The 70,589-nt window shown below is 35.9% G+C and overlaps 6 protein-coding genes and 1 pseudogene across 8 annotated transcripts; 4 read left to right on the forward strand and 3 right to left on the reverse strand.

Moving 5' to 3' along the window:
• Positions 1-1,664: 1,664 nt before the first annotated feature.
• Positions 1,665-14,790, forward strand: LOC116145141 (DExH-box ATP-dependent RNA helicase DExH17). The gene is made up of 31 exons (XM_031430573.1): positions 1,665-3,867; positions 4,068-4,212; positions 4,623-4,715; positions 4,813-4,987; positions 6,804-6,859; positions 6,940-7,023; positions 7,371-7,551; positions 7,925-8,086; positions 8,444-8,681; positions 8,802-8,838; positions 8,930-8,976; positions 9,302-9,339; positions 9,452-9,473; positions 9,596-9,808; positions 9,920-10,076; positions 10,193-10,244; positions 10,554-10,625; positions 10,751-10,800; positions 10,910-11,027; positions 11,112-11,175; positions 11,249-11,332; positions 11,415-11,540; positions 11,632-11,828; positions 11,923-12,111; positions 12,214-12,465; positions 12,584-12,633; positions 13,318-13,400; positions 13,482-13,668; positions 13,751-13,788; positions 13,881-14,252; positions 14,342-14,790. Exons 1-31 carry the CDS (start codon positions 1,665-1,667, stop codon positions 14,788-14,790), a joined length of 6,234 nt encoding a protein of 2,077 aa, XP_031286433.1.
• Positions 14,791-15,153: 363 nt separating this feature from the next.
• LOC116145271 (putative cytochrome c oxidase subunit 5C-4) lies at positions 15,154-17,983 on the forward strand. Its single transcript, XM_031430711.1, has 2 exons — positions 15,154-15,291; positions 17,587-17,983. The coding sequence occupies exon 2, from the start codon at positions 17,595-17,597 to the stop codon at positions 17,793-17,795; it is 201 nt and encodes a 66-aa protein (XP_031286571.1). The 5' UTR covers positions 15,154-15,291; positions 17,587-17,594; the 3' UTR covers positions 17,796-17,983.
• A 2,283-nt stretch (positions 17,984-20,266) lies between these two features.
• On the reverse strand, positions 20,267-23,616 carry LOC116145288 (cysteine-rich receptor-like protein kinase 42). The gene is made up of 6 exons (XM_031430737.1): positions 22,640-23,616; positions 22,148-22,258; positions 21,709-22,059; positions 21,374-21,608; positions 21,001-21,145; positions 20,267-20,895 (listed from the first exon to the last, which is right to left on the reverse strand). Exons 1-6 carry the CDS (start codon positions 23,412-23,414, stop codon positions 20,518-20,520), a joined length of 1,995 nt encoding a protein of 664 aa, XP_031286597.1. The 5' UTR covers positions 23,415-23,616; the 3' UTR covers positions 20,267-20,517.
• Positions 23,617-25,727: 2,111 nt separating this feature from the next.
• LOC116145142 (putative cysteine-rich receptor-like protein kinase 43) lies at positions 25,728-28,154 on the reverse strand. The gene is made up of 8 exons (XM_031430575.1): positions 27,822-28,154; positions 27,409-27,736; positions 27,164-27,289; positions 26,912-27,048; positions 26,636-26,846; positions 26,327-26,561; positions 26,099-26,249; positions 25,728-26,018 (listed from the first exon to the last, which is right to left on the reverse strand). Exons 1-8 carry the CDS (start codon positions 28,152-28,154, stop codon positions 25,728-25,730), a joined length of 1,812 nt encoding a protein of 603 aa, XP_031286435.1.
• A 661-nt stretch (positions 28,155-28,815) lies between these two features.
• On the reverse strand, positions 28,816-37,368 carry LOC116145286 (polyribonucleotide nucleotidyltransferase 2, mitochondrial). Of its 3 annotated transcripts, none has more exons than XM_031430735.1 (16): positions 36,981-37,368; positions 36,318-36,473; positions 36,072-36,242; positions 35,478-35,603; positions 35,228-35,389; positions 34,899-35,018; positions 34,305-34,442; positions 34,019-34,181; positions 33,086-33,211; positions 32,707-32,837; positions 32,233-32,371; positions 31,958-32,041; positions 31,734-31,813; positions 31,103-31,246; positions 30,202-30,777; positions 28,816-29,493 (listed from the first exon to the last, which is right to left on the reverse strand). In XM_031430735.1, the coding sequence occupies exons 1-16, from the start codon at positions 37,317-37,319 to the stop codon at positions 29,389-29,391; spliced, it is 2,760 nt and encodes a 919-aa protein (XP_031286595.1). In that variant the 5' UTR covers positions 37,320-37,368; the 3' UTR covers positions 28,816-29,388. The 3 variants fall into 3 exon arrangements, with proteins under 3 accessions (XP_031286595.1, XP_031286593.1, XP_031286594.1); XM_031430733.1 differs by having other exon boundaries at positions 28,817-29,493; positions 32,152-32,371; XM_031430734.1 differs by having other exon boundaries at positions 28,821-29,490; positions 32,152-32,371; positions 36,981-37,319.
• A 20,472-nt stretch (positions 37,369-57,840) lies between these two features.
• Positions 57,841-59,048, forward strand: LOC116145143. The gene is made up of 3 exons (XM_031430576.1): positions 57,841-58,485; positions 58,755-58,835; positions 58,920-59,048. Exons 1-3 carry the CDS (start codon positions 57,841-57,843, stop codon positions 59,046-59,048), a joined length of 855 nt encoding a protein of 284 aa, XP_031286436.1.
• Positions 59,049-67,314: 8,266 nt separating this feature from the next.
• The window catches only part of LOC116145260, a 6,661-nt pseudogene continuing 3,386 nt past the window's right edge, over positions 67,315-70,589 (forward strand).

Here is a 70,589-nt window from a genome sequence, read left to right on the forward strand (position 1 = left end):
GATTTATTTTATTTAATAAATATAAATTCTATTGAATAAATATACATTTTATTTAATAAATATGCATTTTTATTTTTTGTTTAAATGTAAAAGTTCAAAATTCTAAAATCTGCCGTGTTTGGTTCAGTATTCTATTTAATTTTTTTAGTCAGATTTTTAAAATACACGTTTAGGACATTATTCAGGGAATCAAATTTTGATTCCTGACTAATCTGATTTAGGTGGCGTTGCAGTTTACTTTTTTTTTTTTTCCCTTATTTCTTCCTTTTTCCCCTTCTTCTTCAATTTATCTACGGCTTCCACCTTTATATACCACGACTTCCACTTTCTTCTTCAAAGATCAAAACCAGCGACTGCCACCCTCTTCCATATTTCTTCTTCAAAAATTACAACAGAAACTGCCACCCTTTTTCATGTTACAACCACAATAACACCCTCTTCCACCCGCATTCAAAAACACCACCCAAAAACACCTTCTTCCGCTGCTTAAGACATAAGAAACACCACCATATTTTGGTTTCCTCCGACAAATCGAGCCCAGCAGGTACGACCATGATCACCGGCCACCATTTTCGAGTTCTTCGAACCACCTTGGGCCACCTTCCTCCAACCCCAAGCCACTAGTTTTGAGCGCCACCACCGGCTCCCAAAACTCGAGATTCGCCACCAATTTTTACAATTTATTTAATTATAATATATTATCCTAAATACTTTACCAAACATCAAATCATATTTTCGTAATAATAATTCAATTAAATACTCAATTAAAAACATTTTTTTCAAATCCTATTCTCGAAATAATAACCCAACTCAATTTTATAATAATATTTCAAAAATTCTATTTAAAATAACTAAACAAAACGCATCATATTTCAAAATTTCAAAATCTTTCAAAAAAATTTTCGAAAATATATAAGCCAATCAACGTCGGTCGGTGAATTTCTGCCACATTACCTGTGTCATCGTTGACTTGTGGAGAATCAGAGATCGCCAATCTGTCTAATTGGACAGATCCTGGCCTCTTATAGTCCTCCCAACGAGTTCATGCAAGTTAGCTGGCTAGGGATGACAACACCACTAGCAACAGTATCAACAACGACAATAGTACCAGTGCGGCAGCGCCACCAATAGGTGATAAACAATAAAATTTAATAATAAATATTTTATCAAAATAATTTAAATTTAAATATATTGATTTAGGGGTAAATGGGAAATTACAATTTAAAAAAGGGTAAATCGAAAGGAATGCTACTATAGTATTCTTTATGCCACTTTTATGGGATTAAGAATAAGACTCGCATTCCCTAGTTCATTTATCCCAAACAAACATGACCTTTTATTTTAAAACACGAAAGGTTTAAATACTTATGAGAAAGTCAAATATGCCCTTGAGTCGTTAGTCTTACATAATGTTTTTCAAATTAAAGGATGATTTTGTTCATGAAAAAAAAAGGTGTCATTGACTATTTACACCACCAAAATTACAGGGACTAAAATGTTCTTCACCCGTAAATAGTTTTTAAAATTCACGACGTCGTTTATCAGGAAACGGCACGCCATCCATTACTCCATATTACCAACGACGTGTCCTATTTGTTCCCTCAAAACTTCCTCGATTGTGGGACGATTGGACCACATCAACTGACTAAACTGCCTCTTGGAAGATGAAAAATGCTTTGAAAGCTCTCTTCACTACTAGCACAAAAACAAATTTCAATTCTTACCTACAAACATGCATTTCCCTCCTAAAGAACTTCACAAACCACAACTTGGTCACTCAAGGAAGTACCATTCATGCTCATGTACTCAAAACGGGGATTTTTAAAGAGAGATTTGTGGCTATTAAGCTGCTGCTGATGTACCTCAACAGTAGAAAAACTCATGAAGCTAACGAGGTTGTAAAGGAGTTTAACGGGTTTGATATTGTTGTGCATAACTGTTTGATTAATGCTAATATTCAACGGGGAAACCTTGACCAAGCTCAAAGGTTGTTCGATGAAATGCCTGAAAGAAATGAGGTTTCGTGGACGGCTTTGATTTCTGGTTTTATGAGACATGGACGAGTTGAAGAATCAATTTGGTACTTTGATAGGAACCCATTTCAGAATGTGGTTTCTTGGACTGCAGCTATTAGTGGGTTTGTTCAAAACGGGTATAGTTTTGAAGCTTTGAAGCTTTTCTTGAAGCTGCTTGAATCTGGAGTTAATCCGAATGCCGTTACTTTTACTTCTATAGTTAGAGCTTGTACAGTGTTTGGTGATTTTCGGTTGGGCATGAGTTTTTTTGGGTTAATTGTTAAGGCTGGATTTGAAGGGAATATATCAGTTTCAAATTCTTTGATTAGTTTATGTGTGAAGATGGGTGAAATTGATTTGGGTAGGAGAGTATTTGATCAGATGGAGACGAGAGATGTTGTTTCTTGGACTGCGACACTAGATATGTATGTTGAGATGGGAGACTTGGGAGAAGCGCGTAAAATCTTTAATGAGATGCCAGAAAGAAATGAAGTTTCTTGGAGTGCTATGATTGCAAGATATAATCAGAGTGGCTATCCTGAAGAGGCTTTGAAACTCTTTCGCCAAATGGTTCAAGATGCTTTTAAACCAAATACCTCGTGTTTCTCTACCATTCTTTGTGCTTTGGCTAGTTTTAAGGCTTTGCAACCAGGAATGAACATACATGCCCATGTAGTGAAAATTGGGATTGATGGTGATGTTTTCATTTGTAGCTCTCTTATTGACTTGTACAGTAAATGTGGCAAGACTAAAGATGGACGATTAGTGTTTGACTGGATCGTGGCAAAAACTGTGGTTTCATGGAATTCCATGATTAGTGGTTACAGTCTAAATGGCCAAATGAAAGAAGCCAAGGAGTTGTTTGATTATATGCCCACGCGAAATAATATCTCTTGGAGTGCCATAATTTCTGGTTATTTAGAGCATAAACAATTTGATAAGGTGTTTGAAATGTTTAATGAGATGCTTTTGTCAGGTGAAATTCCGAATAAGTCCACTTTCTCAAGTGTGCTTTGTGCTTCTGCGTGCATGGCCTCATTAGAAAAAGGGAAGGACCTTCACGGAAAAGTTGTTAAACTTGGGCTTCAGTATGATGTTTTTGTAGGAACTGCACTTACTGATATGTATGCAAAATCTGGGGATATTGAGAGCTCTAAGCTGGTGTTTGATGGAATGTCCGAAAAGAATGAAATCACTTGGACTGTGATGATTCAAGGACTTGCAGAAAGTGGTTTTGCAGAGGAAGCTCTTATTTTGTTCGAGGAAATGGAGAAAACATCGGTTGCTCCAAATGAGCTCATGCTATCATCAGTTCTGTTTGCTTGTTCTCATTCTGGTTTAGTTGACAAAGGACTTCAATACTTTAACTCAATGGAGACTATTTATCATATAAAGCCAAGGGGAAGGCACTATACTTGTGTGGTAGATATGCTATCTCGGTCAGGACGCCTCTCTGAAGCTGAAAATTTTATTAACTCAATGCCATTTCAACCTGAATCCAATTCATGGGCAGCTCTTTTAAGTGGTTGTAAGATTTATAAAAACGAGGAGATAGCTGAGAGGACAGCTAAAAAGCTTTGGGAACAGACGGACAAAAACCCAGAAGGATATGTCTTGTTGTCAAATATTTATGCTTCAGCTGGCAGATGGACCGATGTTATGAATATAAGGAAGTTAATGAAGAAGAAAGGACTGAAGAAGAGCGGAGGATGTAGTTGGGTTGAAGTGAGAAATCAAATACATTCGTTCTATTCTGAAGACAGAACACACTCTCAATCAGCTCAACTCTATGGATTTTTGGAGCTTTTAATGTCTGAAATGTTTGTTCATGAGAATCCTATAACAATTGAATTATGACATTTTAGGACAGTTCAAAGAAGCTGGATTCTCAATGAGACGTTTATGTAGTGTTATCGGAGTCCAGATCTCAAAAGCTGTGGTATGGGTCTTGAAGGAGGGAGCTTGTGGGGTGTTCATGAGGTAGACCTAAACTCATATCCCAATTTTTAGCTTCAGATCTTGAAGTAAATAATTCTGTGTTTATAATTGTAGCAAATAGATCGTTTCTGAGTTCTAAAGGAATTGCTTCTGACCTCCAGGTTCATTTCAAAATCCGTGATATCCTCGATTCTGTTGTTGGATCATCGATTTTTCTTGAATTGTCACTTCAAAGGTGCCTGGATAAGCTCACTTTGTGGTATGCTTCATGAAAAATATATAATTATCCCACTTCAGCATTCAGCATTTTTATCGATTCTTTTAAAAGAATTTGTAGATGGTATCAAAATTGGAAGATGGACTAAATAGAGACGGGCACGGGGTGGGGAGCCTGGACAACGGGGATTTTTCCCCATCCCATTCCCCGCGTACGGGCGTCCCACTAACATCTGAAACCTGTATTTTACATGTAATTATCCCACTGACATCTGAAACCTGTATTTTACATGTAACAAAATTATAATAAAATTTGAGCCTTTCACTCCCATCTGTCCACTGTCCTATAAACAAGCCAACAAAATATAAATTGTTTTCGAAAGTGTTTTCTATTTATCTTGGCTGCTGTGGAGACTTGAGTGGCATCGGCTGTGGGTGTGGAGACTTGAGCAGCGTCGGCTATGGCTGTGGAGACTTGAGTGGCGTGACGATGTTGGCTGTGGGTGTGGAGAGGAGACTTGAGCGGTGGAAAATGTTCAGGGTTGGGTGTGTGGAAAAAGTGGATATATATACGGAGGGCATTTTGTAGTTATTTAAATATATCAAGAGCAGTATGATAATTTATTGGACCTGGGGCGGTCAGACTTCCATCCCCGTCCCCAAGGACAGGGAATTTTGTGGTCCTCGACTCCCCGTCCTTGATTTTTCGTGGAATCCTTGCCCTGTATGGGGCAGGGCGGGGCCTTGGAAAACCGGGGAAAACGCCCATCTTTATATCAGATATAAAACTGGAAGGAAGCTTTAGCTGCAAGATTAAAGTAAGTTTTTCTATAGTCGGAAATTTAGGAGGGGAAAGGGATTGAATTAGATGGAAGTTTTGGATTGTAAAGCTCTTAAGGTCTATTATGCTCCCTTAAATTCATTGTGAAGTTCACTATCTTCATATAAGAGCAAGATTCTGAAGGAGAATTTACATATTGCTAGCAGGACCTGCAAGAAGACATTTGTAAAGCTTGGAGTGGGAAATTATAATAGAATCCAAATTTCTGCTCTAAATTTTGTGGTTTCAATAATGTAGTAACTCCATTAATTCTTATATATATATAATTTCACATTTTTTCTGACCCGACAAGTAGTAACAACACATTCATCAACATATTTGAAATGTTATGGGGATATTTTTTTACTTGAATAATATCTACCCTTGTGTATTAGGGATGTAGAGAAATATAATTTCACATTTTTTCTGACCCGACAAGTAGTAACAACACATTCTTCAACTTATTTGAAATGTTATGGGGATATTTTTTACTTGAATAATATCTACCCTTGTGTATTAGGGATGTAGAGAAATACTTACATGAGACCATTCAATTAACATAATGATATATATTGTTAAATATATGTCGAATGGGAGATAGGAATCAAGATGTTTTGGATATTTTTGTTGTAAATTATTTCCTCAATTGTTTTCTTAATGCAGCTCCGGATTGCCAATCCTATATCATGTTAATTTAAACTACATGTTAATGATAGTATTTTTTTTTTTTTTTTTTTCTAACAAGTTACAAGAATTACATTCGATTTTTGTTTTCAAAAATTGTTTTGTATAAGATTGATAATTTCAATTTAATATTTTATTGTAATCTATGATATAAAATTCCGATCATAGTAAAAAGTTGTACATTATTATTTATTTGCATGTAACATATTTAATAACATAAAAACATTCTATTATCCATTTATTTTAATTCATCTATCTCGATCATTATAATAAAAAATATTAAACTAATTTATATTATTAAATTTAATTAAATAAAACAAAATGACTTAGTTCACTCTACTCCTTTCTACAAATAATTTATCATTTTACGATTTCTTACGTCCAAAATTAGAGAAAAAAAATTCATGGTGCCGCACAATCGCACATCATTCTCTAAAACAGTGCTATTTATATATTTATAATAATAATTAAAATTGGAATAAATGAAAAAAAATTATTTTAAATAGACAAACGTTTTTTTTTCTTTTAAAAAAAAAAAATTTAATCAGCGGAGAAGACAAATTGGATCTCGTTAGGTTTCCCGCCAAAACAACACCTTTTGGGACGCTGGGACTATAAATACCGACCAATTCCATTTCATTTGTCTCATCTTCAGTTTCTCTCCATATCATATTTCGGAGTTTCAAGCTTTCGATTCTCGAGGTTCCTATAGTTAACCTTTCAATTCTCGCTGTCAAGGTTCCTATCTATCTGTAAACTTATCTGTTTTTCTTCGATTGAGATTTGCTATTATCATAGCAATCTAGCGTATCAAGAGAGTTCCTCGATCAAATTGTAATAAATTATAACAAATTGATGAAATTGTGAAGATATTGAGTGTCTGAGAGAAACTAGGGTTTCCATTTGTGCCTGTTACGAGATCTCCCGTGAGTTTAGGTTTCCTTGTTTTGCTTATAATTGTTGTCTAGGTAGATAAATGCTAGAAAAAAGATTAGGCAATTTTCTTCTTCTTTTGGTACTTTTTTTTTTTCTTTTAAAAAAGTAGGCTATGTTCTGTGAATTTTGCTTTTCCTATGGTTATTTATAAGTGATTGTGGTTATTAAGTTTGTTGTGTGGAATTATATTGTAGTATTGGATTGGTGACCTCTATAATTGCAATGAATCGATTCCTGCACTTGCTCATCAGTATGCAAGGAGTAGTTTATGTTTTTCAAAACTGATCTTAATTTTAGCTGTCATTTATATTTGGTTTTGTCAGTGTGAAGAAAGGAGTTCATTCTGATGGATTCATATACATTGAAGTCCGTGCTTGATTTGCCTGAACATTTTCGTTCAGCTTTTAATTTCAGGTACAATTTCTGTTAATTAGGATTTATCAATTTGACACCATAATCTGTATGTTGGATACTCTTGCAGCTTTAGGGTTCATTTAACTTGGTTCAAATACAGATATTTGGTTTTATTTATATGGCTGTTTTGAGTCACCTATTACTGTAGTTTGTTCTATTTATTTGTGATATAAGAATATGTTGTTGAATTGTCATTATGCAAAGAATAATCAAGAAAATTTGCCCCTTCGTCTTTGTTGATGTATCTGTTTTGCACAGTTTCATGTCATCATTTTGACCAGTGCAGAATTTCCTCAATATGTTGGTATCAGTCATACTTATTGTGTTTTCATTTTGTGCACTTGCAGATATTTTAATTCCCTACAGAGTGAATGCTTTCCTGTTTGTTTCTACTCTGATGTAAATATGGTTGTCTCGGCACCAACTGGAAGTGGCAAAACAGTACTCTTTGAGCTGTGCATTCTGAGGCTTCTCACAAGTTTCATCTCTGAGGGGAGGTTTGTTCATATAAAGGGAACCCTTAAAACGGTAAGTCTCACATTCAGTGATGTTATTGGCAAAATTCCAAACATTTATTTTACACCCAGTACATTCAGGAGGGTATTATTCCCTCAATTTCTTCTTTTAAAGAAACACAGATACCTGTATAGATGCCCTTTTCATCTTTTTCTTCAAAAAACTGTTGCATATATTTAATTTGGTGTTTCATTTTCTTTTTTCCTCCAGATTTCTAGACTATAGTTTCAGAGTAATTTGGGCAGTTGATGCACAATCATTTCATAGAACAGCAACTTAAAATTAACTGGACCCTTAATGATATTGGACCTGTTGTATTAAGGATTGAAGAACATATATTTCAAATAAGCTTACCGTTTCTGCCTTTCACTTTATGTGCCTGAAGATCTATATAGCCCCATCCAAAGCGTTAGTACAGGAGAAGCTCCGTGAGTGGAGCCAGAAGTTTGCATCATGGGGGATAAACTGTTTGGAGCTGACAGGTGACAATGAATACTATAACACAAGGAACATACAAGAAGCGGACATTATCCTAACTACTCCAGAGGTGAGCACTCTTATTCATGTTATAGAGAAATGCAAATGCTTTTAAACAAAATACTTTCGATAAATGGAAATACGTTCACTTCAACTAATCAAAAGATGCTTCCAACTACTGGTATTTTCAAGTTCATGTCTTTCTTGTACCACCTTTTGTTAAGTCGTTTTCCATCATTTTTTCACTGCCTTTACCAGGTTCCTATTGCACAACTTGAACCAAGTTATTTGTAACTGATTGTTTCACTTGTGGCTGTGGAGATTACAATATGCATCCCTCTCTTTGTGCGCATGTTTGTGTGTATTAAATTCCTTGAATTACTGATTGTTATTGGAGCATGGCAAAAATGGAATCCTTCCTGTGTAGAAATTTGATGCGGTAACTCGATATCGCATAAAGGATGGTGGCCTGAGCTTTTTCAGTGACATTGCACTTCTACTTATTGATGAAGTTCACCTATTGAATGATCCACGTGGAGCAGCTCTGGAGGCAATAATTAGCAGAATAAAAATGCTTTCTCGTTACCCTGAGATGAAATCATGTCCTCTAGGTAGAGTCCGCTTTCTAGCCGTGTCAGCCACAATTCCAAATATTGAGGACCTTGGTAAATTTACATTCTCTCTCTTGCTCATTTTAAGGAGTTAATATGGTAATTTACGTTTTTTATACTCAAAACGATGACAAGTGATTATAAATTTACTCAATTGCATATTAACAAGTGCAGCGGAATGGCTTAATGTTCCTGTTCAAGGAATTAAAAGGTACCTTTGTAGTCAGTAAATGATGTTATATTTTCTCTACTTCATTGATAGTGTTGGTTGGTTCCATCTAGCTTTTCTTATGTTTCCCCAGGTTTGGAGAAGAGATGAGGCCAGTAAAGTTATCTACAAAAGTTTTTGGTATGCACATATCTCTTCAATGTTTTACACAAAACTTGTCTCTGCTTAAGATTCTGGTCAATGTTTTGTTGTTGCCTCCGACTGTCTATTGGTTTAGGATAGTATGGACTAAAGTGTAGACTTTTTAAGCCTTCAATTCCACTTATCAAATGTTATACTTTATTTCTACAAATAAAACTTATATAACACATTAGGAGAAAATATATTCTTCAGAGTTTACTTTGTATGGTTTTATCTATTCTGCAATTTCAAGATCTATAATGGAATGAATCTTTCATTCTTTTCATTTTTCATGCACTATTACCAATAAATTATTTTCATGCAGGTTATGCCCCAGCAAAAAATGATTTTCTATTTGAGAAGGCAAGTTCTTGATTCTCAAAATTTATTTTTCTTTTATTTTAATAGTTTTATTGGTTAAACAATAGAGCATCTTCTCGTTTTACTGATTCTAATTATTTATTTCATTGTGCAGCGTCTTCAAAACTACATTTTTGGTAAGTTGGACTATTTAGCTTCTTATTAATTTTTATTTGGTTAATTAGTTTATGTCTTCTGATTTAAGACTTACCTACTAAAAAAATAAAGAAAATTATTTATTCATAAATTTTTTTGACAGATATTCTGATGCAATATTCAAGAGGAAAATCTGCTCTGGTTTTTTGTTCAACTAGAAAAGGAGCACAAGAAGCTGCACAGCAACTCACGCAGACAGCAATGACCTTTGGTTATTCAAATCCATTTATTAGAGACCGTGAACAGCAGGAGAGGCTAAGGGAAGCTTCTTTATCATGTAGTGACAAACAAATGCAATCTTATATTCCTTTTGGAGGTATAGAGCTATCTTTTTTTCTGATGTTCTTCTCGTGATGCTGAAATTGTTGCTTTTTCCTTCCTTGACTTGATGATAGGTACAGTGATTATGCAAATTTCATTTTTGCAGTTGGTTACCACAATGGTGGACTTTGCCTGAAAGATCGCAGCCTCATTGAAGGACTTTTTCTTAAGGGAGATGTTCAAATTCTGTGCACAACAAATACTCTTGCCCATGGAATTAACCTACCAGCACATACAGTAGTAATAAAATCAACACAGCACTAGTATGTCAAACTGTGACTCACTGCAACTGTTAGTAATACTAAAAGATAAGACCCTCAAAAAAAGGTCTTGTCTACAATGTGCCATTGTCATTTACCAAAGTTCGTCTATTCTGCAGCAACAAGGAAAAAGGTCTTTACATGGAATATGACCGATCCACCATACTGCAGGTGTGTGACATGCTTCAGTATACTTTGTAACAATAAATCATGTGAAATTGAACTTACTTTTAGAAGATTCCAACAAATATATATGATTCTAAATCACGGATCATTTTGATTGGTGAGGAATTTCCGCAAGGAGGGTGCAGTTCTAAGATTTGTGAGGGGGCATACATGCACCCTCAGAATGACCATTCGGCACCAAAAAGAAAGAGAATGAAGAAAGAAAAATGCTTTTAATAACTGCATGCATGCCTGTATCCTTTGATGTTCAAGCTTATCGTGTATTGTATCCAAAGTTATTCAACTTTAATGCAGATGTGTGGAAGGGCAGGGCGGCCACCCTTCAATGACACAGGAACTGTTATAATAATGACGAGAAGAGATACTGTAACTAATAGTTCACTCTCTCCTTCCCTTTCCATGACATTTTTGCATATTTCTTTTCTGTCTTTAATTTGCTCCTGTTTGTTGATTTCTGATTTCAGCTTCTTTGATTTTATACATGATCCTAGGTTCATCTATATGAGAATCTCTTGAATGGATGTGAAATGGTGGAATCCCAGTATGCTTATAACTCTAAATTTTATTAATATTTGGTTTCTTGGATGCATATTATTTGGAAAGTTGTGCATGTCCACTAATTAGGTGGTCTACATTTCTTGCTACTTTAGGTTGCTTTCATGTGTGACAGAACACTTGACTGCAGAAATAGTTCAACTAACTGTTTCTGATATCACACGGGCAATTGAATGGATGAAGTGCTCGTATTTGTATGTGAGAATGAAAAAGGCATGTATTTGTGGGTATCTTAGGTTATCACCAAGACATTCGTTTCCATCTAATTGATTTTCTGAATCTTTTGTGAATAAACAGAACTCTCAAAATTATGCAGTTAGGAAAGTGATTTCCAGAGACCGTATAGAGAAGCATATGCAAGGTACTTTAATCACACACTAGTAGAGCTATTATTTTTTTTTTTCCCTCACTGTTTATAAATGTCTTGTCATCAGAAATTTGTGTTCAAAAAGTTAATGAGTTGTCATGCCATCAAATGATCTGGACTGACGAAGATGGTTTCCTCTTGAAACCACTAGGTAATATAAACTTATAAAGCAGTTTATCAGTTTTGATGAACATATCATTGAGCGCTAATAATATTTGTTTCCATGTCTTTAGAGCCTGGAAGATTGATGACCAAATACTATTTGAAATTCAATACAATGAAACACATTATGCAGGCCCAAGTAAACTGCAGTTTAGAAGATGCGCTTCACGTTATATGCCATGCTGAAGAGATTGCTTGTATGTATATTCATGTAATAGTTGTTTTTGCACTCCTTTGTCAAAAGGTCAATTACAGGAGTCATGAATTATTAATTTACTGAAAATGAAGGGATACAACTTAGGCGCAATGAGAAGAAGCTTCTAAATGACATAAATATTGACAAAGATGGACGGCTTCGCTTTCACATTAATGGTGATAAAGGGAAGCGGAAAAAGCGTATTCAAACCAGAGAAGAGAAGATATTTGTTCTGGCAAATGATTGCTTAACTGGGGATCCTTCCGTTCATGATTTATCTCTGACTCAGGTTTCACAACATCAGAAGTTTCAGTACATTGGTTTCCTTCTAATTTTTCTTGAAGCTTGACTGATGAATGATGAACTGCTTGTGCTTGTCAAAGGACACGAATTCTATATGCACAAATGGGTGCAGAATTGCTAAGTGCATGAAAGAGTACTTCATATACAAAAAGAATTACAGAGGAGCTGTAAACTCAATCCTTCTCGCTAAATCATTATATCAAAGACTCTGGGATGACAGCCCATATTTGCTGAAACAATTAACTGGAATTGGAATAGTGACCGCAAAGGTTTTCTTTGCTGACTTCTTTGTTTCTAATAGAAGACTTATGATTCCTAAATTTTGCGAATATCTTGTATTTAAACTTCCTTCTCTTTTTTAATCTATTCAGGCTCTGCACTCAATGGGAGTCAAATCATTTGAAACACTAGCTGAAGCTGATCCGAGGAGGATAGAAATAGTCACTGGTAGAAAATATCCATTTGGAAACCATATCAAGGAGTCTCTACTGTCTCTACCTCCAAAAGTTGACGTCAAGGTTGAAGGAATAAAATGCCAGGGACAAGGTATGTCCAAGCTGGTAGTAACATTGACTAGGTTATCACAGTCTGAACAATCTACCAAACGACATTATGCTGATATGGTGCGTCTTCTGGAATTTGTATACAGCCTTTTCTTCAAGCCTCATTGATATTAACAATAATGCAATACAAATGCATTACTGAATTTTTTGTTTTATTTATTCTTAATACTATTTGCAGATTGTTGGTGCAGAAGAAGATAACCTGATTCTCTTTCATGAGAAAATAAGGTGCTGGGCACTTATTCTTTTACGTTCACTAATTGCATAGAAGCATGGTAGTTTAAGCATATGACCAAGGAGTTCCTGCTAGGCAGATGATTTATATATATACATGCCTGAATTTTGTGCTGGAAAAGTTCCTGATTGCTTGAATGGATTTTGTTATTAGAAACAATGACTCCTTGGTCCTTATGCTTACTACTCTGTGTGTTTCCATGCTTCCTACATCATTTACACATTGTTTGACTCCTTCTGTATTGGCTGCAGCAGAGTCGATGAGTTCTCCAGGTAATACACGAACTTATAACCTAGGTTTTCTTTGTACCAATAACTAACCAATTGAAGCATCACTTTACTGAATGTACCCACACATGATTGAACTCTGGAACACTTGGATCTAGAAGTTATACATATAATGACTTGAGCAAGTAAGATCCTAAAGCTGCAATGTTCTACTCCGGCTATTTTTTCATGATCACTGGAGATTTCAAAAAAAATTTAGTACATAAATTTTCTAGGTTGTGATAACAAGGCAAACTTCATTTCTATAGTAAAATGCTTCAAGAAAAATTGGCTCAGGTTGCTGGTTCTATAGCACAGTTCATCAACTGTTCCGTTTAGATTACAATATTTAGTAATGTCTCTATTTTCCCACGCATCATTCCAAATTGATGTGCTTGGTTTTCTTTGCAGCCCCTACAGCACGACTATTTTCTCATCAAATCCCCAACAAGGGAAGCTGACTGTTAAAGCTGACCTTATTTTTGAAGAATACAGTTAAGCTCTAACACAATAGCAGATATTGCTATGATTATATTACGAAGTGTCTAAGGCTTTATCTTGTGCTGTTTATTCAGTTGGTATTGATATCCACCAGAAACTACTAGTGGTTAAGGAGAACAATTCAACTGTGAATCACAAACGTGGAAATAAGCAGCCTTCCTTTTTTCCGCCACCCAAGGAAGTATGTGTTGTTGAAGATGAAAATGAAGCCACAACCCAAACTCTGCACCAGAAGCTTAATAAAAGGATTGATAGTTCAATGTGAGTCTTTCTTCTGATCTGTAGATTTTCAACAATTTTTTTTTTTTTTTTAATAATTAAATCATTTAGTTTTCCATCTCAGACCCAGTTTCAACCTTCTGGATGAGGAGATTGGAGAAGGTATAGCATTAGGATTATATACATTCCAATTTTAACTATTTCCTTGTATATTTTTTCCCGAAAAGTACCACTTCTACTTTGAATCACCATAGGTAAGTCAGCTGGTGAAACCGAAGACGATGATTGCAAAATCATATCCGAGGAAACAATATTTAAGCACATACGTGATAAAGCCAAGAATTTCCCTGTCTTGACTACATCAAAGGATGCCCATTCTACATCAACAGAGCCGCCTTGGATTCTCTCAAGAAAGCGTTCTCGTGAGAAGCACCTTGAACTCTCTGATGTGTTAGATGTCCCAGAAGAAACAGAGGTAAGCAACTTTCCGCAAGTGACTCTGCTCCATCTATCATCAGAACCAAAAGAGCCAGAACAAAAAGGGCATGGTTTCAACAAACATCTGATTCCGAAGTGCCATTTAACTGCTGGAAGTTTGGGAACCATTAACCTCATGGACAAATCAGGTGCATTTTTTCACAACATAACAAGTATTGAATTATCATTGGCTGCTTATTGTGTGTATATCTTAATCGTTTCCTTTTTGTTATTCAAGTTGGGCTTCCATCTCAACATGGGGATACCATTTCGAAGACTTTAACGGAAGACACAATCTTTGATCACATACGGAAAAAATCTAAGAATTTTCCAATGTACAACTTCAATCTATCAAATACTACAGAGTCTGAGCCGCTGATTCAAATAAATGAACACTCATCGGAGAATCAGTCTGAGTTTTGCAGTGGTGCTTCTGACATACCGAAAGACACAAGTTTCATCGCCAATAAAACTGAGACATCATCTCTGAAAATGCTATCCTTTGATATCTCTATGATGAAGAACAACAAACGATTTGGAGAGGCAGGAAGCTCCATGGAGGTCACCAAGATGCAAAAATATTCTCCAAGTGCATCAGGAAGGCAGTGCTCTCCATTGGCACCTACAGAGAAAAGCAGAGAAGCACATTCATTTCTTGGGCTAAAGAGTGTCTTTTCATTTCTTTAACATCTCATGTCCGTATAATGAGAATATTAGATGGTAGTTTCAATTCAAACTCTTATCAGTATGAATTCCGCTTGAATTTTCTATCTGGATTTTGAATCTTTGATTCATAATTAACAAGAACTGAGAAAGAAATTTAATTTTCATCCTAATCATATAACAGAAGATAAAATTCCGATAATCCGTTTCTTTGAAGTGATATTTGTGTAACTCAAAATAAAAAATTGGTGGACCCAGCCCAATTGATGAAGTTCTCTCAGCTTCCAGAGAGTTTCAAACGCACAGTGGCGAAGGGCCTGCCATGCACACCGTTGCCTTTTTAAAATTCAACAGATGCCAAAGTCATTTTCTTAAAATGTTGCTATACTCCCAGATTTTCACGATTACATATAATTACAGGAGATAATACTTTTATGTTATTTCATGTGCTTTCTTGAACCTTCCATTTTTCTTCATTTTCGCTGCTTCTGCTAGCTCTTTACTTTCCCTTGCCTACTGTGACTGGTACGAATTCGATTTAATTTCAATTTTCTTTTCATAATACATGCTATTTGTCTGCTGAGAAATGTTCATTGAATTTCTACTAGAAAAGAACTGAAATACTGTTATTTTATTTTGAGAAAGTAAGGTATTACAATTATTTATGAGTAGTATAATTAATCTGTCTGTTGATGCATGCATGTTGCCAATATAACATGAAAATCCTGAACTGAAAATCAACATCTTCCCGGAAATTCTGATAATTATTTGTAAATCCAGATTTTCAAAATTATTTTTCCAACAATTTTTATTAGACAGGTTGCTGAAAATAGGAAGGGAATAGAAAATCGTAGAACTATAATTGTCGAAGGTTAAATTGATAAGAGATGATGCAGTTCAACATTACTAGTTCCTTATAAGAATTGTGACTTGATGTGCATGGCTTTCTTCTACCTTCTACGCTAACTTGGAATCGTGGATGTTTCAGATTCCATCTTAGCTTAATTCATACAGCAGTGTATGGAGAACAAAGAACACAGTTTTTCTTATTCCTTCGTCTTCCAGCCGATTCCAGAATTTCATTATGGTCAATTCTTTTGCAAACATCTTAACTCTAGGAAGTTTCATGAAATCATATGCCAATTCAATACCAATCTCCATATCTTTGTCTTAAGTTGACGCTTCTGGTATAAGTTGTTTGTACGAGGTGGGGAAATTGGTTTCTTTTGGGGGTAATAAGGCCGCTGAGTTTGTTGATGTTGAGGGATCCTCGACTGTTACGGGAGCACCTTCTTGTTGCTGAGAAATGGACATAACCACTTGCCTAATTTCCGTCAGAAAGGACTCCATTTCCTTCTGTGCAGCCGTTCATTTCCTCCTGGAGTTGATTATCTTCAGGCTCACGTCCATTCCTTTTGCAGCTGAAACTTAGCTAAAATATCCCATGCATTTTTTTTGCATTAACAGCATTCATAATTTTTGGAAAATAGATTTACCTACTCCTTGGTGAATAATCCGCAAATTTTTTGCACTACTAATCTTGACTGCCTTTTGTTGTTCTTTCATCTCCATTGAAGATAAAAAAGGTGTTCCTCCTCCTTCATAACTATCTTCAACTAAATCCCAATCCCACAAGTCCTGCAACATAAAAATGATCTTCATTTGAGTGCTCCAATATTCGTAGTTTTCCCCATCAAATATTGGAATTGAATCAGGGGAATGGTTGAACATTGCTTGTCCACCGCTTGTCACCATAGATAATAAGAAAATGTTGATTTTGGTGAATTGAAGGGTGTTCTAGACAAGGCTTCGATGACGGGGTAGAGGAAATTGTGCATGTGAAGAATAGTTAGATTACCATTATTTAGAACTGAGTAAACACTTGTTCTGAATATTACTACTGACAGGTTTAAGAATTTTACAAATGGAGGGAATGACCCCAATTTATCTAGGCACAAGGAAGATCAAGAGACTTACCATAAACTCTCTTGGATATAAATCCTACACATTCTCGCACCAATTAATTAAAGCATAGGAATTCTGAAGATAAGAATGTATCATAGTTTTAGTACATGAATCTCTCAAGTAGTCATGAATATCAACAGTTTTACAGAAATCTAAGTTTTAAGAATTAAGTTTATTCAGCTTGTGAATATTTTGCACGAGGTGTTTGTGTTTAGTGATATAATTTACCTCGGTCATATGATGGTTATATAGTAAAGTGAATGTTTTTCCAGCATCAAGTGTCCTTTATCTTATTCAGATGCCCTTTTTTCTCTCTGAGAAATGGTAGTACTTAGTAATAGAAATTGCTGGAAGATTTCTAGATTGGATTGCTCAATATATGTAAAACAGTATTAATTGCAATTAAAAGATAGCAGTTTAGCTTGTTCTTTTTGCAGACGAAAGTCTCAAGAACTTGAAACATCTAGTCTAATCTAAGAAATACGACAACATGGGATTTCCTTTATTAAAAAATTAATCGTTTGATGATAAATGTGGTTCATTAAAGGATATTACATTAGCATTGTTGATTCAATTGAAAAAATACTGGGTTTTCAGAGTGGAAATATTTATGATTTACGTTTTATTGACTTGATTATTTCCATGGTTGACACCCTGTCTATAAATGCTCTACTGATTTTGCTGAATTTCATGTTTAAATTGTTGCAACTGGGCTTTCTATAAACACTTTTATGCATGTTTTCTTCATGTTAATTGCTTTGAGAACATGTTATCGCAGACAAAGGTAATATCTCTTATATTTATATCAGTACCCACAAAACAAAATCATGTTCAATTAACTAGTGGAAATTGCAGAAAAAAATATGGCAGCAGCTCATAAGATTGCACATGCTTCTTTGAAGGGACCCAGTGTTGTGAAAGAAATCATCTACGGGATTTCTCTTAGTCTAATTGCCGGAGGATTGTGGAAAATGCACCACTGGAATAACCAAAAGCGAACCAGGGAATTTTATGATCTGCTTGAAAAGGGTGAAATCAGTGTTGTGGTGGAAGATGCTGAGTAGGATGTATTACTTACTTCTGTTATATTTACTTTTTAATTTCTTGTTTCTGTGTTGGCCATGTGCAGTCTGTTGAAGTTGAATTCTCGATGTTTGATTTCAGTTTTATGTTATCATCAAGACCACTAATTTTAACACTTACATGAATCATTTGGTGACCAAATTAAGTTTAGAAGCTACTGCTCATTGAATCCCAGAATTTTTTTAACCATTTTAGTTAGTCTTTGTGGTTTAGACTAATGGTGGATCAACTCATTTTCAACCCAGAAAACCTCCTGTTTATCGAGTTCTAAACTGGGGATTTTTGTGGATGTTCATTGTTGCATTGACCACATTTACCAGTGTTTAAGATTTTGAATACTAGATTGATTTCATAGACTAATTTTCTACACAAAATCTAAGGTCTCATTTCCTTTTTCTCTTCACTTTTCATGTCATTTTAAATCCTTGATTGAATTTGAAACAATTTAGAGTAATACGAAACCAAAAACAGTAAACACACAAATAAAGAGAAAGAATAATACACGCGATTTATCTTGATTTTCTCAATTAATATGTTACGTTTAACAGAGTTAATATTATTGGAATACTGTTTCACCTCTCTCATTACAATGAAAATAGTTTGCTCTATGACTTGCTATCACTCGTGTAGAGAAAAATATGTTTATATACGAAGTTTAAAGAGTAAAATTTAGTTATAATGATTCCTTTTCCTAAATCCAAGCCTAATTAGGAATAAATTATATTGAGAAATCTCTCGAGCGGCTCTTCATGGAATAGGCTCAAACCGTCCACTGCAGGATCGACCCTTGTCCACGGACCAGGTAGCGGGACCGACCCCCATCCACGAACCAGGCAACGGGACCTTGAATGCGGTTGCGTGGCCTGTTATTGTTCTAACTCCAACAATTTGGTTAAAAGCTAAAAGAAAATTTCAGTTTAGCATCTCTTTCACCTTGCACATTTCTCTGACTTTGAACAATTTATAAGCAATGGCTCATTGGTGATGCACAGCCATTATAGAAAATGGAGATTCTGTCACTTTAAAGTGGGAGGATTAGTGTTTGAAATTTATGAGGGGTAAACAGGGGAAGCGGCTACGCCAGTTGATTAACACAACTTAAATCAGTAAAGTCTAGAAACATTTGTGAGCTGATTAATTAATTGATTAAATCGATGTTGTCAATTTTATTGTTTTCCACATGTTCAGAAGATCAAAACATGTAGATTCAGATTAGATTGGAATTAATTTAGATTATAATTAGAGTGCGACATGTTAAAATGGTCCCAACAATCCCATCAAATCAAAAGCCAACTCAGGTGGACAATTTGCGAGGCAGAAATTAAACCCACTTATCCATTTTTTCATCTTTTTGTGACACGTTTGCTATTCAAGAAGGAACTATAATAATTAATTAAGCAGATAGATACACACNAATTTGGTTAAAAGCTAAAAGAAAATTTCAGTTTAGCATCTCTTCCAACTTGCACATTTCTCTGACTTTGAACAATTTATAAGCAATGGCTCATTGGTGATGCACAGCCATTATAGAAAATGGAGATTCTGTCACTTTGAAGTGGGAGGATTAGTGTTTGAAATTTATGAGGGGTAAACAGGGGAAGCGGCTGCGCCAGTTGACTAAAACAACTTAAATCAGTAAAGTCTAGAAACATGTGTGAACTGATTGATTAATTGATTAAATCGATGTTATCAATTTTATTGTTTTCCCCATGTTCAGAACATCAAAACATGTAGATTCAGATTAGATTGGAATTAATTTAGATTATAATTAGAGTACGACATGTTAAAATGGTCCCAACAATCCCATCAAATCAAAAGCCAACTCAGGTGGACAATTTGTGAGGCCGAAATTAAACCCACTTATCCATTTTTTCATCTTTTTGTGACACGTTTGCTATTCAACAAGGAACTACCATAATTAATTAAGCAGATAGATACACACTGACGCAGCAGCTTTGCCACATGGCAGGCCATCATCAACTGAAACTGTCACACATGATCTATTTATTTCTAACTACCGCCAGTAAGGGTACCCACTTTTGGCCTTTGAATTTTCCTCATCTGGGTCTTGATCCAATGCTAGCCCTAAACCATATAAATTCCTTTAAATTTTATTTTTTTATTTTTATAACTAAAGTGTCTAAACCTGTTTACACGTACTTTAACTAATATCTGAAACTCATTAAACACTTTACAAACCCAATATTTCAAACAATAACTCTAAGTAGTTTGAACCTAAAAGTTAATAAAAGGAACAAAACCTTCTTGACCATCCAATCAATTTTGTGGGGTTAATCATCCCTTGTGGCCTCATGGAGTGAAGGATGAATTGAGAAGTGAAAAGACCATCAATTACCATACCCCAAAAAAAGAAAAAAAAAAAAAAAAAAAAAAAAAAAACCTTAGGGATTGAAATTGCTTTAATTTAATAGTTTACAATTTACATTCAAAATTTAATAAAATCAAAGGATGCCCCCAAATTGAAATGAAATTCAATGTTTACACATATGAGCTAAAGAATTCACCCAACCCAAAATCATAAAAACATTGTCAAATCATATTTTTACCTTCATTGATAGGTGCAGTCCCATAATACTTTTATGCAACTCCAAGGAGATCAAAATACAAGGCTTCTTGTATATATGCTTTGTTCAAAATGTTGGCAAATGAAATCTTTTGCTTCAATGTCTCTAGTTCTTGAATTTACTTTCTGATTAATTCCCCACTTTTTGAATGCCCATCTGAACTGGGCATACTTGAAGACTCTGTAGAAGTGTATGACAATTCCATTTTTCTTGCTGCATTTGCTATGAAACTGTTTGTGTTATGAGACCTTGTGGAACCTTCTGGCTTGGTCACATTAGTACTCATAAAAGGCGGTTGATGTGGGATCGGAATCTCGCAGTTTTTGCTCGTTAACATCCATACTACCTGTGCCATGGATGGTCTTAATGCAACTTCTGCTTGTGTGCAGAGAAGCCCAATTTGAAGCACTTTATTTGCCTCTTCTACATGAAATTCTTCTTTTAGGCTAGAGTCAACTGCTTCCATCAGATTGTTTAATCTGTAAAGTGTCCAAACCTGAGGCCAAAATTGAATAAATCTCAAATGTCAACACAATAAAAATGGTCTAATAAATTTGTTCTCCATCACCAAATTTAATTTGCAGGAGAGAGTAAAGCTTACTGTTTGGAGAGGAGATATATGGTCCTGTGAATACAAATTGTTTCTTCTACCACATACAATCTCAAGAACCAGTACTCCGAAGCTATAAACATCTGCTTTCTCGGTAAGTTGTCCTCGAACAAGATACTCCGGAGCCATGTATCCACTGCATCACAGAAACATAAAACCTTGTAAATGAGACAGTAATGAAAACAATAAAGGAAAATTTTAGTTTAAATGTGAAATGTCTCTGCATTGTATAACTAATCAGGAGCTGCGAATTATTTTCTGTTCAGGCCAAATGTTTAACATAGTTATTGCCTTGTTCTTATCTAACAGTGCTAGATGAAAAGAAGTTAAGCACAAAACTAAGTGAATAAATCTTTTCTCTTACAGTGTCCCTGCAACACCAGTGCTAAGATGAGACTTATCAGCAGCGAAATTCCGGGCAAGCCCGAAATCTGCAATCTTTGGAGTAAAATCTTCATCGAGAAGAATGTTGCTGCTTTTAATGTCCCTGTGGATTATTCTTTTTTCTGAACCTCCATGAAGATATGCAAGCCCCTCAGCAATTCCAATTATGATTTTAAGCCGCTTCTCCCAGTTTAGAAGTTTTGTTTTGTTGTTCTCTGCAACAAAAAGAAGAATTAGAATCACATTACAGTTCTTCTGTGTTTCTTGGATGAAATAATGACCTTAATGATTGATATGTGGAGAGTAAACAATTACCGAAAAGGAATTGATCGAGGCTCTTGTTTGGTACATACTCATAAACCAGGAGGCTCTCAGGGCCTTCAATGCTACAACCCAGAAGCTTCACCAAGTTCTTGTGTTGAATTTTGCTGATTAAATTTACCTCATTGAAGAACTCATCTACCCACTGTCTCGTATTAAAAATCAGCCTCTTGACAGCCACAGATTTCCCATTTGGAAGAGTCCCTACGTACACAGAACCTGCTCCTCCTTGGCCTAATTTCTTTGAAGCACTGAAATAATCTGTCGCCTTCTCGAGGCTCTCATATTTGAAACTCAAGCAAGAATTCTTCATTGGAATCGCGAATTGGGCAAGATTATTGCGTTCTAGGTGATGCAAGGGATAAGTAATATATCAGAATGCTAATGCCCGAGTGATTGATAAAGGGAATTTACAAAAGCAAATATTTTGTACCTTCTTTCATCTTTTTTATTCTTGTATAGCTTGCATAAGCTGCAAAGAGAAAGACCATGATGAATGCAGCTGTTGCCAAAGAAATGGCTATGGTGATTCCGAGCCCAGAAACTGCAAAACATGATAAAGTGCTTAGATCTTCGAGATCAACCAGATGAAATGAAACATGTAGAATTATATTTGTGCTGTAACAGACAAGAATACAAGATCCTTAAACCCACCCTTGTAACGGGCAGGAACACAGGCATCAAAAGACAGTAAGAAGGTGTTTGGTTGCTGAGTAAATCATGGAAAATAAATTAAGATTTTGAACATTTGCAAGTGATTAATCAAGATCTAATGCAAACAATGTCGGTCAATTAACTTAAAATTCAAAACTCCGCCTTCTCCCCTGCATTCTCAACACCCAAATAACCAAAGAAAATACCAAAAAACTCTAATCAAAACTAGAAAATTTCAGGGGAAAAAAAAAAAAAAAAACTGATTGATTACCATGACTATCTTCATCTGGTCCATCATCATTGAAGAACTTCTTATTGGAATATCTCAGATAACACCCGGTATTCAAACTTCTACCTTCTCTCTTGAGCCCACATCCTCTCACACCCTTTCCAGCTTTCTCTAAACATCTTCTACACCCATCTTGTCCGACGCTCTCCCAACACTGAGCCAATGCGTAAACACCCTCCACTTCCGCCGTTCCAAACCCTCCACTCCCCGTTCTCACCGCCCTTCTTGTAACATTCCCAACTGCATAACCAACGCTCGTGAGAAACTCATTCTCATTCTCGTAATTGGCAAAGCTAACATTCTCTTTACTGCACGTTACATTGTCAAGAGCAGGCGAAACATACTCTTTGTAGAACTTGTAGCTATCGTAACGCAAGAAACACCCGTCGAGAAAGATGCGAGCTGAGAGAGAAGGGAGGCAACGAGGGACAGTTGTGCGAGCTGCAGCATAACAAAGGAGACAGTCAGTCTGAGAGAGGTCGTGGTGGCACTGAGTCAAAGCGTAAATGCTTGAAGAAGAAGAAGAATTTCTTGTATGATTATTAGTGGTGGAGAGATTAACATGGTAGGTGGCGAAGTGGGTGGTGGTTATTACTTGAGAAAGATTTTCCATTTCTCGGACAAAAGTTGGAACATAGTTCGAAGTTTTTGTTATGTTGGTGCCACAAAAGAGAGCGGCTTCTGAGATTCTGGGATCAGAATGAGAGACGTGAAAGAGCAAGAAAAGAAAAAGCCATGTTAGAGCTGAGAAATGCATGGAGTTTTATGTTAATGGTGTCTTTCTGCGTCTTTCTCTATGTAAATGAAGTTGGAGAAGATGAAGAAGAGAAGGCAAATTAAGGAGTGTGAAAAGAGAAGAAGAATTAAATTCAAAAGTAAAAGGGCGTATGTGGTCCGTGTTGTTATTGGGATTTTATGATGATTCTTTGTTGTTTCTATTTGTCTGGTTTTCTTCTTCTTCTGGCGTTTTTGTCAAACAGGCCAGTGAGGTTGGTGAATGGTATATAAACTGGATTAAAATTTAACTATCTTTAATAATTTAATGCTACTTCCAAGCATCTTATTGCAATTGCTAAATAGACCCTTTTCTAGACCTCTTTGAATTTTGACTACTGATAGTTAACAAAAAGTAAACCTGAATAAAAAGTAAAAACAATTCAAAGGAGCTGTATGTTAATTTTGAAAAAGCAAAAGAGATGAATGGAATCTATTCTAGTGCTCTAATAGAAAGTCAAATTCGTAAGTTTAGTCTTGAATAATTACAGTGGGCAATATCGGTGTGCAAATAGAAAAAATGAAGAAGAGAAATTTGACAGCTGAGAAAAGAGTTGAAAAGGGAAAGGCATACAGCATACCCGACTGACCTGGCTGGCACACTATAAGTATATTTTGTTTGGTGTTCAATAACAATCAAACCCAACAACACTCACCGCTCACTAGTATTTCCTCTTCGTTTCACACAAGGTCGGTTTCTAATCTATGTCATGAAGGACCTCTTTTCATTCCCTTTGGTTTCATTAAGGGTCTATGTTTATGTTTATGTTTGTTTTATAAATATAAAAGAAACAAAAAAAAAATTCACTCAAGAGTGCATGCCCCTCTATCATCATGATGTAGTGTGAGAATGTGATAGAAATTATTTGCTAGGCATGTTTTATTTGAGTTTCATGTGAATCTGCCTTGCAAAAAGTTAAAGACCCAAAATCATTAATTAATATATAAAACAAACCCTAAATTTATTTTTGAGATATGTATTGTTATACTTAACTTTGTAATATGTTTTGCAATTTTTCATTAAAATATTTGTATGTATATCAACCTTTATAAATGTCAATAATTTCTCTTTTGCAAACTATATGAAAGTTGCATAAAAGGCTGCCCGGGTTTAGAAAAGTAAGGTGTAGCTTTACGTTGGCAAATTGAAATGGAATTCATTTAGATATTATATGGGTACGATATGAGAATTGGGGTCAATCTATAAACATGTATAATATAAACCCAATCATGGTTGCTTTAATCTAGAAGCACTACAACTTCTCTTTTCAAACTAACATAAGGGACCAAATTTTGGTATCTGCAATACAAGAATTACAAGTTTAGATAATGAATCTAGAAGCAATGCAACTTTCTAGTTTGAAAGAGACATAAAGGTAGAAACTTTGTTTGTAAGGGTGAAGGAGTGAAGATAAAGATTGGCAAGTGAGGGTCCCTCTCTTTGTTTTGTGAATATATGATGTCATTCTTCCTTTTTGCACTTTGACATTTCAGCCTTTCATAATCTAAATCTCCACCACCATGCATGTGCTAATCCACTCATTTTCTATTTTATTTAATTACTGTAATTTATGTTATTAACCCTGCCGACTCTTTCAGGTAAACAATCTTAATCTGTAAACTATAAATTAGCTTAAATTTAACCGGAGTATCCGGGGTCAACTTACATGTACCTCGGTTAATCTTATAGTCCATTTTGAATACCCTACAAGTCTAAATGACCAGGTAAATCATAAATATAATAGATGATCTTAAGATTCGAACTCAAGAAGTTAATCAAAAAAACAAATCTTCTAGACTGTTAGGCTAACCCCTTGAGGTTAAAGTACACTTTAACTATATTTATCGATGATGAGTCCTCCAACTATCCTTATTTTATTTTGATTATCATTAAATAAAGGGATATGTTTGGTACAATCTTTTTGATAATTTTAGTTTAAATATCATATATTTAACAAGAAATTTTTTTGTAATTATTGAGTAATGTCAACAATTAGATTAACATCCATCGAATACGGTGCTAATAACACAGACTATTGTGCACTAAATTAATATAAAAAATAAAGTGTGAAAAATGCATCTAGAAGGCCAAAAAGGAGGTGCCGGCTTGATTTAATTCATGGTGGGGACTTGATTGAACAAAATTCAAAGTGATGGGCTATCAATTATCATGTATAAAGCTAAGAAAAAAATAAAAAACAAAGAAAAGTAAACAAATAATACAAACTAATATGAACATGTGATTACACGACAATGAGTTAATTAATTAATTAATACTAAACCTTCATCTAAAATCCTATGAAGATTTTTGTAAGGATTGGCGGCGAGAGGCCAAGCCTGCCGAAGGTGACATTAACTCCATCCATTCGTCCATAAATGGAGGCCTCGATGGAAGCGGCAATGGAGTATCCTTTTGTTTAAGCATTTGAATGATGCTTGTCATTGTTGGACGACGAACCAGTGACTCTTGTGTGCACAATAAACCTACCCAAACAACTCTTTCTATTTCATCTCTGTATTCTTCCATATTCTTCATGCTTTTGTCTATTATTTCTGATTCTGTGTTTGCCTGGAAATGCTTCCATGTCTGCAATTTTCGAACCAAAAAAAATGATGGAACTTGTCGTTTTTATTATATGTTCAGGTAAAAGCTTTTTCGAAACTTACGTTAGTAACTACAGTTTCGAAACAATTCTCTGACTGAAATTTATTATTCTGTACTCCACTAACGATTTCAAGTACAAGAACTCCAAAACTGTACACGTCTACTTTCTCAGTTAATCGTCCGTTCACGATATATTCAGGAGCCATGTACCCTCTAAAGAAATAAAATTTGATTATGAAAATGAAATTTTAAGGAATATAATCATCAGTGTATGTATATATAATACTCACAATGTGCCGGCAATGGGGGTGCTGAGCGAATGGGATTTCTCGCTTGAGCAAAACCTGGCGAGCCCAAAATCCGCTATTTTTGGTCTGTGTTTCAAGTCTAACAAAATATTACTTGCTTTAATATCGCGATGAATAATCTGGACGTCAGAGCGGTGAAGATATTCTAAACCTTCAGCCGTTCCAATGATTATTGCAAGCCTTTTCTTCCAATCTAGTTCCTTCTTCTCCTCAGGGTCTTTCTTCCATGTGTAGCAAAAAGGTTACAAGAGATTAATTTATTAATTATGCATGATTAATCAGATTGCTTACCAAACAAAATTCGGTCGAGGCTTTTGTTTGCAACGTATTCAGAGACAACGTAGCTGTCTGCTTTTGTGAAACAGCAACCGAGAAAACGAACCAAGTTCTTATGGTGAGCTCGACTCATGATATCCATTTCATTGCAAATCGCCTTAATTTGATTCTTTCTGTTTAATAGTAAACGTTTTATTGCTATTTCTCTACCATCTGCCAAGGTTCCCTGCTCAGATTCATGCCCATTAGGTATCAAAAAGATGACAATTGAGGAGGAATTTATTTAGTTACCTTAAATATTTCTCCGAATCCTCCACGACCGAGCTTTTTAGATTCACTGAAGGAGTCTGTTGCTCTCTCTAGTGTTGAGTACTTGAACTGCAAGAACTGCAAGCTCTTATGTAATGCTGATAAGTCCATCTCCGACTCTTTATATATTTAAAAAAAAAAACAAAAATTAAGTTCATTTTTGGAATTAATAGTAATTGCATTTAAACTTTTCAATGGAGGAGCTTAATCTGAGGAAATTATAAAATGAATTACCTTTTTGCATTTTCCTGAAAACCATCTTTCTGTAAGTAACTTTACCCACAAAGAATCCCAGGCCAATTGCCATTATGCATATTATAACCGCAGAAATAGCATATGTAATGTACAACCATATTTGAGCTGCAGGAAAATGATCAATTAGAAATATTGATTGTTTTTGAGAAATATATCTCTTAAATATTTTTCTGATACTAGTATATATAGGAGGCAATTGATTATATATAACATTCATATCATACCATGGCTTTCGTTTTTACTGAATTGCATATTATTGGCAAATTGATAATGAGAATAACGCAAAAAGCAGCCGGCATTGAGCACACGGCCCTCCACTGATGGCAAGCAAGATGTTGTACTTGAAGCTGCCTCGTTTAAGCATTCTGAACACATATCTTTGTCCAGGTTTCTCCAACAAGTCGCCATACCGTATGCGGATATGCCATTTCTAGTCTCCTTGAACACTGCAAACCCTCTCTCATCCATCGGCGCTTTCTCGACGATATTTTTTATCACCTCTTCAACTAGCTCTTTGAATACCTTCTCAGGTTCCGTATCCTGGCCGCATTTCTGTTGTAATACAACATGTTAAATTAATTGAAAAACCAAACAAATTGACCAAAGCATAAAATGAAAAGCGAAATAGATTTATCACCGTGACATCAATAGACCCGATAGATTCTTCATGGAAACTGTAATTCTCCAGCCTCATGAAACATCCATCAAGATAAACACGAGCGCTGGAAGCTGGAAAGCAATTGGCCAAGACGTTGATAATTTGAGAGAAGCATACTCTGCATTCTTTATCAGAAAGATCTTCCATGCATTGTGATATCACATAAACTTTTAAGGAAGGTCCAATTGTACAAGACACATACTTGTCTCGACCTAGCTGTTCTTTCAATCCATCCATGAAACCTGAGTAGTTATGAATGGGAAATTTTGATGCATCTTTTTCGGTCATTTTTTCACAGAAATGTTCTACCATGTTAGTTCTGGGGTCTGCACGAGTTACTACAGAAATCAAGATGACCAACGGGACGATTAGGTTGAGATTTTCCATGAGAGAAAGAAAAGGAGAGAAACAAGGGGATTTTAGGAATGTGTATTTAATTTTTCTTTATTTGTTGAAGGGAAAATTCCGATTTCTCATTGGTTGTCTTCTTTGTTTTGGTTATATTTAGAGTTGTTGTAGTTGTGGTGTTAAAATAAGGAGATTGTTTGTAATATTTGGGAGGTGGCAACTGCAAACAGTGAAAGCTAATTAACACGACAATACAACTCAATTCTGTCAACTTTCAGTTTAATTTCTTTATCCTTTTATTAGTTCTTGGCCATGCAATTGCAAATGCCATGTCTTTATCTGTTTTCAGAATCTTTTCTTTATTAATTTATTTCGTTTTTGCCGTTCAATTAGATAAACCATAATCTGATAGTTTTTTGACACTTAAAAAAATGTTATTGGACAACTAGACTTAATGGTATTAAATAAATATTAATCCTAAGATTTGATTAAATAACAAAAATCTCTCTAAATTTTTTGAAATAATAGAAATATAGCCCTTGTATGTAGTTTGAAAGCACAAAACATAAATTAATGAGAGGGAGATGCTATAGAAACGGATGGAGGACACCAAAATGGCTTTGTGATGCATAAGTGAGAACATGGAAGCAGGTTGAACATGTGAAAATTTCCGATTCCATTGGACTTTATTTGCCATGGTTCCAAATCCTCCAAACATTATAAAACTGGGTTCCCTCCAATGCTTCTTAAATATATATGAAAGCAACCTTATCAACCCCACTGACACAAGTCAAATATAGCAGTATTTTCTTAGTAATAATGTTCAACCTAAAATTTACAATGGATACATGCAAAAAAGCCATACCTAACCTAAACTTTGAGGTCGATCAAAATGCTGAATCATGGGTTCAACTTATGGCAGATCCCTTCACAACCATAATGCAGTGAGTGTTCGGAGTGCTTCGTATGGATATAATGTTGAATTGAGGGCAGCAGTGCAGATTTATCCAGTTAACAAGAATTCGCTCAGGCTTCATCCACCTTGCTGCCTGCTGAACATTCAATAGCCTCATCAACTCTGTTCTGCAATAGCGTGCCCATGTTTTGCTTCCTTGCTGCTGGCACAAATATTCCCTCGAATCAATGTTAGCCAGTCGCCATGCATAAAATGTATTGCCAAGGAAAGTCAACGTAAATATTATTCATCGACTGAAGACAAGACTGGAATCCCTTTGCTAGTAAAACTTGAACACTTTACCAGCAACTCATCGCCTACCCTGAACTCCTTCTTGCCATTTGCCTGCTTGGAAGCCAATAAGAAGATATAACCATTTCAGATGAAAAATAAAGCTTTCACCAGCTCTTCTTGAATAAGAAGTTTCAAACTCATTTACTATTATGTAATAACATGTCAAATTACCAAGTACGTTACTCTGCTTAAATAAGAAATCTACCCATGGACTAAAACATGTGAAACAGAAAATTCATATCCTTGAAACCAAAGGGATCTATCAAATTCCGATTACAGCATGATTCAAAAATCCACTATGATCACAATGGTTTCATTAAAGATTATTTGGTCACTAGAACCTTTTTTTTTTAGGTGGTGTGGCTGTGGGGGTGGGGGTGGTGTGTGGTGTGTGGGGGTAGTAAAGGAAGGACAGGAGACTAAGTAATTTTGTTTAAAAAATAAAGATGAATCACGTGCATTGCAAAGGCACTCATCTCTCAATGATGATTTAGTTATTTAGAAACGTATACTTGAGAAAAATCCAGGAAGGTAACCAAAAAAGCAAACCAAACAAATATGCACAGATATAGCAACAGGAAGGAATCATATGGCCTTTGATTTTGTGCATTGGAAAACTGGAATCTAGTAAGTGAATGCAAAAGGTTGGGATGAATAAAGAGAGAATGTAAAAATTAACTAAAAAATACCAGGCATCATCATATCAACACCATCAACCTTGTTATGGCAAATTTCCATTCAAAAGCAATGAGAGATACATACCTTAAACCGATACATTCCACGAATTCCACCACCCAAATCAAGAACTAACCCACGTGCACGAATTTGATAAACCTTGGCAGTAACCTTTGTTCCAAGCTTCAGATTTCTTGTAGAAATAAGACTCTCAACTTTGGTTTTCTTATCACTGTTGTCACCAGATGCAGCAATTTGAGGCATAGATTTTTTTGGCTTCCTATTACTTTGTGAAGCCACAGTTTTAGATCTTCTCTTTGATCTCTGACTCAAACCAGAAGATTTTTCCTCCTCATCACACTCTGCAGCACTTCGAATTAATATTGCTGGGGTTGAGGAAGAATATGAGTTTGCCTCACTAGTTTCACTTTTGCTCTCTGGGAACTCCTGGTTTTGCCCATCAGAGACATTTCCAACTGATGCCCAACCGTTAGTAGCTTCTTTGCAGACTGGAACATATTCTTCAACCACTTTCTTTGTCTCAGCTCCAGGTGTAGGTGAAGCCGCTTTAAGGGATAGCTTAATATTACCACGAACATCTTGCCCTATGCACATCAAAGAGAGCTGCTGGCCAACGGACACCACATCTGAAACCCGAGAGACCTAATAAAAGCATCATCACTATAATTAGCCAACCTCAAATTTATATTAGCATCCTTTGTCTAACTATAACCATTTCAAAGACGTATCTTTGGACCACCTAGCAGTATCATATTATGAGCACTTTTTATCCATCTAACATATTTTAATAAATTAATGGGTATTTTCCATTCAAAGTAACACTACAGAGGTATCAATCGACAGAACTCTCTCGAAACCATTGGCAACTTTGTTACTTCGAGGCAATTTTTTCTGCAGTTCAAAGCTCCTATAAAAGATGGACTTTGTTGGCCATTGAGAAAGAAAATTACAACTGCTCATTACATACCGGTTCATGCGACAACTCAGAAATGTGTAGCAGGCCTTGTTGGCCACCATTGAACTCCACAAAGGCACCATATTCTTTGACTGATGTTACAACACCCTTATAGACACCCCCAACCTCAATCTCACGGCCAATTATGAAGTCAACCTGAAGGGCAAGATAACTTCAGAATGTAAATATGTAAAAACCAGAAAGAACAAGCAGACCAATCACCAGTAGCTACACCATATGGAATCTGAATATGAATGGAATAGAAAGTATCAGATGCATACGGTCTGAGCAGTGTAAAACATTTACTAAGGTCTATTGAAGCAGAGCAGTAAAGTTTAAACAAAGTTCTATCTCCTCCAAGAAATTTACAAAAATGCAACTCCATTAGCAAGGAGAATGGTAAAATGAATAAAGAAATCTCAAACCATTAGAATTTTAGAGAAGTGAATTTTTAAAAGTTCTGCATGGATTTTGTACAGATGCTGGATCTTCAATTTTAGGGACTACAGAGATGTTCGCGAAAATTTTGAACCTTTATATTACTTAATACAATCACATACAACCATTTCAAATGAAATGTTGCGACTCATACGAAAAAGCACATTTAAATCTAACTAGAGGAACAAAAAAATGCAAAAAGTACCTTTTCTTGTACTTTTTCCATCGCCTCCTGATTCTTAGCAACTATAGTAAGCATTCCGTCACTTATAGCCATCCGTGCACCTGAATTACAAGCAGAAGATTAATAATTATCTAAAAGTCAGGACAAAGTAATATAAATCTCAAGTAAGAAGGAAAAAAGCAAGTTTAAGCTGTCTCCAGCTCAAATGACAAACATGAGTAATGCATTCTTAATTTGTATTAAACCTGTTTCCTCTTCAATTTTTCTTTTGAGAGCACCTAGCGGGCCAATCAAGCGGCGAAGAGTGTCATTGCTGTACTTCAAGGTAGCTGCATGATAGATCATAAATTTTCAGCTACGGAGAAAAGACTCAGCACCAAACTGATGGTTACTCGTTAATAGTAAAATCACAAGCACAATGGACATGGTGAACTTTAACCTAGACGAGGTGAATTTCTATCATCTCGAGTCCGTGCTACACTAATTTGCCGGTCCATGTGATCAAGGATTTGAAGACGACCTTTAAGTGCATGCTCTAAACTCTCACAAATAATATCTAAAGGAATTCCAGCAGGTTTTATATCCAACTGAATTGCTGTAACTCCTTTTCGAGTGCCAGCAATTTTGAAGTCCATGTCTCCTAAATGATCTTCCAGACCCTGTAAAAAACTAAAATATTCAATAAACTCTAAAACAGAGTTAGCTGATACTTAACAAAGCAAACATATAAGAAATAACTATCTAAAAACCATAATAAAGCCCCCCTAAAAAGAACCAAATTACTTGCTATATTGTGGTAAATTCCAAAACTTTAAAATTTCTAAAGGCAATAAAGACACTATTTACAATTAGTATAGAAAGAGCAATACCATTTAAAACTTTCTAAAAGCTCTTGAAAACTTTCTATGAAAAATAATATCTGAATGAATATGTTTCAACAACACCACCACCACCACCCAGGCAATAAGTGAAACATGCCAAGTCAAAATCTCACCAATATATCAGTCAATATACGGTAGTCCTTAATTTCACCAGTTGATGGATCAACTTCACTGACAAGACCAACTGAAACACCAGCTACATGTTCTCGTACTGGAATACCAGCATCCATCAAAGCCATACTGCCTACAAGAATTTAAAAGCATCATAATAAACATTTAACTCAGAGAACCAAAACACCAAATCATCATTGGTATTGAAGGTTATAGACACCATTAGTATCATAATCAATCCAGACACATAAGATGAATAGGTTTATCAGGTACTCCTTACCAACATGAAAACTATTTTAAATGCACAATTATTGAATATAAAGAAAGTAAGATCCCAAAGTTTTCCAAGCAGACAACAAAATTACATAATTGAATAGATACCTCCGCAGACAGTTGCCATGGATGTTGAACCATCAGAGGCCATGACCTCTGAATTCACACGGACAGTATATGGAAAACCATCTTCAGGAGGCAACACAGCAAGCAGAGCTTTCTCTGCAAGAGTTCCTACAAACATTACAGAAACTAGTTATAAGTTATTGTGATTTCACATATAAATAAAATAGAATAAAAAAATTAAGCATTCTATTGCTAGATTCAACTGTCAAGATGCTTTGCGAGAAGAAATATGGGTAATTAAGTTATTGGGTCAATGCCCGGAACCAGAATGGCATAGTAATGGCTCACTTAAGAGAGCCATGGAGCATTACATGTTTCCCACATTTTGAAATCAGCAAAAATTAAAAAGAAAAACTCAATCCTAAATGAAAACAAATGGAAGAGAGCTAAAAGCAGTAACAGAAAAGTAATACTAAGAAGTAAGCATTAGCAAAGATATTATGTTTCAAGCCCTCGAGTTCATGCCATCCTATCTAAGCTGTAAGTTTCCCCAGGTTCATATGCATGAGACCTGAAGAACAGGAAAACTATCCAACTAGGCTTTGGCTTCAGAGGCTAGTTCCACTTTTTACCAACCAGTCAAAGGCATCTCAACCTAGTTCAGTGACTGCTGACTGTTTTGAAGCTACCCCTGCCCCCTAACCCAACTTCTAGGCCAAACTGAGTCATATTCTATCAAATTAAGTTCCCGTTATATTTTTGACATCGCATATACTTCTCTGTTGATGGACTAGAGAGAGACATATAAACTAGTCAAGAAAGAATAAGCTAAACAATGTGATGTCAACTCAAGCAGCCAATCTATTGGTGCATCCTCAAAAAGTCAAATTGACAAATCAAGCCCAACAAGCCATTCTTACTGGATTCATATGACAATCAGGGCATAGCAAAAGAGAAAGTGAAAATCATTTTTACCATGACCGACTTCACGCCTATTTAGGCCAAGTCGTTTACCAACTTCATTGATTGAAAAAGGTGGAAAACTGTAGTGAAGCATGAATCGCTTTGTTGGGGGGCCAACCAGGGAGTCCAATCGTTGAGCATCTGCAGGTGATCCAAGTGTCACAGTACAAAGGACCTGTTTTATATAAATATAAATGTTATGAAAATTAAACTTATTTAGACATAAGCATATATTGATTTTTTTTATAATTATAAGATTTAAAGATTTAGGTTATGAAACAAAATAATGTCAACTGACCTGGGTATCTCCCCGAGAAAAAAGTGCTGATCCATGCAATATAGGTAAATTACCAGCTTCACAATAAACAGGCCTAACTTCATTAAGATGTCTCCCATCAACCCTGAAGCCTTCTGCAATAATCCTTTTGCGGACAACCTGATATTTTTACTAGGTTTAAAATATAGCCAATCTTAAAAGATGATATAACTCTAGTTAGATTAGAATGGCTCTCTAAATGGCAATACAAACGACTACTTTGAATGCATTTCTCCCAAAATCCCAAATATCAAAAAAAGAAGTTATAATGATATCACTTTCAGCTCAATTATATCATCCATGACAAGTCACAAGTTATAGATTTTTCAAAACTATGATAGAGGCCAGCCCTGAACTAGCAAATATACTTCTTTACAGAAATGGGGTGAATAAGAACATGTACTTCAGTAATAATTCATGAGCAAAATCTAAAATTTTCAGAACAAGAGAAAGAATACTAAAAAAATTATAAGGAACACAATCAAATCACAAAATCAGTCATAAACAAGATCATCACAAGAAAAGCAACTCCAACAGCTCCCACAACTCTGTTTCCTTCTTTGAGTCAAACCTTACCTTTTTCCTCACAGTGTCTACTGCCTTTGGTAGGACACTTAAGCTTTCTTCATCACACTCTTCTTCAAGAACTTTTCTCACTTCTTGTGCAATCTTTTCTAAAGCCTCTCCACGTTCAAACTGGAAGAATAAGAGAAAAAATTACCACTGCATAATCAAAAGTACATTTTAACAGAAATAACCCATGTCATCACATGTAAATGCACACGCACACAGAGGTGATGTGTGCACACATACAATACACATGTAAGCAAGTAAAATCTGACAATAATAGACCCCAAAAGAATTCTTTGATTAAAATCTGCTGCACCAAGAAAGATGGAGCACACCTTGCCATATGATGGATCAGTAAAAACAGCTTCAATAGGTGCTGCAGCAAGGTTACTGACTTTCTCCAAAGCTCTATCTGAGATCATTGACAATTTATATTCCTTCTTATGTTTTCCTGCTTTCGCAGCCAGTTTGATTTGAGGTTCAAGGTATTTAACCGCCTGAGTTACCAAAACCAATCCAGTTATTACATTCTAAGATAAAGAGAAACTGAGAGATACTCTTCAAAGTCTAATCCTGATAACTGACCTCAGGATGAGCTAGTCTTAATCCAGCTTCTAGATCTTTCTCTGAGATCTCACGTGCCTGCACATCTATCATCAAAGTTTTGTCCTTTGTACAGGCATATACTAAGTTGAGATCACTCAAGTTAAGCTGCATTATATTGAGAAACCATCAATCCAAAAAATAAGACAAACAAAGTATGAGAGAGTTGGTGTTAATAGTGCCAGTTTCAGGGTTTCATAAACTTGAAACCCGCTTCAACTACAGTTTGGAAAAAATCATACTGAAAGTATAAGCAACAACTAAAGAATGCAACAAAATATTAGTTTAGTACATAACACTCTATAAGTACACAACGAAAACAGAAAAAGAGCCTAAGGAATCATCAGTGCAAAAAGGTGAAAAATATTTTATGGATACATAATAGAAGAAATCAGAAAAACTACAGAAGAATTTGAAATAACAGCATCTGAGACTTCAATCATGAAAAATCATTTAGGAAATTGAAAAAAAAAAAAAAAGATACATTTTTGTTAAGAGAAAATTAGCAGATAGACAATCAACAGAACATTTTAAAAGGGGAAAGCAAAGACAAACAATAATCAAGTCAATTTTTACCTCATCCACGGTTGGGTTGACAATAAACTGTCCAGCAATTCTCCCAATACGTATAACACCGATGGGACCACCCCAAGGAATATCTGATAACATAAGAGCAGCGGATGTTGCATTAGCTGCCATTACATCTGGATCTTGTTTCCCATCAGATGAAAGAACACTTGCCATTACCTTGAATTGAGAAATATCAAAGTCAACAGAAACTTCCAGAAAGCAATAGAACCAAAACTACTTGCAACATCATACCTGAACCTCATGGTAAAATCCTGCTGGAAATAGTGGTCGTATGGGCCGATCAATGAGACGACCACATAAAAGTTCTCGTTCTTTAGGAGCACCCTCCCTCCGCATGAAAGTAGTTGGAATCATACCTTGGGCATATTGTTTCTCTTGATAATCAACCTATATAAAGACATATCAATTAAAAAACCTATAGTGATCAATAGACACAAATGCTTTCACAAAATGAATCTCCCAAAAACAGAGAGTTCTTAGGAAGATGACAATAGAAAAAATTATATACTTCACAACAAGGGCCTTCTATATCTTAATGTTGGGAGTTGACAATTCTCTTCCTGTCAATTTTACCAATTTTTTGTTTTTATATTATAATATTAGTTTTCATGATTATCGTTGTCAGTTTCAACATTATATGTTTCTGATATTGTCACCTCTGAATAAGCGCCCATTAAAACTCCCACTCTACCCAAAAGTGTTCACCAGTCTCGAACTACAAGTCTATCTTCTTCTGTGAATTTCAACTCTTCAATTTCTTTCCAATCGCTAATGTTACAACTTATGTAGTGCGTCTTTACACCCAATTAAGCATACAAAAATACCACAAAAAATTGAAACAAAATACACCCATCAATAATTCAAAAAATATAAATTTGAAAAAATTACACATACAGTGAGAGGCAAAAAATCGCGAACTGCGTCTCCTTTACCGGAGGTAATGGTGGACAAAACCTTGGTCTCATCCATGCCCAAAACGATAGCTCCATTTGCGAAGCGGGCAATTTTTCCAGTCTCAAGGGTGATTAAGCGTGATCCAATTTCGAACTCTTCTTTGAAGGTTTCTAGAACCTTGGTACCTGCCACGGGCGGGGCGGGCGGGTCAGGGCCGGGGTCGGAGGAGGCGAAGCCAAGGCGACCGCTGCAGATTGTGCGGAAGCCGAGGGCTCGCCATGTGAGGAAGTTCGGAAGAGAGGTTAGAAGCGGGTGGGTTTTGGTGGCCAATGAGGACATTGATGGATTGAAAGAGAACGGAGCTCGAATGTGACTGTGATTTTGTAGTTTGGTTTGTAGGGTTTAAGGAGAGACTAAAGAGGACGAGCTGGTGTTAGAAGTAAGAGGGTTTTAGGGTTCTGATTTGGTGCGGTGAGATGTATGGTAAGCATTACCTAGCAACGCGGTAAGAGATGTACGGTCAGATGGCGTTCTCATAAATGTATTATAAACACCCGTCTTTAAAATGTATAAAATCTAAAAAATTAAAATTCAATCCATTTATGTTGAATTTAAGATTATAAATTTACGGTCATTTCTTCAAAATTAATTAAAAATCCATAAAAAAAAAAAAAAATCACATAACAGTCAGTCACAATTAAAGATAACACTTAAATTATCCAGATATGTATATAACAATATATCTAGAAAGGATGACATTTCACACCCAAAAAAAAAAAAAACAAAAAGACAATATTATCCTTAATCATTAATCAAATATAGTATTATGCTTTTATCCTTACAATAATGGATAATAAATGGATCTTTGTAAACAAAATATCCAACCATGAGATTTCGTGGATTGCTTTCTTAGTTGTAGTAGGTGATGTTTGGATGGGTGGGAAAATGATATTATCTTTGATTAGTATCTTTTTGTATATAGTGAAAATTGTATGTACAAAAATTCTTTTGTTGAGATTATAATTTTCATTAATTACAAAGATTGTAATTAAAGATAGGGTTACAAACAAGTTGAGCTGCTCGTGAGTTGCTTGGGCTCGACTCAAGTTGAGCCTGAGTTCAAGTAGCTCATGTGTTGAGTCGAGCTTCTCAATGCTCGATTCGAGCAACTCGCGAGCTTACTCAAGGTCGATATATCATTACCCTAATTCTTCTCTTTCTCTCCCCTTTATTCTTTCTTTCTTCTTTTCTTTCTTTCTTTCCGCACAAATTATAAAGTTTCTTACTTTCTTCCTTCCTTTCTATCTCTTCTCCCAAATAAAACTTTGTATCTATCTTTAATGCCTCCATCTTACCACGACCTCTACTTTCTCTCCTTTTCCATTTCACTGCCCCTCATCTTCTTCGCTCTCTCCTCCTATTTTCAACCACAAAATAGCTTGGAAGACCTGCCACCATTACTTCCTCCTCAAGCATCACCACCTGTTCAAACATGGATCTATAGGTCCATATTTCCCCCTTTCTTTTTTTTCTTTTGTTTTTTTAAAGAAAATATCCCAAATAAATTGATCAACAAAGCTACAGACACCGAAAAACTTGCACCGAAATTGTGTACCGGCCTACGTGTAACACGTCTCTGATTTTTTTAACAATTTTTTCTAGTGAACGGCCGTCCATCCAATTAGGATGACCGTTCACTCACATGAACGCCCGTCCATATTATATGGACGGGCATCCATATACAAAGGATGGACGTCCCCATTTAAAGGACGCTCGTCCATAAATAAAATACAATAAAAAAATTTGTAAAACATTATGGACGGCCGTTCATAGGTTGTGGACGGGCGTCCGCAAATACAGGACGCTCGCCCATTAAGTTTGGACGGGCGTCCGTAAGGAATGGACGCCTGTCCAAACTTAACTTGTTTTAAAAAGTAAAATAAAAAATTTGGACGCCCATCCACAATTAAGTTTGGACGGGCGTCCGTAACTAATGGACGTCCGTCCATTATGTATGGACGACAGTCCACACTTAAGGGACGGCCGTCCATTATTCTTTCTCTCATATTCTATTATAGGTAATTCTTCTTCTTCTTGTTTTATTTGAGTACAAGTTTTGGCCAAAATGAGAGCGCTAAGTAACCAAGATGATGATAAGATTACTAAGGAAAAGAAAGAAGAAGAGAAGAAGTCGAATAGAGTTTTGTTGCTAAAACTATTTACATTTGCAGATTTTTATGACTGTGTGTTAATGGCTTTGGGATCAATTGGTGCAATTATTCACGGGGTTTCAGTTCCTGTTTTCTTTATATATTTCAGGAAGATGATCAATATTATTGGATTGGCTTATCTTGTCCCCAAAATAGCTTCTCACAAAATTGCAAAGGTATCCAAAATTCTTCAAGAATCTGTAAATTACTTCATCTTTAACTTTCTAACTTATTTTTGTTGCAGTACTCGTTGGATTTTGTATATCTCAGTGTGGCAATTATGTTTTCATCATGGCTAGGTACCGAAAAATTTTGTTTTCACCTCTATTTATCTTATTTAATTAAATTTTGATTGATATATTGAATTTTTATATGTCATATAGAGGTGGCTTGCTGCATGTACACCAGAGAGCGGCAGGCAGTGAAAATGAGGATGGCGTATTTAAGGTCAATGTTTCTGAAACTGATAATAGGTGATGCAAGGAGAACCAAGCTCTTGCCTAATCAATTTTGATGGAATTGTACGTAGATTTTGACAGATGGTATAGTTGTAATGGTACTAAAGTTTCATGATTTTCTGAATGGGAATGGCTTGGAGCAGCCGCTGCCGCCGCTGCTGCTGCTAAAATTGGCTCTGATGAGTATACTCTCATCACCATGATAGGTATCTTAAGGGAGAATGGACTGTTTTATATGATTTCCGTTGAAGTGAAAAGTGGAGGAACATGAGCGCGTTCCGTAAAGAATTAAGTTGCATAGTCTGAAGGCAATCGAATATCGTATGGGTGAGAAAATAACACTAAAAGTTTGTTCATTCGCTGTTCTTTTATTTCTTCTCTTTTCTTTGCACTGACCTAACAAACTCTTAAGTGAAACTCAAAACGAAGACAACCCCAGCTGGGTATTTTCCCTTTTCTATTCCATCTTTGAAAATTTAAAATTCATCCAATCTCTTCCATCTTTACTATCTCAACAACACTACTCCTTAACTCAGTCACAATGGCAACCCAAAAAGTGGAGAAGAAATCACAAGACACAATGAAGGTGAAAGTCACTGGAAAAACCCACGTCAAGCCCAACAAGATAATAGGAAGAAGAGAATGCCAATTGATCACCTTCGATCTTCCATATCTAGCTTTTTACTACAACCAGAAGCTGCTTCTTTATAAGAGTAACGAAGAGTTCGACGCCATGGTTGAGAAACTCAAGGACGGGTTGAAGGTTGTTCTGGAAGAGTTTCATCAGCTGGCTGGGAAACTTGGGAAAGATGAAGAGGGAGTTTTTAGAGTGGAGTATGATGATGAAATGGAGGGCGTTGAATTGAGTGAAGCGTGGCTGAAGAGATCGGAGTGAAAATGTCAAGAAAATTCTAGTTTCTTGACATTTTCATGAATTTTAAATTTGCTGTTTCCATAAGGGACGACCGTCCCTTAAGTGTGGACTCGTACATTAGTTACGGACGCGCCGTCCAAACTTAAGCGTCCAAATTTTTTATTTTATTTTTTAAAACAAATTAAGTTTGGACGGGCATCCCGTATTTGCGGACGCCCATCCCTTAATCCATTCCTTACGAACGCTCGTCCAAACTTAATGGACGGGCGTCCCGTATTTGCGGACGCTCGTCCAAAATTAAGGGACGGCCGTCCACAACCTATGAATGACCGTCCATAATGTTTTGCAAATTTTTTTATTGTATTTTATTTATGGATGGGCGTCCTTTAAATGGGGACGCCTGTCCCTTATATATGGACGTCCATCCATATAATATGGACTTGCGTCCATGTGAGTGAACGGCCGTCCAAATTGTATGGACGGCCTTTCACTAGAAAAAAATTGTTAAAAAAATCAAAGGCTGGTACACAATTTCGGTGCAAGTTTTTCAGTGTCTGTAGCTTTATTGTAAATTGATTGTGGTTTTTTTTTTTTTTAATTATTATTATTCTTGATTGTGGTCTAGTGGGGTAGGGGTAGTTTTATGTCTTGGTTGTGGATGATAGGTTGATGGAATTGGACCTAGTCCTTCAATTAAGTATAAACGAAGGGCTAAAAAGGGAAAAAATGAGCAGTTTGGTGATATGGACAGGTGGCAAGGTTAGTTAGGATCTGGTGTCAAAATAAAGGAGAGTGCGAGAGCATGTGGGAGGATATTCTGAAATTTGTGTTGGTTAAAAGTTGCAAGCCCTCAAAGACCAGTCTGTCTTTTCATTTTGTTTCAATTGTTTCCGTTTACTTCAGCAACATTACAATGAATATTCATCTTCATTTTATACCAAATTTCTATTTGAGAAACTTGTTTTTTGTTTATTGGTTTATTAGATAGTTGCTGTGTGTATTCATGTATTTGTTGTGAGAAGTGCAAGTTGTGTACTGGTTTGTGTGTGAGAAAGAGGATTTGCAAAAGAGGTATTCATCAACTGGTATCAAAGCTATCGCTCTATGGGGCATGGTTAATACCAGGATGGAGACTAGAGTTGATAATGTGGAGAAGAAGGTCACGGTGGTTTAAAGGGATAACTAGGTTGACGGAGACTGTTAATGCCATGAGAGAGATGATGGTTGAAATGCAAAACTAGATGAGAATAAAAGATGAATAAGGGGAAACTCTCCGGAGACAAGTGATTTTGGAAGAAGGGAACCACTCATGAACAAGGAACCCACACAACAAGGAGAACCACCATGAGAATGAGCAACTTGGGAATGGTGGCTACAACCATGGTGATGGAGGGAATCAAAGAGATTAGGGTGGTCAGAGACTTGAGCCGCTGATATTTTCTGGCAAAGGCCCATATGGTTGGATTTTTTGGGCTGAGCGGTATTTCTCAGTTAATCAGATAGTAAAGGAGCACAAGGTCTACTCAATGGCGATGTGTATGGAGGGAGAAGCCCTTCACTGGTACAAATGGACAGAGGCAAGAACTTCGGCAGTGACTTGGCTAGCATTCAAAGTCGTTCTCTTCTAGAAGTTTAGCAACACCCAAGAAATCAGTCCCTTGGAGTTGTTGATGTCGACGAAGTAGATCGAGTATGTGTTGGATATCGTCGGCGATTCGAGGAAGTCGCAGCATTAATAGGTGAGAGGGAGGACGTGTACACCGTCACTTTCCGCAACGGACTGAAACCAGAGATCAAGGCAGAATTTAAACCTTAACAACCCAACATCCTAGCCTAACCCAACCCAACTCACTAATGTTACATTCTTGGCCCAAAGGGTGGAGGAAAGAAATATTGTTTTGGAATAGGCCCGTATGTAATTGGGCCACCAAAGGAGATCCATAACTAACTCAATTGGATCTGGGCAACGCAGTTTTGCAAATCAACCCAAGCCTAATGACTACCCAAAAACAACCCAACCCACTTTACCTTTTAAATCAAAACAATTCACACACCACTAACTCTGTACGAAGAAGCTTCACCGAAAACCATTCCAACTCAAGGTCAACGTCTTCCAACAATCCCCTATCTATTTCTGTGCGTGATTTTCCATATAGGAGATTAACACAAATAGAAATTCAGAGGACAAGGAAGAAAGGGTTGTGCTATCGGTGCAACGCCAAATATTCTCCAAGGCAAAAGTATGGGGATGAGCAATTTCAGGTGTTGTTGATTAAAGAAGAAACAATGGAAGGAGAAAATGATATGTTAGAGGCCGACCCATTTGAAAACGATCCACCAAAGGAAGTTGAGTTGTCAATTAGCTCCATAGTAGGGATTAATGGTCCCAAGACTTTGAAGTTGAAGGGGGAGATTAAGGGTAGGTAAGTCATTGTACTGGTGGACAGTGGGGTTTCACATAATTTCATTCATTGAGATTTATTTGAGGAGTTGAAAATTCTGTTAGAACATATTAATTTGTTTGGGGTAAGAGTAGGGGCTTGTTACAACATTAGGTGTTAGGTTGAATGCAATGAGGCTTATTTGAAATTGCAAGGTAATACTGTTGTCCAAAATTTCTTCCCCTTTGTTATGAGTAGTGTGGATGTGGATGTCCCTAAGCTGAATTTCAACAATTGGAAGAATTTGGTGATGAAATTTAACTGGGTCGGGGAGATGATTACTCTGCAAGGGGACCCTTCGTTAGGCAAGACTATGATCCCACTCAAGGGGATGTTTAAAAAACTGCGGACAGAGGGCACGAGGTATCTAATTGAGTTTGAAAATCTACAATTGTAGTCAGAGCCCCAAATTAATGGGGATATTAGGCTATAGGAGCTACTCCATCGTCATGAAGTCATTTTTGAGCCTATGTCAGGATTGTCACCAGACAGGAGCCATGACCACGCCATTATGTTGATACCAAGTAGTAAACCTCCCAATATTAGAGCCTATAGGTACCTTTACTACTTGAAGAATAAAACTGAGAACATTGTTAGGGAGATGTCGGTGTCGGGGATCATTAAGCCAAGCAAGAGCCCTTTTTTCAGTCCAGTTTTACTAGCACATAAGAAGGATAGAGGGTGGCACTTTTGTGTCAATTATAGGGCCTTAAACAAAATAACTATCCTGGATAAATTCCTCATGCCCACAATAGATGAGTTGTTTGATGAGTTGGGAGGAGTCGCAATTTTTTCTAAGCTCGATCTTAAGTCTGGGTACCATTAGATCAAAGTTAAGGACTACGACACCCACAAAACATCCTTTAGAATGCACGAGGGTTATTATGAGTTTCTCGTCATGCCTTTCTACCTATCCAATGCCCCGTTCACTTTCTAGGCTCTCATGAATGGCATATTCAAGCCCTATCTTTGACGATTCATCTTAGTCTTCTTCGATGACATCTTGATCTACAGCGCTAACATGGAGGATCACTTGGGTCATTTGGAAGTCATTTTTCAGATTTTTGAGAGAACATTGATTGGTGGTTAACTGGAAAAAGTGCACATTTGCACAGGTGCAACTTGATTATTTGGGACACATTATTTTAGCCCAAGGAGTGGTCGTCGACCTGTAAAAAATTGAATGTGTTTTAGCTTGGCCGACACCGAAGGATATTAAGGCACTTTGGGGGTCCTTGGAATTGACTGGTTACTATAAGAAGTTTGTTCAGGAGTATGGTTCACGAGCAGACCGATCTACCCTGCAAGAATGCATTCTCTTGGTCGGAAGCTGCACAATCTACCTTTGATGAGTTGAAACAAGTTTTGACTACACTACCAGTTCTAGCCATGTTGGACTTCTTCAAAGATTTTGTTATTTAAATTGATGCATCTGGGCAAGGCCTCGAGGCGGTTCTGATGCAAGAAGGCAGACCAATAGATTACATCTGCCGAGGTCTTTACCCCTGATCACTACTAAAATTTGTTTATGAGCAGGAATTAATGGCTATCGTTTTTGCAGTCTATAAGTGAAAGCACTATCTTCTCAACTAACATTTTATCATTCGAACAGATCAATAGAGTCTACATTACCTTAATGATTAGAGGTTACATGGTTAAGAGCAACGGTGGTGGATCATTAAACTAATAAGTCTTGATTTCGAAATTCAGTACAAACCAGGGCTAGAAAACAAGGCAACTGATGCCTTGTCGATTGAGTGCAACGCCTTGTCCATTTGCTAATTTGCTAACCAATTTGAGTTAGAAGATGTAATATAGAAGGATGATAAGCTCCGTAGGATTTATCAAGATTTGATAACCAATCCTCAAAGCCACCAGAACTATTGGCTTTTAGAACACCAACTTTTCTTTAACGACCACCTGATTTTGCCCAAGTCTTGCCCCCAAGTAAGATTGCTTCTTTAAGAACTCCAGTCCTCACTTATGGGGGGTCATTCTGGGTTCTTTCAGACTTACAATAGACTATCACAAGTGGTTTATTGGGATAGAATGAAAGTCGATATTCATAAGTATGTTCGGGACTGCCTTATATGTAAATAAAACAAGTATGACAACCTTTGTCCTACGAGTCTATTACAGCCATTACCCATCCCATCTCAAGTTTGGGAAGATGTATCAATGGATTTCATCATTGGACTTCCAAAAGCTAATCAAGGTGACATCGTATTAGTGGTAGTAAACCGGCTCACAAAGTATAGTCATTTCTTCACTTTACAACACCTTACACAGCCAAGGAAATAGCCTCTCTTTTTAATTTTTATCTCAAATGTGGTCAAGCTGCATGGATTTCCCCACATAATAGTTTCTGATTGGGACAACATTTTTATGAGTGTTTTTTGGAAAGAATTGTTCAAGCAATTTGGCACCCAGCTACATATGAGCATGGCTTATCATCCTTAATCAGACAACCAAACCGAAGTTGTAAATTGGTGTGTTGAGACGTACTTGAGATGCTTTGTGGGGAAACAACCGAAACAGTGGCCAAAATGGCTTGCATGGGTAGAATATTGGTTCAACACAACATATAACCGATCAGTTGGAATGTCCCCTTTTTGAGCTCTATATGGTAAGGATCCTTCTGTCCTTCTTAAATATTCAGAGCATGGGTCTGTGGTGGAAGCTCTAGACAAGCTGATGACATAACGCAATCTGATCCTGAAAGAACTAAAGCTGAATTTAGATAAGGCATAAAACACTATGAAAGCTTATGCGGATGGAAAGATGAGGGAGGTGAGTTTTGAAGTGAGGCATTGGGTTTATTTGAAATTACTACAATATTAGGTGAATTCCTTAGCCAGGAGAGCCAACGAGAAACTTAGCCCTAGGTTCTTTAGGCCTTATGAGATCACCGAGAAGATAGGCCCGATCGCCTATAAATTAAACTTGCCTTCAACAACCCAAATCCATAATGTGTTCCATGTTTCCCAACTGAAGCAGGTCACTTCTCACCCCATTACCGCACTTCCCTTTCCAGATCTTCTTAACAGTGACATGGTACTCAAAGTGGAACCTGAACAAGTACTTCAGATTCACCAGTTATTGAATAATACTTATGAAATGCTAATAAAATAAAAATTTACCACCCCGCGACAATACTTGGGAAGTTTATGATTCAATCTGCCACTAGTTTCTTTCTTTTGACAAGGTGGCACTTTTTTTTTTTTTTGGGAAGGGACCGGGGGGAGGGGGGATAATGATGGAACTGGACTTAGTCCTTCAATTAAGTATAAACGAAGGGTTAAAAAGGGAAAAATGAACAATTTGGTGCTATAGCCAAGTGGCCAGGTTAGTTAGGATATGGTGTCAAAATAAAGAAGAGTGTGAGAGTCTGTGGGAGGATATTCTGAAATTTGTGTTAGTGTCTGTCCTAGGAAATGCTTGCCCACGAAGACCAGTCTGTCTTTTCATTTTGTTTCAATTGTTTCCGTTTACTTCAGCAACATTACGGTGAATATTCATCTTCATTTTATACCATTTTTCTATTTGAGAAACTTGTTGTTTGTTTACTGTTTTTTTGGATAATTGTCGTGTGTATTCGTGTGTTTGTTGTGAAAGGTGCAAGTTATGTTCTGTTTCGTGTGTGAGAAAAAGGATTTGCAAGGGATGTATTCATCATAGGCTTTTGGGATGGTTAGACAAAAGGGAGTATGATGACATTCCTAGACATGATGGAATGGTGGGGATGGATTTGTTTGGCATAGAAAAAAAGGTGAGTAAGGGGTAGACAATTATTGCTAGGTGAAGGAGAGGGACTATTTTGTTTATATTGAGCCAGGTGATACGAGGTCAAGCTTGAGCTCGATTTTAACTTGATTTTAATCGCCAAGCTCAAGTCTAGTTGGAGTTTAACAATTGAAGCTTGGTCTAGCTTGAGCTTGAGCTTTGACTATTTTAACCGAGCGTAGCTGCAGCTTCTCAATACTCGATTCAACTTGACTCAATTACAACCCTATTAATTTAAGGATATATGTATAGACTGAACGGCTTACACCTACCTAAGGTTTGCCATAATGTCAAATTGTACCCAAAAGGTTTGGAAGCAACAAATAGATACTTTTTGTCATGTGTTATTAGTGATTTCTGTTTGCTAAACGACAATACAACAATTTCAAGTACAACCACAAAACTTTTAAATTTTAAATATCAGTATTGATTAATGGAGTGAAACTTCTTTTGGGAGATTTGCTTAGGAGATTGACACGTGTCCCCAACATTGACTTTGCTAAAAAACTAGAGTAAACAAAAAGTCTTTTGGCTTTTCATTGTTTATCTCTGAGGGAGTTTGTGAACTAGATACTATTTGTCTTTGAAGGAGTTTGTGAGCTAGCTACGGCCATTGAAAGAGAAGAGAGTGAAGTGACTTACGAGCATAACGCTTTTCTGATGCAGAAGAATAAAACAGTCTTTTCTCTTTATGTTGCTCTTTCGGGGAATGTAGTTGAATTTGCTTTAGTTGTTCTTACGTTAGAAGAAGATAGCACTGCTCGCTTTGAGCAAAATAAATTATCACAACCAACCAAACTCCATCCTCAATCTCTCACTTGAATCGATCAACATCTGTCGTCACATCAGAGGGTGAACGGCTAACCAAAGCCATCATCAATCTCTCACTTGAATCAATCAACATCTACCGTCACATCAGAGGGTGAACGGCTAACCAAAGCCTATCGTTTGGAGAAAGATCGTGGGAACGGGAAACCATCAACGATAGCCAATGAAACAAAAACTAGCGAAAATGGAAAACGAGTTAAAACCGACGACATTGGCAGAGTTTCACTGAACAACAATGAACCCCAAACGGAGACGATAGACGACATGTAAGGGAAAGAATCGTGGGGTAACAACAATGGTGGTAGACAATTGAATGAATGTCAATGTCCTTAACGGTGGAGGATGACCATTAACGGTATAAATCGTTGACGACAATCAAACAATGAAAACCGAAGAGTTAACGGAGTTGGTAATATTCATCGACCTTTTTTTTTCATATTTCAGTGTACCACTAAGTGGGCATGAGTACGTTGGTTGTCGTAGATGTGTGTGTCTGTAGTGTTTTTCAAAAAGTATTTCCTGAGGGAAAGTTTGTCCTTGGTTTTTCTTATTTCAGTTCACTACAAAGATTTAAACAACAAAAGTAAGAAGTAGATTGTGAATCTGAAGCTTTTGTGCCTTTTGCATTGGGAACTAGATTTGATGTTTGGTTGTTTTTGAGGTTTTTTGTTTGTTTGTTTGGTTGCTAAGTATAAAAAATAAAATTTTATATAGAACTTTCAAATCTAATTTCTAAACTCAGTTGATGGAGGAGTCTACAAGGTGAGCGTGGAAGTTAAATCGCAATAAAGCGTGATTGGCACCAATGTCATTTTCACCTTTTAATTGTGTAATTGCATAAGGATTATTATTGATGAAATGTTGTTCAACATCTGAGTAATGGATGCTAATGATATTATTGGTTATAGTTATTATGTCATTGAGCAATTTTTATTTTTATCTGTATCAATTACTCAACGATTGAAATCCTAGAGTGGCTGTGATTTTTTTCATGCATATGAATGCAATTATGCATTTGCTAATATTTATTCTTTTCTTAGCAACAAACTAACACTCTTTGCATAATCTGATTTAATTGTAGCAAATAAGTTCAAATATGATTTTGCTTATCAAATAGTAAATGGCTATTTTGTATCACTTTTTTTTGGCATCACTCAATGCCATACCTTTTCTCATACTAAATGAGGTACTAGTTACATTGTAAGAGTTAACTTTTGTATGAGTTGTAATGAAAGTGTAAATGTCTTTTTTATTTATTATGTCTACTATAGTTATCTTAGTTTCATTATTTTGGCAGGTTTGTTGTGTAATGCCAGTTAGGGAAAGATTATAATTATGTGATAGATGTTTGTGGATGCATTTCTGCTTTACATTGTAGTAGGATGTATGCAGTGCATGTGCATTGTCTTTTCACATTTCTTGAGGTGATAAGAGAACTTTCATAGGATGATTATTGTTTCAGCTCCTAATTTTTAAGCTCTGCCACCAGTTTTACCCAAAGGACAAAGCAAATGGTATTTGATTGCAAAGTGTTTTACTATTTCTAATTTACCTTGTTATTTGCTTCTGATGAGAGTTATGTTTGTCGGGTTTGTCAATGCCAGTATCAAAAGGCAATCACAAGCTTTATAATAGAGTTGAAACCTGGGTGTCCTTCCCAGCAAAATTGTCTACTAATGACCATTGTTATTTGCATCTAATGAGAGTTATGGAAGTGTTTAGTTGCTTTCACAAATGGGTTTGCTTGTGTGTGTTTATGGTCAGAAAATTTTGCTATAGAATAAGGAATGAGGTCCAGCAATAATTACACCCAACTCTTGCAAATAACATAATTTATTTATTTATTTTCTGAATTCTTTTTGAGGGAGTTATTGATACTTTAATTGATAGAGGCCAGTATAAACCTTTCATGCTTGTGTTGTATAGATAGTGACATGATGAACAATTATGCTAATTAAATTTTAATTTAATTTAAGGGTGTGTTTGTTTGGGGGTTATATGGGATTACTGAAGTAATGTCATCTTATATTACTTTATTACCAAATTTGGTTGTCAAATAATATAAGATTCTGATAATCTTCCAAAACCAATAGTAACACATGAGATAATTTGATTACCTCCATTTTCTTAGGTATTTTAAGATTACTTGGTAATCTTATTTTGTTAAAATTTTATCCCTTATTAATGAAATTTTAGGACAATAATGCCCTTGTTTTAATAACAATTTTCTAAAATACTAATGAACTATTTTATCCTTATATACAAAAATTTTAAGACATAAACACCCCTAGAATTTAAAAAAATTACTCAAGTGTGGTGGCCAGATCTGGCCACCATTGTCGGCGATTGACAACTGGCCACCATCGCTAGCTGTCGACGCCAAAAAGATGCGCAACCAACTAGATTTGGTTGGCTGTGCGTCGATCTGGCTGTTTTCAGCCAAATCTATGGCTAAAAATAGCCAAATCATCATAGATCTGGCCATTTTTGGCCAGATCTATTCTACTCGTTTTCGGCTAAATCTACAGCCAGATAGATCTAGTCGTCAACGGCTAGAACTTTGGCCGTTAATGACGACCAATTTTGGCCATAGATCTGGCAGAAAATGGCTACATCAGCGCATGACCGACTAGATCCGGTCGGTTGTGCGCCATTCCGACCATTGTCAACGACGATAGATGGTGGTGGCTAGCGGTCGGCTTTGGTTTGGGGTGGATAGGGGTAATTTTGTTACAAATTAAAGTTTTATATAAGTCAGTGTGTTTTAGCAAAATTTCAAATGTATCGGGTTAAATGAAATGATTCAAAAAATAATAATAAAAATAATGTTATATTAATATTTAAAAAAGAGAGCAATTTGGTAATATATATAATATACCTACCAATTTATCCTCCCAACTAAACAAATCAATATAATATACCCACCAATTTATTGCAACCTAACCAAACATATTTCTCTAAACATTCACAATAATCTTTAAGGTAATCTATATTTCTGTTAATATAATATTCTCAGTAATATAACAATCCCTAAACCAAACACATCCTAAGTAATTAACTAGTTAATCGTTCTTCATCACATTTGGGTAAGTGCCTTTTTCTTTTTCTTTTTAATTAATTTGTCTTAATTAATTAGTATGAAATAACTAGAACTAGAGGTAGCTTTGCGTTGGAACTTTTTAAAGATATGTTTTGTTGCTTATAATGAAAATTCTTAGCGTGAATTCTTCGTGAAAAAGCAAAATTATGAATATAATATTCTTTCATTTTCTTAAATGTTTTATACCATATGTTCCGTTATCATGGAAATATTCTTATTAGGTGATTAGATAGATTTTTTTCTTTTACCATTCCTACATATTCATCTAATTAATTTTTATCAAATATACATTTATTTTTAAAACTGTCAATACTGATAANCAAAGGTGTCTATTACTTGGCAATCAGCTTGATGTCGTATGATTAGAGCCAAAATAAACAGGAAACAAAGGCACAGAATACAAATTGAGCGCTTAATCTGACTTTCTTCGCTGGAAAGGAACCCTGCAGAGATGTAGTGAGAAAGTGTCTGGAGTGGAAGGGGATTCTTCGGCATGATGAACGCCTTGATGATTCTCAAAACTTGAGATATCGTCTTCTACCTCTTATTAAATAGTTGTTCTGAAAGGATAAGATATTATAAAGAATAACCATAAAGTTAGTTTGATAATTATGGTTTAAACTCAAAATTGACACATTAACAATTTGAATTTGGACCCCCAAAACATATCAATCCATTACAAATAATTCAATGCACAAATAGCCACAATTAATGATATTATCATACTAATTATTTATTATATGTTACTAAATAACATTTCTGAGGCAATTTACGAGTCAAATAGCATAATAAGTGCTTATGAATGAAAGTACTTCCTAAAAGTAACGTAAAAACTCACATAAATTCAATTCTGGGTAAGGTATAAACTAAATTAAAAGTGCTTCACCAGTCTGTAAACTAAACTAGATTTGTGTAAACCAAATTGATAAACTTACACAAATTCAATTCTGGGTAAGGTAAGTTGTAAACCAAATTAAAAGTGCTTCATCATTAATTAATTGATAAACACTAGATTTCCCATTGCAAAAAATTAATAAACCAAACTGAGTCCAAATAAAATTCAGCCTGTAAGCAGTAAGCACATTCAACATTCATAAACCAAAACCGTAGCTAGCTTCTTACTACCACACTATCTATAAGCTTCCAAATAGAAGTCAGACAAGGCACAAAAACCTTTTGAACTGCTTAATCAAAATGAGCTTCGAATTAGTTAATAAAGATTAAAGAGGAACGCAATCAAGCAATAAGCAGCTGTCTAACCGAGAATAAACAGATAATAGAACAGAGAATAAGACTGACATACCTTAAGGACAGAGGACTGAAGACGTCCACGTGTGGCTGCCGGCTGTTGTGAGAGCTTGAGGATAGAGGACTGGCGACGATCGGCTTCCGGTTGGAACGAGAACGACGGAATGCGAACTGGAGTGGAGTGGAGAACAGGAGAAATTAACGATTTAGGTCAAAGTGATTTTGGCGCTTTTGTTATGAGTCAAAGAAAGAAATAAGAAAGAAAAGAATCGTGTTTTGGTTTAATAGTTTTATTTGACTGTTTTAAATTTTAAATTTTTTTTTAATTAAACAGGGTTTCGAGTACCCGGTTTAATTTTTTTGATATAATCTGGTATCCAAATCGAAAATTCGGGTACATAATGAGCTACTATTATCTGAACCCAACATGGGATTTTTGGGTACCCAAAAATTCGGTTCGATTTAATTCGATTAGCATGATTGATTTGGCTAGTGGGTATTTTCGCACACTCCTAAGGAATAGGTCTTTTTGTTGTTTTCTTTCAGTCCAGTATAGGCTTGTTGATTTTTGCTTCCTAACCCGAAAGGGCATCCTGAGTTAGAAGAGGCAAGCGTTTGTCTTCTCTTGTTTTTTTGCCTCCTTTAGTCTTTGTATATAAGCTAATTGATTCTATTGATCTTAACCCAAAGTTTGTCGTGAGGTAGGATGACCATTTTTATTCTAATCTTCTTGTAGACTCTCTTCCTATCTATGCATACTTATTTAAAATAAAAAATAAAAAAATTCTCAAAAAGTGAATTTGAAAAGCTAAAGAAAATGAACTACCATTGAGTGGTCTAACAATCAACTAAGACTCTTGTGTATATTACTCAAGAGGTCTTAAGTTTGATCCACTTAAGTTGCTAATAGGGGTGGCCACCCTAGTTAGTAAATACAGGTACGGCAAAAAAACTGTACGGGAATTTTACGGGTATAATACGGCAAACGGTGAAAAATACGTTTATAAAAATTCAGCCATAAAATTCGGATATGGAAAAAATACGGTACGGGTATATATGGGTTTAATACGATGTATTATCAATAATACGTTTTGCAAAATGCGGCAATATCAATCTTAGTTTTAATACTTTTATGGACTACCTGGTTAAAATTAATATAACATTTCAAATGCAAAGTATTTAATTAACCAATAACACAAATACACAATATATAAATATAACTGATATTCAAATTATAGTCTCCAGACTCAAACACAATATTTAGCCAAGATTCAACTATAGTGTCAAATCAAATACAGTCATGACAAAACCAATTGTTTACAAAAATTATAAATACACCCCGCAATCAGTTTACAAAAATTACAAATGTACCATGTAAAAGTTAATACTATATATTTTATTAAATTTTTAATTTTCTCCCTGCTCTCTCTTCTCTTTCATTTTCTCGTTCTTTTCAAAACTTTCTTCTCTCTTTCTTCTGTAAGTTTCTTCTCTTCTTTCTCTTTGTTTTCTCCACCTTCTCTTCACTTCCTTCTTAAACCTTTGTCTCTTTTGTATAAACTTATGTCTATTTTATTTCTCTTCCCTTCTCTTCTCTCCCTCTTCTTCTATTTCTTCTATTCTCCCTCTACATTTCTTGCTGACCGACGACTGACCACAGTTGGCCATTGCGTGTGGCCAAGATCTGCGCCCCCTCACACCGTTCTTGGGTTTTGTGTTTAGTGCTTGTGATTGGTTCACATGATTGGGTCTGCCGATGTCCTCAGCCTCGCCGCTCTGTAGTCCGATTTGTGACTATGCAATCATCTTTGTTGCCTGAGCAACTGTCTTATGGAAATTTGTTTGTTGGAGTCAGTTGTGGGAGTTGATAGCTTGTTTGCTGGAGTTGATTGTTGTGTGTTGATTGTGGGATTGATTGCTTGTGGAAATTTGTGAAGAACTAAGGAAGAAAAGCTGAAGAAGAACTGAAGAAGAACCGAAGAAGAGAGATCTATTTTAATTTTTAGTAAAAACCCACTAAAATGACGTCATTTTGGGAGTGAGATTTTTTTTTTTTTTCAATAATTCACGAACTATTCACAAATTATACGGGAAGCCTTATTATACGCGAATTATACGGGAAGCCTTATTATACGTGAATTATACGGCAGATTTTACAAAATATGTATATGTGAGTTTTATACGCGAATTATATGGCTGTCCGTACAATTCGCGTATAGTACGTGTTTTTACTAGCTAGTTCGTATAATTCGCATATAAAACGCATTTTTACTAACTAGGGTGGCCACTAAGGGGATTTATCCGATTGTCAACTTTAGGGTCTCAAATGATTAGTTGAGGTGCGTACAAACTAGTCTAAACACATGATAAAATAAAAAATAAAAAAATAAAAGCTAAGGAAGATGAGTTATAAAAGGTAATATTATGGCGGCCGAATGACTCACAAGTACCCAAGGTTTGCCGTAAAGACAAATGGGTACGCAAAAGGTTTAGAAACGACAAATAAGTACTTTATGTTCTGTACTGTTAGTGATTTCTGTTTCATAAAGGGTAATACAATAATTTTGTACAGCCATCAAACTTTTAACTTTCAAATTATCACCTCAATATCTGGAGCGAAACTTCTTTTGGAAGATTCGCTTTAGAGACTCACACGTGTCCTATTAAGTTGACTTTGCAAAAAATCAAATAAACCAAAATAAAGCAAAACTTTTGCCTCTCCATTTCCTTCTCATTTGTCTCTAACTCTCTTTCTCATTTGTCTCTAACTCTCTGAAAGAAGCTTTTGAAGAAAGTTGCTTCCATTGTTTGGAAACCATCATCAACGATAGTGAAACGAAAACCGATGACAATGGAGGAGTTAAACCCGGCGACAGTGGCAGAGTAAGTTCACTGAACGACCACGAATCCTAAATGAAGACAATAGACGACGTCTAAGGGAATCATGGGGTAACAACAACGGTGGAGGACGACTGAACTAAGGCCGACGTTATTAACAGTATAAATCATCGACGATGATTAAACAACGAAAACTGAAGGGTTAACCGAAAGTTTCTTCTTGGTTTTCTTGGTTGTTCTTCGGTTTTTTCTTATTTTATGCACTTCTAAGTTTTTGGTTTTTCTTATTTGTTCTTGGTTTTTCTTACTTGCATGTTTGGTTGTTTTTAAAGTTTTTTGTTTGTTTGTTTGGTTTAGGGTCGTGGGGTAATGACGACGATAGAGGATGACTGAACTAAGGTCGACGACGATGTGTAATGAATGTTCTTGGTTTCACATGTTTGGTTGTTTTAAGGTTTTTTGTTTGTTTGTTTGGTTTAGGGTTTGTTCTTAAAAGAGTTGATTATATGCTGGAGTGTGTAATGAATAAAATCCAGCCAAACGGTGGGGTTGGTTTGCTTGAATTGATTATTGGGAGTGTGAATAGCCTGTCTTATATATTTTTGGGTTGCAGGATGAAGCCATAACTAGATTTTTTTTAACAGAGTTGATTATATGATGTCCTTCATTTGTGATGTTTGATACTACATTTTGTTAATGAGGTATGGTATATCGGCTGGAAAACTGGGTGTGCACTGCTATTGGCAGGAAAGAGTACTCTGTATGTGCAGAGGCCTGTAAGTTTACGGGTTGACCACCCAGTTAACAAAGCCACGTACCAATCTCATTGTATGTAGCAGTGTGTGATGAATGTTCTTGGTTTTACATGTTTGGTTGTTTTTAAGGTTTTTTGTTTGTTTGCTTGGTTTAGGGTTTGTTCTTAAAAGAGTTGATTATATACTGGAGTGTGTAATAAATAAAATCCAGCCAAACGGTGGGGCTGGTTTGGTGGAATTGATTATTGGGAGTGTGAATAGCCTGTCTTATATATTTTTGGGTTACAGGTTGAAGCCACAACTAGATTTTTTTTTTTTTTAACAGAGTTGATTATATGATGTCCTTCATTTGTGATGTTTGATACTATATTTTGTTAATGAGGTATGGTATATCACTTGGAAAACTGGGTGTGCACTGCTATTGGCAGGAAAGAGTACTTTGTATGTGCAGAGGCCTATAAGTTTACGGGTTGACCACTTGGTTAACAATGCCACGTACCAATCTCATTGTATGTAGCAGTGTGTAATGAATGTTCTTAGTTTTACATGTTTGGTTGTTTTTAAGGTTTTTTGTTTGTTTGATTGATTTAGGGTTTGTTCTTAAAAGAGTTGATTATATGCTGGAGTGTGTAATTAATAAAATCTAGCCAAACACTGGGGCTGGTTTGCTTGAATTGATTATTGGGAGTGTGAATAGCCTGTCTTATATATTTTGGGGTTGCAGGATGGAGCCGCAACTATTTAATTTGAAATTTCAGTTGTTCGGTATTGATTGTGAGATGCGGAATGTGGACCCCGATGAATTTAGCTACATAGTATTGATAAAGGATATGAAAAAATGTGTTGCATAAGAGAATGAGATAGTTCAACTTAATCTTAATGAAAAGTTTAGGGTGGAATCTACTTTACTATTGTCAGGGAGAAATGTTTAATAGATAGTGATGAGGATGTGACATTCCTTTTCCAGCAATATAGGTCCGAGGGGTTAAAGAACATTAGGTTGTATGTCGAAGCTTTACCTATACAGTGTGTGGAACCATTGCAACCTTTGCCAAAACCCAACCATACTAAACCTAATGACACTCAAACAGAAATTCCCCCCGAAGAGTATTGTGAGGATGACTTCCATTGGAGTGATGCCTCTAATGATGATAAAAGCAGTAATGGATTTGCTGGTGCAGTTGGGAATGTTGATGGTAAGGCTGGTGATAATGATGGAGATGATGGGAGAGAGGAAAGGGATGAAACTAGTGATAATAAGGGAAATGTAGGGGCTGAAACTGGGGGGCATCTGTCTGATTACAAGAAAAACAGTGACGATTTCATGGGGGGGACTAGTGAGGACGAGGATACAGTGTGTAGGATGAGTAGGCATATGAAGGCAAGTGAGTTTCAGTATGGGGCATATAGGAAAATTAAATTTGAGGTGGGGCAGGTTTTTAGAAATAAAATTCATTTTAGTGAAATTTTCAAGGACTACATAATTCAGAGAGGGTTCGCAGTGAGAAGGGTGCATAATGACAAGCGGAGGATCAAAGCAGTGTGTAAAGAAGAGGGCTGCTCATTCTTTCTATTTGCAACCTTAATGGTTGACAAACAATCGTGAGAGATTAGGAAATATGAAACCAACCACACATGCCTTCCTCATGGATTGCTAAGAAGATGGGGGGATTCATTTAGTCACACAAGGGGAGTTGTGTTAAGCCCTTAGATGCTAAATTAAGAAAGGTGCATTTTTTGGAGATACATAAAAGGGAGTTGTATAGGACTAGGAGGTTGGCCATTGAAATGACCCAAAAACAACATGTTGAGTCTTTTGGCTGGTTGTTCAAGTACAACCACATTCTTTAGGTCACCAACCCTGGATCCATGACAGAACTTAGGTTGGTTAGAGAAGAAGACCCAAACAATCTTACAATTAGAGAAATAGTCCCACAAAGTCCTAGATTCAAGAGATTTTTTGTAAGTTTTGTTGCTAAAAAAAGAGCATTTTTGGAGGGGTGTAGGCATTTCATAGGAATTGATGGGTCTCATTTGAAAGGTCACTATGGTGGGGTACTTCTATCGGCAATCTCTATGGATGCAAACAGTGGGATATTCCCTTTGGCAATATGTGTTTGTGAGGCAAAGAATAATGACTCATAGGGTTTCTTCCTTGGACCATTGCATGATTTTTTGGGTGATTTAGAGCATGTTACATTCATGAGTGATAGGCAGAAGGGTATTCTAAATGCACTAGAAGCAAAGTGGTCAAATGCAAGGAGTTGATTTTGTGCTCAACATGTGTACGCAAACTTCAGAAAAAAAAAATTTCCTGGGGTTCACATGAGGAAATTGTTTTGGGCAGTGAGTAAGGCTGCAAACAGACCAGATTTTGTTAAGGCCATGGGAAGTGTCAAGGATGTAGATGAGGGTGCATACAAATGGTTGCTTGAAAATGAACCAGGCCAATGGTCCAGACATGCCTTTGACACAACAGCAAAGTCAGATCACATAACTAACGACATGAGTGAGTGTTTCAACTCAAGGCTTGGTGAAGATTGGGAACTTCCTATACTAAGTCTACTGGAACTTTACCTACGTAGGGTAATGAAACGATTACAATGTAGATTGAAAGCTGGTACAGAGTGGATTACACCTCTTCCACCAGTAGTTCATAGAAAGATAAACAAGATGATTGAGGCAGCTAGAAATGTCAAAGTCTGGTACCCTGGATCTGATGAGTTTGAAGTAGATGATGAGAATGCAAACCCATGTAAAACTCATGTTCTGGTTTTGGGTAAGCAACTGTGTGATTGTGGGATGTGGCAACTATCGAGAATTCCTTGTGTTCATGCTATTGCCTGTTTGTTACACAAGAACATTTCCAACTATGAACATCATGTTGATCTGAAGCTTAGAGATTCGATGTACCTACAAACTTATGCATACATGGTCCACCCTGTTCCCAACAAGACTAGTTGGCCAGAGGTTAGTAATGAAATATTTGGCCACCATACAGGCAGCCCAAGGTCGGCAGACCTTCGAAATCAAGAAGGAGAGATCCAAATGAAGAGCCAAAATCTAAAAGGGTCTCTACACTTAGGTGTAGTGTCTGCAGTGTCTTGGGGCATAATAAAAGGTCCTACAAAAAAAAGCAAGCAAATGCAGATAAAAGGAAGAAGCAGAAGGTAATAGAAAAAATGTCAATTTCATCATATTTTCTCTTATAATACTGATTTCTATTTTTTTATTTGCAGCGAACCTTTGTGCCTACAACGACTGCACCCCTTCAGGAGCTCGATTTGCAGCAAACATGTCCCAAGCTTCAAGTTCAAGGGGTACTTACAACTATTTTAAACCATATAATATTTATATCAATTACTTTTTACATTTGCTAACGTTATTCTTACTTCTCTTAATAGGTCAACCAAGTCAATAATGCAATGGGGAATAGAGGTGGAAAAGCAACCCGCCCAGCCCGACCCGCGATGGGTTGCGCAAAGTGGCGAGTCGATCCTGACCTGCCCGCCAACATTGGCAGGCCGAGTTAGGCCCGCCAATGTTGGGGAATTGGCTGGCCCAACCCGGACCGCCAACCCTAACCCGTCGGGTTGGGCCGAGTTAACCCTCTTTTTGATTTTTTTTTTTTGATTTATTTTGTTTAAGTTTAAATGTTTAATTAACTTTTCAAATGAATAATTAACAATTTATAAATGAATAAATGTAATTGTTTTTTAAGTGTTAACTTCTTTTCAAATATCAATAATTAAATTAAATTATTTATTTTTTTTTTTTTGTTAACATTCCAAATATAATTCAATTTTAATACATTAAAATTGTAATATAAGAAAAATTAAATTTATTCATTTATTAAAAAATAAAATAAGAAATTACAATAATTATTGTCTCGTTAAAAACCTCACAAAAAAAAACCCAATGGAACAGAAACTTGGTAAGGAAAAAAGAATGCAATAATTGATAATTAATTTACAAGTTACAATTTACAAAACAACTAATTTTGGGGTTCACTAGGACCTCCCTCATCCGTATCATCTATATTACAAAATTGAAATGATTTTATTAAAGTATCGTCGACAACCTCGTATTGACCTTGATGGCGCGACCGTTCCCAATCTCGAAGACATATGAGGACTTCAATCATTTTTTGTGAAAGTTTAGTCCTCCTTTCATTTAAAATTCTTCCACTTGCACTAAATGTTTGTTCAGATGAGACGGTTGAGACAGGAACAGCGAAAACATCCAAGGCAAGTCTTGATAATACTGGAAAAATACATTTTCTAGCTCTCCAATAGTCTAAGAGATCAATGTTGGCTCTCTATTGTGGATCTACTAGTAACATTTCAGGGGCTGCCAAATATTGTTGAAGCTCATTACTCTGCGACTGCATGGAAGACAGTACATTAGTTGTTGTTGTTGTTGTTGGTGGAGCTTCTGAAGAGGAGGCTGTGCTTCGGATTCGGGTCCTCTTCGGCCTATTCAGTGCACCCCAAGAGTAGAAGTCTTCATTTGTTTCTTCTGATGCAGCTTCCCTGGATGTTTCGCCTCTTTGCGGGTTCCCATACCTGTTTTCATACTGGAAATATACTTCAAAAAGTGTATTTTTTACCTCTCCTATTTGATTGGCATATACTTCGGTTTGTAAATTTTCACATAAATTGTCAAAACCATTTTCTAAACCTGCTAATTTAATTCTAGGATCAAATATAGCACCTAAACAATAAAGAAAAGGAATGGGTTCCCAATATTTTTAAAAAAAAAAAAATTCATTGCCTTTATTGGTGCATTTAAAATTACATTGTCTTTGTTTTTTATAAATAACTCGGAAATTTTTATAATTGTATGTATTACCAATGGACTAATAGGATAATACACACCAGAAAGTTGTAAAGTGGATTGGTAAAAAGTTTTAAGAAAAGAATGAAATACTTTAGCTATTTGCCAATCATTTTCTACCAAATAATGAGGACCTCTATTATTTGCTACAAAATAACTAATTATATTAGCATAAGGTAAACATGAATCAAGCATTAAATAAGTACTATTCCATCTAACAGGCATGTCTAATGCAAAAGTTCTAGGAGACATATTTGATTTTATACAAGCGTCTTGAAATTCAGCATTTCTTTTATTACTACTAGTAATCCAAGCTAAACAATCTCTAATTCTATTAATATTTTCTTTAATTGTTTTCATACCACTTTTCACAATTAAATTAATAACATGGCATGCACAACGTTGGTGAAAAAACTTCAAATTGTTATATAAAGGATAATTACTTTGAAAATAATCTATAGCTTTACTATTAGAACTTGCATTATCTAAAGTTAAACTTATCATTTTACTAACAATATCATAATCTTCTAAAACTTCAACAATTTTATTATAAATTTGTTGACCACTATGATCAACATCCATTAATCTAAATCCTAATAAATATTTATTTAATTTACATTCATTATCAAAATAATGACTATTCACACAAATATAATCTTGTTTAGCTCTACCACTCAAAAAATCAGCAGTTAGAGCCACACTAACATGACAAGTATGTATTTTATTTTTTAATTCTAATTTCATTTTTCTAAACATTTTATTAAATCATTTCTAGCTGCAGTTTTAGAATAACTTTTAAATCCTGGAAAAAATGAATGCTAAACAAATCTTTCAAAATATTTATCTTCAGCCATATTAATAGGTTGATCAATTGCAGCAATATATAAAGCTAACTATTCCCTATATACATCAGAATTATAATGCCAAGTAGTACCCATATTAGTTATTTGAGTTTGATTGCTTTCTCTATTTTCATGTTGATTAATATGTTTATTAGCATGCCTTTTTAAAGTACTAGTACCATTACCTGAATCAGCTTTATAAATATTTCCATAGTATTTGTATCTCGCTTTCTTGACTTGAACGCCATTTTTCGTCTCGTAAAACTTGTCGAAATGCGTCCAAACGTCTGATGTGTGTCTGTCTTCGGTTTAGACGGTAGTTGATGATCCCGCCTTAGCTTGAGATGAAGTTGGACGAGCACGACGATTACGAGGACGACTTCTAGAACCACTGGGAGCTGTTGGAATCGGGGGCATATTTTGAGGTGTATCGGATTTTGAGAATGGGAAAGTGGGACTATTTGAATCTCCTCCTGCATTTATGTTAGTAAAATCAGTGGGAATAGGACTAGGACTAGAATAGTAGTTTCCTTCATCATTGTAATTGATGGGAGAGAAATATCTATCCATTGTAGTTGAAAAAAAAAAATTGATATAGAAGAAAGAAAAACTAAAGAATGAGAATTGGAATATGGAAATTGGAATTTGGAAAATTGGAAATATGAATTAAAAATTACAAAAACTAATAAAAAATTAAAATACGAGCAAATTGATAACAAAGAGATTAAGAGAATAAATGAATAATTGAGAGATTAGAGATTAGAGAATATGAGAGAATGAGAGAATTTGAGTTGTGAGAAAAATGTGAGAGTTTAGGGCCAATTTATAGAAAAAATGGGAAAGGAAAATGACGAAAAAGACCCCTCCAACGGCTATATTTTAAGGGTAAAGGGGTAATTTGAAAAAACAAATTAATTTTTTTTTTGGCCAATCCGCAGGTCAACCCGACGGGTTGATCGTTATTGTATAACAGCCCATTTGTTCCACCTCTAATGGGGAAGTTCTTTTATTTGCTATAGCAGTAGGTTGTTTTTGTTTCTATCACTTTTTTTTTTTTTTTTTTTTGTACTTTGATTATCCTATTCTAACCTATTGTTTTTGTACTTTGTTCAGTGTTTCAAACATGTTGCTTAGTCAACTAAATGTTTTTTCTCCACCTAGACCTCTAACACAACAACTAAAAAGAATAGGTGTGTATTATTACTTAGCTATAATGTGATATGTTCATGTGCAAGATAATTAGCAGTTGAATTATGCGAATCTGATGAAACACCTGATGTGTTGGAGTGGGTAGTAGAGGATTATTTGTAATTGGACAAAAGTGTTCCTAAGCGTGTGAATGTTGAGGAAGAATTATGTGGGATAGGTGGGAATTCTGTCATGGAGAGATTCTGAATGGGATAAAAAGGAGTCAGGGAGAATTGGGGAGGATATTCAGAAAAGTGAAGAGTGGAAAATAGGGGAAGATATTCAAAGTCTTGCATTGTTTTTTTCTCTTTTTGTCTTAGTTTTGCTTTGCTACTCTTTATCTGTGTCGTTGGGTTGCATTTTGTTGTTTATTATCCTTGTATTGGCTTACTGGTTGGGTGATTTATTGGTTGTTGGTTGCTATATTTTTCTAGGTTTCTTGGTTGATTGCTCTGGTTTATTGGTTGATGGTTGCTATTATTGTGTGGGTTCTTGTCTAAAAGGGTTACTACTATTTCATTGTTTGGGGTTGAGTATTAGAAGGGTATCACATCTGAATTTTTTTTTAGTTTCTGTTTCTTTCAAAAAACATAAATTGTTGGAAATTGTTGTCCTAAATCAAGAAGGTCTTCTCCGTGAATACATAGAACTAAGGAAGGATTAGTCTATCTATTCAGACCCTTGCCGTTGGTTTAACTGTAGTAGAATGCTGGAACATGATTTTATCTTTACAAAATTTTCAATGTTCTCATGTCTCTTTTTAAGGAATCCAGTTTGCACGATGCATTCCCATTGTAGTGGATTTGCAATGATGATGTCTATACCAGACAAGAGTATGTATCTACAGTTTATTACATTAGAAAAGTATATTTGGTAATGGTGTCACAAATAATATCATTGTTCTTAACAATGGTCCGCCCCTCGAAAGGTGTCTTTTGACAATTTTGTGCCTGTTTTTGCAGCTATGGGTGTGCATTTGTGGATTTGCAGGATGGAAAAGAGGACAATTTTGTTCCTATTTTTGCAACTATGGGTGTGCATCTGGAAACTGCTCAGTTTTTCAAACCTGATTTAAAGTTTGAAGTTTCAGTTGTATATCACATTTTCATGTACTGAATTCATGGTTTCTGTTTAAACCATGAAGACTTAATTGATATTGAATATCATGTATTGAATTGATGTTAATTATGAATGCTTTCTTTTAAATTATGAGCATTTTCAATTTTCATGGTTTCTGTTTAAACTGCTCAATTCTTTTGTATGAATGGTTTCTTTTAAATTATGAAAAATTTCAATTTTCAGCCACAAATGAGTATATTGATACTGCTTCTACCAAAACAAGGATAAATTGGTCACTTGTTGTGTCTCATTTTTTACAAACTCATAGGGATAAAAATGGTCATTTCACTAACTCATAATAACATGAGGGCATAATGATGTGGGTATTTATGGCTTCGTTTGGCTCACTCTTGGGAATACTAATAATAGTATTCCCAATAAAGTAAACCAATAAAATTACAAAAACTCACGATATTATTCAACTTTTTTTTTAAACCCCCTAAATTTGTTAATTTAATTAAATACCCCTAATTTTTTTTTTTTAGAAATTGCAAAAACACCCCAGCAACCCACATTTACTAGATTTCGGCCACCACTGCCGGAAGATTGATGGAATCTGGTGTAATGGCGCACTACCGACTGAATCTGACCGGTAGTATGCCGATCTAGCATTTTCCGGCCAGATCCACACTGGATTTGGTCGAAAAATGCCAGATCTAAGGCCAAAGATTTGGCCGTTGACGACCAGATCTTTAGCCTTAGCCAGTCGTGAACGACGGCCAATATATGGTCGTCGTTGACCATCAACGACTCTTTGGCTGTAACGCCCCGCTTGAGGTACGTTGTTATTGTTTCCTCTTTCGCCCTTAATCGAGTTGGTTTTTGTTATTATTGTTTGATTGAATGTCATGTTGAATGTTGCCCTGAATTTTGGTTGAAAATAGAAGAATTTGAGTGTACCAAGCTTCGCCGGGGCGAAGAAGAATCTTCGCCGCGGCGAAGATGGGTTGAACCAAGGGTGAAACTCTCTGGACAGTTTCGCCGCGGCGACAAAGGTTTCTTCGCCGCGGCGACGGGCCGAATTTCATGTTGGTTGAGTTTTAGACATTTTCTTCCCTAAGGACAATTTGACCTTTCTACCCCTAATTAGCAGGAAAAGTGGGGAGTTAATTGTAAGGATTTTTCATGGAGAATGTGTTGATATGGGGGTGAGTTTGTAATGGATCAAAGGATATAGATGGAATTCCCAAAGAAGAGTAAGGGCAAAATGGGAATGATTGTGTTTATATTTCATTAAAAGGAATTAGAATCAAAGAAACCCTCATTCTTCTTCTCCAAAAACGCAACCCTTCATTCTTCTCCTCTCAACTTCTCTTTTCTTTTGATCAAGGATTTCCAAGGGATTTTGAAGTGATTTGGGGTATAGAAAGCAACCTAAGGCTTCCTAAGGTAAGGATTTCTCCTTAAGTTGTGTGATTTGTAGATTTTAGCTCATTTTGGTTTTTGAGGGTTTTCATTCTTTTGGTTAAGAGTAGAGAGAATAGCCAAGAAAGCCAAGTGGAAAGAAGATTTGGTGAAGTCTCTTCATAGCAAGTAAGTAAAACCCAACCCAAGTTGAGATTTATGAAATTTCTTGATTAGGGTTTTAATAGTAATGATGTATGTATGTGAAATACATGTGATATGCCATGTATGGATGTATGAATAGAGATTTCTATGCTTTGTGAATGTTAATACCTTGTAAATATGAGAAATGGGTTGTTGGATTGGCAAGGTAGTTGAGATGGATTTGAAGGGGTGTTATGAAACCCTTTTTGGAAGTGTTTTATTTGACAGGTTATTATGGCTTTGTGAAGGGGTTTTTCCCCATTTTGGATGGTTAGGAAAAGTTTTAGATTCATGGCTATGATAGAGTTTTATAGTGCACATGAGTTGTTTGATGAAATGCCTAATAGAGAATTGAGTGTGAGTAATGAACCTTAATTTTTGCAACATTGCATGTTGGCATTTCACAAGTGCATTAGTAGAGATGAATCACCCATGTGCATTGTTATATGCATTGACAAGTGACCTAAGAAAGAGTAGGAAACTTTGTGTATAGAAATACCCTATGAGTAGAGAGCTTAGTGGGTAAAATTACTCTAAGGGTAGAGAGCATTGAAAAATGCTACAATAGAATGAGTTAGAAGAGTAGTATAGTTGGGATGATGCTTTGTGATCATCACCCGACCGTTATGGGAATCGGATTGATGCTTTGTGATCATCATCCGAATAGCCCTTAGAGAGATGGGTCGATGCTTTGTGATCGTCACCCAATGAGTAATAGAAATGGGGTAGATGCTTTGTGATCACTATCCGATTAGTTATTAGATAAGTGGGTTGATGCTTTGTGATCATCATCCAACGGCTAGTAGAAGCGGGTTGATGCTTTGTGATCATCACCCGATAGTGACTAGAGACGGGTAAATGCTTGGTGATCATTACCCAAAATTCATGAGGAACGGGTAGGTGCTAGGTGATCTCCACCCGATAGTTAGGAGGAACCGAGTTGGTGCTTTGTGATCCTCACTCGGTAGTCACTAAGAAAGGGTTGGTACTGTGTGAATTCCACCCGATAGCCATAGAGAGTGAGATGGTGCTGTGTGAACGCCATCCGGCCGTACCTCCGGTAAGATGAGGCCATGATGTTATTAGAAACAGAAATAGAAACAGAATTAGAAAAGGAAAGAATTAAGAGTCACACACGGGGACAGACAGTTAGAGAGTTTTACTTACTGAGCATTATTTGTGCTCACCCCGTTATTTTCCTTTGTGGATGCAGGTTCTAGGTGTTGATGCGGTTGGAGGGGCGTCGGCGCGCGAGGAGCAATAGCTACACTGTTCCCCTATTTTGTCTTTTAAAATGCACTTTTGTAAACAGTAACCTTTGTGTATAAAAGACATGTGAATTGTAATGAAAAGAAACGTTTTGGGCCCAATTTTCCATTGTTAATTGCATGCATTGTACTAGTTTTCAGTAGGTGTTACATTGGCCGTCGTTGACGAGCAAATGTGGCCAGATCTAGCCTTTGCGTGGATCTGGCCAGAAAAGGCCATATCGGCACACAACGGGTAAGATCCAGTCGGTCATGCGTTGATACGGTGACTCCGGCCACCCTCCGGCGGTGGTGGCTGGCTGTCCGTATTTAATGGGTGGGTTGGGGGTGTTTTTGTTAACTTTTAATATTTTATTATAAGGGTGTTTAGTAAATAAACAAAGATATGAGGTATTTTTATTAATTTCTAAATCTTACATCGTAATACACGTCTAATTTAACTTTTTTTAACTTTTTTCAAAAAACTTTTTTGAAAAGTGTAAAAAAGTGAATCAAACGGAGCCTATGTAATTGAATAAGTTGACTAGTGATAAATTAATAAAAAACTAAGATGTCAAACTTAAAAGGGCATTTAAATCTTTTCACTATTATAAAACAGAAATTTATAACAGTATAGGACGAAAAGTATTTATTTGTCTTCTCAAACTTTTTTTTTTATATCAATTTGCCATTATGAGAAATCTTGGGGATGTCTAATTCGTTCCCCATCAGATGGGTCATTTCAGGCGTGTCAACGCGTACTCGTTGAAATGATTAACGCTAATTTAGTGTTGCCCAAACGGTGGGCACTGGGCAGTTTAATAACATCCCTCGAAACAAACGTCTTCCTTTTACGAAGATTAATAAAAGCAATTGCAATGAAACGTCTCAAAATGGGGGAATCAAGTAATTCTTTATTCTTTAATACAAAACGTCAAAACCCGCCGACCCAACTTGACGAGTTAGAATACCCGGCAATACCAAATTTCAGTTCCTACAAACGGCATTGTACCTCAATCGATATAAACAATCTCTCTTTAAAACAACGGGGCATTTTCGGAAAGAAAGTATAGCTTATTACCTTCACCAAAATCAATAACACAGGATCTTATTCAACCCCGGGCCGGTTAATGAATTAGTGATTACGCAATCGGCCAAATTACCGTTGAGTAGACAATCTGTCTCCGTCTCCAAACAACCCCTTAATCAAAACCTTTCTTTCTATTTCTCTTATTCAAACAACAAGCAATAAATCTATTTTTTAAATAATCGAAGAGAGGAGTTTGAATTTTTGAGAGATCGAATTGCTGTTCAACCATGGAAGTACCGAGCTCATGGGACGCGTTACGCAAACAGGTTCAGTTTCTTTTCTTTTGATTTTGATTTCTTTTTTTTTAAGATTCTTGTTGAGTTCTATTTGGTTGCGAAGAATTTAGGAACTGAATTGTGGAATTGTTTAGATACAGGTATGAAGTCGAGAATTGCGATTAATGTTGAGGAATTACATACGATTCTTTGATTGGTTGGATTGGATAGCTAATAATTTGACTGATTAATCTGTGTTATGTTTGGTACTGAATCAATCTAGTCTTTAAGCTTTCTAGAAGGCGTGTCTGATTTAGGAATTAAAGGTTTAGGGATGTGAATGAGAATTATATGGATCTGATGTTATTGGTGAGATTATTTTGAAGGCATTGACAATTCATATTGAATTGACCTCGAATTATGCTAATTATGGAGGTTGCGTGCCTTAAAGCTCTGTTTGATTCTGAAGAGAATGAAGGACAGAAGGAAAATTAGATGATCGTTAACTTATTTGATCCAAACGATAGATAAGGTTAGAAGTTTGTTTCTTGTGAAGTAAATTAGTATTCTGCCTCCGTGATGTGCACTGTGCTTTCTTCTGACAAACGCTTAGGATTTCTGTGGCTATAGTTTGGTCTGCTTCATTTTTTTTTTTTTTTTTTGTGGTTTAAAATCAGATAGTTCTGTATATTAACTTACCGTTGTATATGAAGGAGAGCCCTCCTTCCTGGTCATGAAGGATTGTACTAAGTTGCTGATGTAACTTGTTGCAATTTATATTGGCTTTTGATTGGAGATGTTTCTTGTTTTCTGGATAGCAACTATTTGAAATGTTTAACTGTCTGCCTTGGGATTGATGCGATTTACTTGTTGCATCAGCCTCCTGTCCACCAGAAGAGTCTCCTCAAATTGCATTTGTTAATGTAGCACTGTGGTTGATAAAAGATGGATGGAACCTTATTCTACTAATAAGGTTTTTCACTTGTTCTCCTTGTATGGTGCTTCACAAGAAAATGGAATGAGGACAGTATTTGTTTTTCCTCATTTTGAGGATGGTACAAGAACATTAAGGAGTACATGATCAAAAGTCTCTTCACTTCTACACATTAAACGCCCAGAAGGAGACAGACTCCTCTGTAATCCTTTCTTTCGATCACCCTTTCGTATGAATTGAATGTGAAGAAGTTGGGCATAACATTAATGGATTACAAGACTTCTCTGGTCCCCATTAATTGTGAATTCTGATTTTGGTTTCCCCGGATAATTTGATAAACAGTTTGAAATTTAATCCCTTACCCATGGCTAAAGGTGCTGAGGACCAATCTCCTAGTTTGCTGCTCATAAAAGGACCATGCTCCTTTTGATCATTTCACTTAGAGCTGTTTCTAATTGTCATTTCAAAACTATATTGATGATACAGTATTACTGTGTTATAGCATTTGGCCATTGCTCCAATAGGAACTAGAGACAAGTATTGCATTTAATGAGATTAATTAATCTTATCATTGAGCAATCATGAACTCTATTTTCGTTTACTGTCTCAGATGACATAAATGATTAAACATTAGTTAACCGGCTCCTTGGAATAGGGAAAAAATTATTGAGTGTACGTAATTATGTTAATTTTGTTTTCAAACTCTACTTTTTAAATTGATAATGACCAGGTAAACATTAGTAGTTTCGTACCCTGGATTCAGATCAATGGAATTTTTTTTGATCTTTTAGGTGGCAAGCTTGATTCTTTTTGAGGACATAAACCCAACTGTGAAGAATTAAAACAATGTTTGTTAGCTGCCACATCATTCTGAAACTTCCATAGCTTGATTAAGAGTGCAGTTCTTGAATGGTTTTTGATGGAATATACATGTTTTACCTATACTTTATCCCCTTGCTGGTTCAATTGCAATTTGGAAGACCCTTGGTTTGGTCATTCTTAAAGAACTTCATTTGGAGTCTGTTGATGACAATTGTCTTGTGATTTATTCATATACCTAGCGTATGTTGCCTTAGTTCCTGAAATTTGGTTTTCTGCTTGTCTAATGCATGAATACTGATATAAAGTTGAAAACCATAGTTGAAAAACTGGAGTTTAATGGCCTTCATTGGTTGTTTGTTCCAGTGACTAGGACCCTTGACCAAATATAGAAAATGAGAATTTATTTAACTTTTAGGCTTATTGTCTGTCTAAAGTTTTGTTATGAAAAATAACAGAGGAACATTAGTTTGCTTATTCCAGTGGTCATAACCTTCAAACGAAAATAATACTTTGTTAAATTTAGAGGCACAGACCTCTCAAATCTTAGAAAAAGGGTAATTCATTAAACTTGCTTTAAAATTTATTTTGAGAAATTATTTCGTAATTTCATCTAAAATACCTCCTGATGCATATTTCAAACTTGGTTGGTTAAAATAATAAGCGATGCTGGTTATCTTTGGGGTGCAACAACACAAATCTTAGAGAAGAGGTATATCATTAGAACTTTGCAGATTTCTTGTGAAAACTGTTGTTTCTAAACCTGTTTACTGCCCTAGTTCCCATCTCTTAGTTTTGAATTGTGGACAACTTCACTTTAATTGTCTGCTCATTTTAATGTACTTATACTTTGTGATTGTTGCCAAAGTAATCTCATTATTATTTTTCTTTTATGCAAATGATTGATTTATCTATAATTGCAGGCAAGAAAATTGGAAGCACAGTTGGATGAGCAGATGAATTCGTACCGAAAGCTTGTTTCCACTAGGTCTCTACTAAAGTTGACACAGGAGAGAATGATCTTGAATCTGGATAGACAGACTACTAACAGCTACAACAAGTCAACATTCAATGCAAGATTGTTTTTCGTCTGGAGGATCTGAAATGGTTTCTCACACCCTAACTCGTCATCAGGAAATTCTCCAAGATCTTACTCAGGTATCATGGCTTCTTAATTGACCTTTAGTAGTGTAGCTGAACTTGAATGACATTCTGTTTACTTGAACTAGTGTGCGA

Source organism: Pistacia vera, unplaced genomic scaffold (genome assembly GCF_008641045.1).
Source record: "Pistacia vera cultivar Batoury unplaced genomic scaffold, PisVer_v2 Contig460, whole genome shotgun sequence".
NCBI classification, from domain to species: Eukaryota; Viridiplantae; Streptophyta; class Magnoliopsida; order Sapindales; family Anacardiaceae; genus Pistacia; species Pistacia vera.

What these genes read in the sequence shown, in the direction of transcription:
- LOC116145143 (XM_031430576.1), top strand. Translation starts at nt 57,841, where the DNA reads ATGAGGAAATTGTTTTGGGCAGTGAGTAAGGCTGCAAACAGACCAGAT. An exon ending in ACAAGACTAGTTGGCCAGAG is followed by an intron (nt 58,486 to 58,754) that starts GTTAGTAATGAA and finishes TTTTATTTGCAG; the next exon opens with CGAACCTTTGTGCCTACAAC. An exon ending in CCAAGCTTCAAGTTCAAGGG is followed by an intron (nt 58,836 to 58,919) that starts GTACTTACAACT and finishes TTCTCTTAATAG; the next exon opens with GTCAACCAAGTCAATAATGC.
- LOC116145141 (XM_031430573.1), top strand. Translation starts at nt 1,665, where the DNA reads ATGAAAAATGCTTTGAAAGCTCTCTTCACTACTAGCACAAAAACAAAT. An exon ending in AACGACATTATGCTGATATG is followed by an intron (nt 12,466 to 12,583) that starts GTGCGTCTTCTG and finishes TACTATTTGCAG; the next exon opens with ATTGTTGGTGCAGAAGAAGA. An exon ending in TAACCTCATGGACAAATCAG is followed by an intron (nt 14,253 to 14,341) that starts GTGCATTTTTTC and finishes TTGTTATTCAAG; the next exon opens with TTGGGCTTCCATCTCAACAT.
- LOC116145288 (XM_031430737.1), bottom strand. Translation starts at nt 23,414, where the DNA reads ATGCATTTCTCAGCTCTAACATGGCTTTTTCTTTTCTTGCTCTTTCAC. An exon ending in AATAAAAAAGATGAAAGAAG is followed by an intron (nt 22,060 to 22,147) that starts GTACAAAATATT and finishes TGCATCACCTAG; the next exon opens with AACGCAATAATCTTGCCCAA. An exon ending in ACTGGTGTTGCAGGGACACT is followed by an intron (nt 21,146 to 21,373) that starts GTAAGAGAAAAG and finishes TCTGTGATGCAG; the next exon opens with TGGATACATGGCTCCGGAGT.
- LOC116145286 (XM_031430733.1), bottom strand. Translation starts at nt 37,319, where the DNA reads ATGTCCTCATTGGCCACCAAAACCCACCCGCTTCTAACCTCTCTTCCG. An exon ending in TAGGCGTGAAGTCGGTCATG is followed by an intron (nt 33,212 to 34,018) that starts GTAAAAATGATT and finishes TAATGTTTGTAG; the next exon opens with GAACTCTTGCAGAGAAAGCT. An exon ending in TAGAAATTCACCTCGTCTAG is followed by an intron (nt 32,042 to 32,151) that starts GTTAAAGTTCAC and finishes TCTATCATGCAG; the next exon opens with CTACCTTGAAGTACAGCAAT.
- LOC116145142 (XM_031430575.1), bottom strand. Translation starts at nt 28,154, where the DNA reads ATGGTAGAACATTTCTGTGAAAAAATGACCGAAAAAGATGCATCAAAA. An exon ending in GATTCGGAGAAATATTTAAG is followed by an intron (nt 26,847 to 26,911) that starts GTAACTAAATAA and finishes GAATCTGAGCAG; the next exon opens with GGAACCTTGGCAGATGGTAG. An exon ending in ACCCCCATTGCCGGCACATT is followed by an intron (nt 26,250 to 26,326) that starts GTGAGTATTATA and finishes TTATTTCTTTAG; the next exon opens with AGGGTACATGGCTCCTGAAT.
- LOC116145271 (XM_031430711.1), top strand. Translation starts at nt 17,595, where the DNA reads ATGGCAGCAGCTCATAAGATTGCACATGCTTCTTTGAAGGGACCCAGT.